This window comes from Apium graveolens, chromosome 11, assembly GCF_009905375.1.
Source record: "Apium graveolens cultivar Ventura chromosome 11, ASM990537v1, whole genome shotgun sequence".
Lineage (NCBI taxonomy): Eukaryota > Viridiplantae > Streptophyta > Magnoliopsida > Apiales > Apiaceae > Apium > Apium graveolens.
Window position 1 is genome coordinate 1,930,164 of NC_133657.1, and position 72,089 is coordinate 2,002,252.

The window sequence follows — 72,089 nt, forward strand, 5'->3', positions numbered from 1 at the left end:
CATCACTTCCAAATTCTCCATCTTTAACTCTCATGGAGAAGCCGAAAATCCAAGCAAGTGAGCATCATCTTCTAGATGATTTGTTGGCTCACTTGCCATTTCTTTCTGAGACTGTTGAGACATCTGTGCCAAATTTTTCATCAATCTGCACAGAGTCCACAATAGTCTCCACTCCAAACTCATTTATTTCTACTTTCTCGATGGATATTGTTCATCCGTCGAGTTGTGATTGTATCCCGACGGATAAGCTTAACAGCAGTTATCAGCCGGATAGTCAACCTGCTAACCCGACGGATATTCCTTATCCGCCGAGTGTCTCTGCACAACTTCAAATTTCATCAATCATTACAAGTACAGAAGACTTAGTAGTAGTGCAATCACTTATAGGACTGAGGGAAGGGAGCGAAATGAGTGAGAGTCTGGGTTGCTCCCAGGAAAAAAGAGAGAAAAAGAGTGAACCAATGTAGTCCATTTCTTCAGAACTGGCAAAAGTGAGTGTGAGGAGTCCCATCTTAGATGGTGAAGGTGAAGGTGTGAGGGTAGGGAGCCAAGGTGAGACCTTGATGCAAAAAAAGAGAGATCATGAGAGAAATGCATGTACAAGAGTGATAAGGATGGAAACCATTGCAAGTGAGTCAATGAATGTCAGTGATGCAGAAAGGAAAATGCTATTTCAGCAAGAATATCAATCTGTTATAGATTCTATTTCCCTAGATGCTGAGACATTTACTCACCCTGTTACAGCTTACCAAACTCTAGCTATACAAGGCAATGAGGAGGCTGAAAGATTGTTGAACTTGGTGCATACTACTCAATCCTTACAAAGAGCAAATGATGCAATCACTGCTATGCCTTCTAACATTGGCAATGATTTTGAACTGGATGAAAGCTCTTTTGGGGATGCTGGTGGGGATGATGAGGAAGATAGCATGGACATAGGGGGGATGCAGATGTTCCTGCCTGGATGCTAACAAAAGAATGCTCCTACTCACATCTCTAATCAACATTATTCAAGCTAATTCATGACACCCAAGCAGCCATTCAGGCATCTACTAATGCCAGCACAAAGAAGCTACTCACAGCACATCTTGAAGCACTCCAGCTGCATAAAATTCAAGCCCTCTAACACAGTCAGAGTGTGGATGCAATCAAGCAAGAAATTTTTGAAGTCAAGCAAGATGTCATAGAAAGGATGGATGTTAGACTCCCTGCAACCACCATGACTGAAATTGTTCAAAAGCTAAGGAAGGAGGCTGATCTCAATAGGAAAGTTGAGGCCATGGACTCAAGATTATATGTTGTAGAGAAATCAATGGCCAAGATACTTAACAATCAAGAAACTCAGACTACACTACTCCAACAGTTGGTGGCTGCTCAACTCCCTTCCACACAACTTGATGATAACAAAAGGGGGAGAAAGCCTCAAGTGAAGGGAAGAAACAGCTCAACATTCAATTTAGTAAAATAATTTTGCACACAATTGCTTTCACTAAGCCACCAACTAAAGACAATATTGATCTGATTAATGAAGCAGCAGCCATATTGAGAGCAGCTGAAAAAAAGCAGTTGAACCCAATCAACTGGGAAAAAATTGATGAGAATATTCAAAAGAGGTTTGGGCTAGCAAAGAAGCCAGAAAAATCAGCCATTCATCACTCCCAAGTTAGGAAAATCTCTGTGAATGATATGAGCATGAATAATCTGGAAAGAGGACAACCATCCTGCATCAAATCTCCAAAGGTTGAGCTAATTTTGAAGCCAAAGGTGAACTATCCTAAACCTTCTCTAAAGAACCCTTTGGATACAGTGTATGAGACACTAAAGCCTGAAGAAAAGAAACTGCTATGAAGATCTATTACATTCTACAAGGATCCAGCTGATTCAGCATTGAAAAGAAGAATTGCCAAGGTTTTCAGGAATGGTAAGGAAAATTGTGTGGTGGCTGGACACCCTCAATTTGCTGAAGCAAAAAGAGAAGAAAAGGCAAGATTGAAGCAAGAAAAGAAGCAAGCTGCTCTAGATGCTAAAAAGGTTAAACAAAAGAAGGAGCAAGCTGCTATCTTGGCCAAGCTGCAAGCTGTGAAACCTACACAACAAATTCCTGAACAATCATCTGAAACCACTGAATCTAAGGAACTGAAAATGCAAGAAGAATCACAGCAGAGAAAAAGTTTTAGATACAAACTTCATGCAAAGAGAAAAATGGACTTTGATAAAAAGGAATTGGAAGAACAGTTTCCCAAAAAGTCTACATCTGCAATAACTCAAACATCCATGCCCTCTGTGGCACATGAAGAATTCAAGATAGATCCATCCAAGAATTTTCATGGTGAACCTATCATTCCAAAGGATGAGCCAATAGACTGGGATAGTCTACCAACACTTGAACTCAATCTATCTCACTTCATGAAGCCAAAGAAGACAAAGACTAGAGCAGTCAAGAAAGTGAAGCCCTCAACTCTCAGATCCAAGTCCCTAACCAAAGCTCAAACTAAAGTCAACAAGGGAGACATTATGTACATCTGTGACATCAAAGAATTCTCAGATTTAAACCTTTATCTAGATGAACTGGAAGAAGTTAGAGGGGATTGATGCTTACAGGAATCTACCTGAAAGGTTAGTATCCAAGTACAAGGGGGGAAAAGAGATACAATGGCCACTTCACATGATCCTTCAAGAAAGTCAATATGTGCTGATAAAGATTTATTCCTCGTTTAAGAAGAACTTTGGATTCAATGTGACAGCTAGAAGACTGGTTCTAAAGAATATTGAAGACTGAAGAGTATTAGAGCCAAAGATGCACTCCTAAAGACTCTAAATATTCCTTACACTGGAAGTAGAGTGCATCTAAGGCCCTACTGGCTGATAGAATTCATGGATGATAAGGGAGTTAGAAGATTCTTCATATTAGAAGACCAGTTGAGCATCTCTAGCAATGAGACTCTTTTGGAAATGCAAGGAATGCTAAATCTCCAGAAACTGATGAACTGAAATTCCAAAGACAGCTCCAAAATCAGATAGAAGAAAATAACAGAAAGCTTGGAAAGAGATCCAAATCATCAAGGAAATGGATCAATCTACTCAGGCTAGAGGAGCACCTTGAAAATGACTGTGAGCAAATCTTTGTACATTTTGTTATTTGCAGCACTTTACAGCTTTATCTACTTTCATTTAAATTTGTATTCTTAGAGTGTTTTGTTATCATCAAGTCTCTCTTAATTTATGGATACAATTCTAGTAGAGATAAATTGAGGGAGATTGTTGGGAATATGTTGTGAACTTGATGATTTCATTAACAAAATACCTTAGTAGATTTAACTTAGTGAAAAATGTAGCACTCGACGGATGATCAAATATAGTCCCTGAAAGGAATATGTCCTAAGTCCAATCATGAATTAGGATTTAGGAATAACTTTTATGTAATCTGTTTTGATTTTATTGATATTAATAAAGACTTATTTTGTTTTTATTATGGGCTTTATCTATTTAAGTATTTAAATAAGATATACCATAGTTTAGAGTAAAGCTTTTTATGGATTATGATGAGATCATAATAGTGAGACCTAAAAAGATGATAACTCTAAATTTAAATGGTTCCTGGTCATAGGATTACTAACTGGTAATTAATAATCCGTAAAGATCGGTACATACTATGCTTGCTTCATTATGAAGGATGTCTGTTCTCATAGACATTTGTGTGGTGACACTATAGCTAGTATGTAGGTGCTTATTATGGAATAAGTTCACTGAACATGACTCGCACAGCTGAACAACTGATGGAGTTCACTCACGTGTCAGCAGTTGTTCACATAGTGATAGTTGTACAAGTATCCTTAGACTTGAGGTCATTATAGTCATCTTATGTACACTGAACTATGCTTTGGTTTAGTTCTTAGTCTCCAGGGACAATTATTAGAGCTCTTCTGGGTATAGGAATTTGTACACGAAGATAGTGTATGATCAATAAAGGATCTACCCCTTCCAGTGAAGGAAGCGAATGTTCAAGGCTGATCCACTTATGCTAGTTCAGGAATCTCTGGCCAGAGTAAATGAAATTAGAAAGGAGTTTCTAATTTGCATAGAACTACGCATAGTAAATGGTAAGCAAAGTGATTGAATTAGATAGGCTTGACACGAGATCCATGCCTTGTATTTAATCGAGACATTGTAGGGTAGAAGGAGTTTATTGTACGGTAACTATTCACTGACAGGTTCATGGTATTCTATGCAGTGAATTCATATTATCCGGATAGTCGCGATATGTTGAGAAGCATCGCTCACGATGTAGAATAAATGTGATTAATTAATTAATCATATTTAATAAATTAGAGAATTTATATAAATAATGATAAAATAGTTTTATTATTATTTATTTCTACTACCGGCTTAATATTGAACCTACAGGGTCACACCATAAAAAGAGAATGATTTAATGGTGGAGGAATTAATTAATAATGGCTAATAATTATTTATTTGTGAAATAAATAATTAATTGGAAAATTTAATAATTGATTAAATGAGATTTAATTGATTATAAATTAATTAAGAAAAGTTCTTAATATTATTAATTAAGGATTTAATTTTTGGAAATTAAATCAAGAGAGAGAATTATTTCTAAAGTGTTTAGAAAAAGGATTAATAATTAAAAGGTGTTTTAATTATTAATGAGAATAATAAATTGGATAATAATAATATTATTTATGGAAAAATTTCAGCTGAAAATTTTGCCTATAAATACACTATTATAGACCCTATTTTATTCCAACCAACCTCGAAACCCGAGAAACCCAAAAGTTTTAGAAAACCAAATTCTCTCCACCTCCTCCTCCTCCTCCTAAAAGTCGTTTTCATGGTGGATACCGGTGGAGTGCTTCACACTTGAGGAGCAACTGCTAAGGATCTCAGATCGTTGTCTCCGAATTATTTTTAAAGGTTAGATTCGATCCCTCAAATTTTTATTCACGATTTATATGCTTTTATTCGGATTTTGTGTGTTAAAAAGTGTTTTTCCACACCCCCGCTGCGTTTAAAATCCAACAATGGTATCAGAGCCAGGTTGTATGCATATAGATCTGTGGTAAAAATTTCAGAATTTTATGTGCTTGTATGAATTAATTATGATTTTTACAAGTTATATTATGGATTAATTTTGTCTAATGAGAAATCGTTTCTCAGAATAATTTTGAATGTTGATCTGTGTTCTACAAGTGTTGTAGATCGTCTGGATATTTTTTTCATAATTTTATGATGTATAGATTTTTTATTATGAATTTTTGAAGTTGTATCAATTAAATTCGTAATTAAATAAATCATATATATATATATATAAATTGATTGTAAGTATATATATATTGCATCTGCTTGTACCTGCTGTGGTCTGCTGTATTTCTGTTGATGGCACGGAGGAGACAGACATGGCAGGTCTGTCATGCACGTTAACCGAGAAGAAAAGTCAGGCGGCGAAAAACAAAAAAAAATAGGGGTGTAACGCATTCCGAGAATGCGTTACCACCTGTGGCGCATTCACGGAATGCCTTACACCCTTGTAACGCAGCACCGGAATGCGTTACAGGTCATGTAACGCGTTCCTGTAATGCGTTACAGCCCTTCTGTTGATTTTAAAATTGATTTTCTGGGAGTTTTGTAACTCCGTTTTAGGCGTGCAATATACCGTTGGATTTGTTTTTCCGAGACGGATCTAATGGAGTGATCAATTTTAGTATATATAAAAGTTTTGAACTGTTTATATTTCCATGAAGTGTTTTAAAGCTGTTTTTGACTGTTTTTAATTGCTTTTAAATGCTTCATGTGTTACATAGAGATGTATAATGCTTAGACTAATGTGCTAGATGATATAACATGCCTACCTTGATGTTTATTCATGTTGATATATGTGATATATGCTTAGTTTATCATGCGATGATAGATTTAGGTGAACTTAAATGAACATAAGGCGGTTGTTAGACAACCTAGTATAGTGAAATTGTTTCATAACCTTAAGAATAATATTATGAATACAATCATGAGATTCTTGTATTTGTGAAACACGTAATTGAATATGAATTTTCGATATGAGAGAAAGGATGATTCTGTCAACAATAAATTTCTATCTGTAAGAAAGGGTTATTAAGTGACGCCTCTTGACAATGCTCCACCTGATCTGGGAATCATCTGATTATTGATTATTGATTTGAAATATTTAATTTAAAAGGAAGAATTTCTTTATAATATGATTATGATTGTAACGTAATATAATCTCTCTAAAATTAAATAATATCAAGTAGTAATTGGCCAATGATACAACGGGCTTGTGTCGGTCATAGCCTTCCAACATGATAGAAAGTAGTTCTTATTTTTGAATCATTGTCGGTTCGTGCTACAGCCGAGGGCTTTGATTTTGAAATAAGAAATACTTGTCTATTACATAGAGATGTGTACATTGAATAAGAATCTAAAGGTCGGTACGTGCTACAGCCGTGGGCCTTTGAAGACTGATTCAACTGTACGGAATGTTGGGTTAGACTTGACTTAGAATATTGAGTTTGTCGTGCTACAGCCGAGACTCAATTATTCAAGAGGCTAAAGTTTGATTAGGGAATAACATAAGATGTAATTGACAAGAGTTGTCTGCCTATTGAACATTGCATGGCAGTTCGTGCTACAGCCGGGGTTGTGTAATGGAATGTAGGATCCCTATTCCCACTAGCATTATGAATGCTTAATTTTTCACGTAGAGGGTTGAATAAATTAGATAAACTAGTGGGAGCCACTTATGAATAAAGACCCGATTCATATAGTGTTTTAAAATGAAATTGAATATTTTCTAAGTGTTGTTATGTGTTTATCATTTACAGATTTACTTTGTACGTTATGTCTTCTGCACTATCACTCAGGAGCATACTGGATGCTCACAAATTGACTGGTCCTAATTATGCTGACTGGCTTTGAAACTTGAGAATTGTTCTCAGGATTGAGAAGCTGGAATACGTGATTGACTCACCTAAGCCTACTGAACCTGCTAGTGATGCACATAATGATGAACATGTTGTGTATCATAAGTGGATAGATGATGCAAATGTTGCTCAATGCATCATGCTAGCTTTTATGAACATTGAGCTACAGAAGCAATATGAGCATATGGATGCTCACACTATCATCATGCATCTACAAGAGTTGTATGATGTGGCAGGGAGGACAGCTCGATATGAGATATCGAAGGAGTTGTTCGGTTGTAGGATGTCTGAGGGATCATCTGTGAATGACCATGTACTAAAGATGATCAATTTGATTGAACGTCTTGGACAACTTGGTTTTGCTATGGATGGGGAGCTGAGCCAAGACTTGGTCTTGCAATCGCTTCCGAGTTCGTTCTCGCAGTTTGTTGTGAACTTTCACATGAATAAGTTGGATGTCAGCCTGCTTGAACTCGACAACATGTTGAAGACTGCGGAATCGAATTTTTCCCCTAAGAAGAGTTCTGTTCTTCTAATTGGTGAAGGTTCCAATCCTAAGAAAAGGAAGAGGAACTCTTCCAAGAAGAAGAAAGTAGGTGAGAAAACGCCGGTTCCACCAAAAGCTGAAGACCCCAAGAGCAAAGTTGTTTGCTTTCACTGTAACAAGGTGGGGCACTGGAAGAGGAACTGCAAGGTTTACCTTGCAGAATTGAAGAAGAAGAAGGGTAGTGAGACTACCGCTTCTGATTCAGATATGTTCATGATAGAAGTGAATATGTCATTTCTACTTGGGTATTAGATACCGCCTGTGGTTCTCATATCTGCAATTTGTTGTAGGGACCAAGGAGAAGTAGGACTCTTGAGGAAGAGGAGGTGATTCTACTGATGGGAAATGGAGCAAGAGTTGTTGCTGAAGATGTAGAATCATTTCATTTACATATGCCTATGGGCAAGACTATTATTTTAAATAATTGTTATTTTGTTCCCTCGATTGTGAGGAATATTATTCCCAAGTTAGATTTGGCTGGATTTTCATTTATTATTGAGAATAATGAATGTTCTATTCTTAGATATAATATTCTTTATGGACGTGGTACTTTAAATAATGGTCTGTATATATGTGACATAATTTACTTCAGATTGAATAAACTAATAAAAGAAAAGGGATGATGAAAATCTCACTTCATAGTGGCACTGTAGTCTCCATTTAGTGGACATGGAGAGAGGACTGCAGATTTGCTAGGAATGGTACACACAGATGTATGTGGACCAATGTCTACACAAGCCATGGGTGGATTTTCATACTTCATTACTTTCATAGATGATAGATCTGGATTCGGATATGTGTTTGATGAAACACAAGTCTGAGGCCTTTGAAAAGTTCAAAGAATATAAGTATGAAGTGGAGAAACAACCAAACATAGTATTATAACTCTTCGATCAGATCGAGGTGGTGAATACTTTAATGGAGTGTTTCTAGATTATCTCAAAGTAAATGGTATAGTCTCCCTGTGGACGCCTCCAGATTGGTATCTGAAAGGAGAAATCGAACTTTGTTAGACATAGTTCGGTCCATGATGAGCTATGCAAATCTTCCAGTATTCCTATGGGGTTATGCATTGGAAACCTCAGCATATTTACTGAATAAGGTGCTTTCCAAATCTGTTCCTCAAACTCCGTATGAGATATGGAAAGAAAGGAAACCGAGTCTTAAACACGTTAAGGTTTGGGGATGTCCAGCTTATGTCAAGAAAGTTGACCCAGATAAGCTGAAATATCGATCCATAAAATATAGTTTTGTGGGATATCCTAAAGAGACTTTAGGGTATTACTTTTGCACCGATCATCAGGTGTTTGTATCCAGACATGCTACCTTCTTGGAAAAGGAGTTTATCCTTGAAGGAAACAGTGGGAGCAAAATTGAACTTGATGAAGTTCAAGAAGCACAAACTATTACAGATCGAGTGGAAACACCTGTTCTGACTGAACAACCTTTTATGGAACAGCCCATTCATAGATCAGGGAGAGTGTCTCACCAACCTAAGAGGTATTATGGCCTTGTCATTGAGAATGACAATGAGTTGTCGATCATTGATGATGACAACCCTGTGACCTATAATGAGGCTATGAGTAGTGTTGACTCAGAGAAATGGCATAGTGCCATGAAATCCAGAATGGAATCTTTGTATACGGTATACAAAAGAATGATTAGAGCAGATGGCCAGGTGGAGACCTATAAGGCCAGGCTTGTGGCAAAAGGATTCAAACAAAGGCAATGGATTGACTTTGATGAAACCTTTTACCTGTAGCCCTGTTAAAATCAGTTGGGATTTTGCTTGCGAATGCTGCATACTACGACTATGAGATCTGGCAATTAGCCAGATGGTTTTCTTTCCAAGAGAAATGAAAACCTAGTGTGTAAGCTGCTGCGAACCATATGTGGTTTAAAGCAGGCTTCTCGAAAGATGGAACATTCGTTTTGATGAGACAATCAAAGAGTTTGATTTTATCAAAAACGAAGATGAACCATGCGTCTACAAAAGGGTTAGTGGGAGCGCGGTAACATTTCTTGTATTGTATTAAAATAGAGTTGACACACATAACAACATAGCAGACCCACTCACAAAGCTACTTTATGAAAGTCACTTTGATCGTCATAAAGACAGGATGGGTATTAGATACCGGAGTGATTGGCTTTAGTACAAGTGGGAGATTGAAAGGAATATGTCCTAAGTCCAATCATGAATTAGTATTTAGGAATAACTTTTATGTAATCTATTTTGATTACGTATGTAATCTATGGTATATCTATTTTGATTTCATTGATATTAATAAAGACTTGTTTTGTTTTTATTACGGGCTTTATCTATTTAAGTGTTTAAATAAGATATACCATAGTTTAGAGTAAAGCTTTTTATGGATTATGATGAGATCATAATAGTGAGACCTAAAAAGATGATAACTCTAAGCTTAAATGGTTCCAGGTCATAGGATTACTAACTGGTAATTAATAATCCGCAAAGATCGGTACATACTATGCTTGCTTCATTATGAAGGATGTCTGTTCTCATAGACATTTGTGTGGTGACACTATATCTAGTATGTAGGTGCTTATTATGGAATAAGTTCACTGAACATGACTCGCACAGCTGAACAACTGATGGAGTTCACTCATGTGTCAGCAGTTGTTCACATAGTGATAGTTGTACAAGTATCCTTAGACTTGAGGTCATCATAGTCATCTTGTGTACACTGAACTATGCTTTGGTTTAGTTCTTAATCTCCAGGGACAATTATTAGGGCTCTTCTGGGTATAGGAATTTGTACACGAAGATAGTGTATGATCAATAAAGGATCTACCCCTTCCAGTGAAGGAAGCGAATGTTCAAGGCTGATCCACTTATGCTAGTTCAGGAATCTCTGGCCAGAGTAAATGAAATTAGAAAGGAGTTTCTAATTTGCATAGAACTACGCATAGTAAATGGTAAGTAAAGTGATTGAATTAGATAGGCTTGACACGAGATCCATGCCTTGTATTTAATCGAGACATTGTAGGGTAGAAGGAGTTTATTGTACGGTAACTATTCACTGACAGGTTCCTGGTATTCTATGCAGTGCATTCATATTATCCGGATAGTCGCGATATGTTGAGAAGCATCACTCACGATGTAGAATAAATGTGATTAATTAATTAATCATATTTAATAAATTAGAGAATTTATATAAATAATGATAAAATAGTTTTATTATTATTTATTTCTACTACCGGCTTAATATTGAACCTACAGGGTCACACCATAAAAAGAGAATGATTTAATGGTGGAGGAATTAATTAATAATGGCTAATAATTATTTATTTGTGAAATAAATAATTAATTGGCAAATTTAATAATTAATTAAATGAGATTTAATTGATTATAAATTAATTAAGAAAAGTTCTTAATATTATTAATTAAGGATTTAATTTTTGGAAATTAAATCAAGAGAGAGAATTATTTCTAAAGTGTTTAGAAAAAGGATTAATAATTAAAAGGTGTTTTAATTATTAATGAGAATAATAAATGGGATAATAATAATATTATTTATGGGAAAATTTCAGCTGAAAATTTTGCCTATAAATACACTATTATAGACCCTATTTTATTCCAACCAACCTCGAAACCCGAGAAACCCAAAAGTTTTAGAAAACCAAATTCTCTCCACCTCCTCCTCCTCCTCCTAAAAGTCGTTTTCTTGGTGGATACCGGTGGAGTGCTTTACATTTGAGGAGCAACTGCTAAGGATCTCTGATCGTTGTCTCCGAATTATTTTTAAAGGTTAGATTCGATCCCTCGAATTTTTATTCACGATTTATATGCTTTTATTTGGATTTTGTGTGTTAAAAAGTGTTTTTCCACGCCCCCGCTGCGTTTAAAATCCAACAGTCCCGACGGATGACTCAATATAGTCCCGACGGATGATGATTTGACATCCATCGAGTGAGTAGCTTATGTAACAATAAATCATGTAGCACATTTCTGCAAATAACTTTGTATAGATTCTGTAGTAGCATATAAGTCATGTTGACTTTAATTAGATATGCAGAATAGGTTGATTAATTGTACATAGATGATGTCTTGTAATTCTGCATAAATGAAATGAAGTCAAGTGCCAAATAGCTACCCGACGGATGATCAGCAAAGCTACCCGGCGGATGATCAACAAGGCATCCCGACGGATGATAATCATGTACCCGACGGATGATCAATTCAAACATTTGTTGACAGTGACAACACAGTCACATGCATCGAGTGTTTGCAAAAGAAATATGGCAGCCTATTCAACTGGGTTTTTGAGAACAAAGAAGCATTGCCATTTCCATGCAATTATGAAGGTATTCAAAGATGCTGGAATAGAGTAATGAAGTAGCATAGTATTAGACTCGATATGTTTTATTTTATTATCTTGTCTTATTACTGTGTAATCTTGGCAATATATAAACCAAGAGTAGCAAGTAGAACAACAAGAAGACTAAGCATACATTTCTCAGAGAAATAATTGTAAGCTGTATCCTTTAGTATTTCTCTGTAAGTTTAGTTGTTCTTATTTGTAAGCAGCTGTGAGCTATTCAAGCTTCACAAGGTTCTCTTGATATATATATATATATATATATGATGGATACATTCAAATCCACCAGAAAGTTTTGAAGACTTGTGTCTTTATTACTTTGTGTTTTGATTCATTTTAACTTATCATTCCGCACTTTGCTAATCAAAACACTCACATATATATTTTGAGTTAGAACATTTTATAATTCAGAAAAAGTTACATGAATTCCATTCAACCTCCTTCTGTAATTCTTGTTGCATTGTTAGGGACTAACATTGATCTTCTTCAATTCCCTCACTTTTGCTTTGTAAACTACATGTTTGCTTACATGGCATTTCAAATCATTTACAATTTTTTTTATGGAATGCACTGATTGGCCAACTAAAATTCATTCTTATTTCTGTTTCATAGTAATCAGCTATCCACTTGGAGTTGATTTGTTTTTGATAAAAGGTTGGCATACATGTGTGCTTCCTCACATATGTCTTAATCTGGCGAGTGACATATCATTTATGCATTGGAGATGCATATATTTTCTATTGGCATGGAGGCTCACACACATATTGGACCTTCTTGCCAAAGTTTCTGCAGTTTATGATTGGCATCTTATCAAGATTTGCCTATCTTTTAACTGCTTCTCTAAAAATTCTAGAATTTCTGAAACACATACCAAGGTGAAAACAGGGTTAACTATGTCTGCATCCTCATTAAACACTGGATAGTTGATTTCATCCTCATTTGTGTTGTTGGCTGTCATCCTCTCCTCATCAGAACCAACATAGACACTTGAATGATCACTCGTATTCCCTATCTCAGTATCAACATCAAATTTCTTTCTAGCAGTATCATCCTCATCAATATTTGTATCAAACAACCAGTCATCATCACTCTCATCCTTATTTGAATGGTCAAAATGGAAGCTCTCTTCACTATCATCACTTCCATCACTATCAGCCTCATATTCTTCATCAAAACCCTAAAAAATCTCATCACTTTCATTTAGGTCAGATGAAAATGCCTATCTAAATTCTTCCTCGCCTCTAATAACAACCTCTTCAAACTGTGTACCATTGTAGTAATTTTCATTAAACATGGCTTCATTAGCTTCAACTTGTATGTTCATTTCAATTGGTGAGGTAGAAATTGAGGGGGGGGGGGAACGTCTGCAAATACCTCTATATATCTATCTAATTTAAGGCCCCTATTTACTTTTAGTTGACACATCACTAGTGCATCACCATTAGTCTCCAACTCAAAACACCCTGCCTCTATTGTAGTATTAGACAACCTATACCAAAATGTATGAAAGCCTCCACAATCATCTATTTCTTTCATCATCAAGGTTAATTCTATAAGGCTCATTTTCTCTCCATTACAATGATCATATAATCAACACGGCCATTTACACACTTCTTAGGATTATGCCACATCTCCCCACCATGTACCAAATTTATAGTAAAATAATTCACATTTGCAATTCTATAAACAAGACTCTAAATTCAACATATTTGTAAACTCGAACTACCTACATTAACCACATACAAGTAACATCATTCTAACAAGTAAACCACTTTCAAACCTTAATTATAAAAACCTTAACTTTAAAGTAAGAAAACAATATTTATAAATATCATAACCACTTCGATTAAAAGGGAAATATCATAATTGAACATGCATGTAAATAAGAACAACATTTTGACATAACCCATAAATTAATATAGACAAAACTGCATACACTTATATACAACTACTCAGTCCATAGATGTACCTGTATACTCCAGACTTTGTCATGGTTTGTAAACTGCTTCCTTCATTCTTCGAAACCAAGCCGCTTTTTTACTCCTCACCAAGAATTTGGTCGTTTTATACAGTACGAGAATGAATTTGGAGGAAATTGAAGAGAATGGTAGTGATATGTAATCATATATTCTTTTAGACGTCAATTTATCCAAATACCCATGCAATCCTTCACTTTTCCGTCAGGCATTTAACGGAAGTAGGCCATGACCCTTTAATTGCTTGAAAGAAATATTTACAGCCATACATTTTGCAATTTTTTTATTTGAGTTACCAAAATGCAAAACATTAAATTTTGGGTCATGAATAGTGAAGTTTGTCTAAAATTTAATAGTAGGAATTTTTTTAAGCGCATTTCCCAAGCACATCGCTTGACATTTGACCAGGAATTCACAAATATTCAAATCTCATACGTCGAATCCAGCTAATACAAACAGTTAAAAGATTCCTAACAGATTGATAACGCAATTATTTATTTTTCACATGGCCTGTTTAATACACACATTTAAAAAAAAAACTAATCACTACAAAAAAAAATATAACTCTTATCCTCTCCACTTAACACTCTAGCTTAATAATCTTATAGTAATTGAAGCCACCACCATGGACGGAGGCGGCACTGCTCCAGTCAACGCCGGCGCCACCGGTCGTGGTGGTGGCGATGGAGTTCCGGCTATCGGAATTCAGATCCACTGCCGCCGTCTCCCTGATTTCCTCCAAACAGTCAAACTCAAGTATGTTAAATTAGGTTATCATTATCTAATTTCTAATTTATTAACTTTATGTTTAATTCCTGTTATGATTGTGATTTTAATCGAAGCTGCACAAATGAATCCTGATGATATTCATCAATTGTGGCTACATCTCCAGTATAACCTCGTGGTTGTTATTGTCTGTTGTGCTGTACTTGTTTTCGGATTTACGGCGTATGTTATGACTAGACCTAGGTCTGTTTATTTGGTGGATTATGCTTGTTATCGTGCGCCTGATCATTTAAAGGCGTCGAATGATCGGTTTATGAGGCATTCTAGGTTAACCGGTGATTTTGATGAGTCGTCGTTGGAGTTTCAGAGGAGGATTTTGGAGAGATCGGGTTTAGGTGAGGAAACGTATGTTCCTGAAGCAATGCACGTGATTCCTCCTCAACCGTCGATGGCTGCTGCCAGGGCGGAGGCGGAGGAAGTTATGTATGGTGCTTTGGATAATTTGTTTGCTAATACGGGGATTAAGGCGAAGGATATTGGGATTCTTGTGGTGAATTGTAGTTTGTTTAATCCGACGCCTTCGTTGTCGGCTATGATTGTGAATAAGTATAAGTTGAGGGGGAATGTTAGGAGTTTTAATTTGGGAGGGATGGGGTGTAGTGCGGGGGTTATTGCGGTTGATATGGCCAAGGATTTGTTGCAAGTGCATAGGAATACTTATGCTGTTGTTGTGAGTACTGAGAATATTACGCAGAATTGGTATTTTGGGAATAATAAAGCTATGTTGATACCTAATTGTTTGTTTAGGGTTGGGGGTGCAGCTGTGTTGTTATCTAATAAGTCTGTAGATAAGAGCCGAGCAAAGTATAAGCTTGTTCATGTCGTGAGGACACATCGCGGGGCGGATGATAAGGCATTCCGTTGCGTTTATCAGGAGGAAGATAATGCTGGGAAAATTGGCGTGTCATTGTCAAAAGATCTTATGGCAATTGCTGGCGGAGCTCTTAAAACCAACATCACCACATTAGGTCCTATTGTTCTCCCAATCAGCGAGCAGCTTCTCTTTTTTGCTACACTGCTGGTTAAAAAGTTCTTGAATCCTCATGTGAAGCCTTATATCCCAGATTTTAAGTTAGCTTTTGATCATTTTTGCATACATGCTGGGGGAAGGGCAGTGATTGATGAGTTGGAGAAGAATCTGCAGTTGCTACCAGTACACGTGGAGGCTTCTAGAATGGCTCTCCACCGGTTTGGGAACACTTCCTCAAGTTCCATCTGGTATGAATTGGCATATACTGAGGCAAAGGGAAGAATGCGCAAGGGTCATAGGGTCTGGCAGATTGCTTTCGGAAGTGGTTTCAAATGTAATAGTGCAGTATGGCAAGCTCTGCGGAATGTAAAAGCATCTAGTTATAGTCCCTGGGAAGACTGCATTGATAAGTACCCGGTGACTGCAGTCTCGTAGCATTGTAAGAAGACCGTGGACTCTTCAAATGGTATCAACCATCTGTACTTTTAGTCTTTGTCCAGTCTCTAAATTTTATATTATCCTAGTCTAATTTGTTTTTTATGTGAAATTGTTAGAGTTTTGTTTTGATAATTGTTCTTTCATGTACTCTATATATATTTCAATATCTAGTTTTGTTTTGCTCATGTTGTAATATACAGAATGTTTTATGCTACATAACTAGTGATAATCAAAGTGCAAGTGTCCATGTCTAAAAAACATCTAGATACTTTCGTGATCATTTTAGTGGATGATGTTGCTATATTATGTAGATGTTAGTTCTCGTATAACATAGATGCTTTCAGTTTCAGATAATCAAGTAAATAATTTCAGATGCAGAAAAATGTTCTGATCCAGGAAAATGAATAATAAAATACACATTTCTGGTGACCTTTTTCTTTGGAACTTTGGAAAAGACCCACTTGAATCTCTTATTATTTGTAGTATGTCTCATGACATGTCTTTGCTTGCAAGGATTATAATCCCTGATTACTATTTTTTAATCAAACTTTAGCTCATTTCAGGATACTAATAAGTAATAACCGTACCTATCTACCAGGTATTGTTAATCCCTTATTAATAAGATGAAGTGATAGAGCAGTCGATGGGATAATTTAAGTTTGGATCCCAGGAAACAAACACGGCCTTAGGAACAAGTTACCCATTTTGTTGAGTTGAGTTTTCCGACATGTGTTGCCATTCGACAAATCATGCTAATTACACTGTAATTTAAATTATGTTTGGACGGAGGATTCTTAATTAATGGAGCCTTTGCACTTAAACTGGAGTCTTGATGAAGACCATGTTCAATCTTTCAATTCGAGAAACTACAGTAACGGAGTCCTCAGAAACTGGAAAAAATGCTGCATTTAGTGTGAAACTTCTATTATGTGTGAATACAACTATAGAGTATCATTCTATGGTATATTTGGTTGATAGATTTAGCTAACTGGTACTCTGGTAGTATCTTTACTCTGATATATGATTGTAGTGCACCAGAGAATGTACCATATTTCTCACACAGTTCGCATTATTGCCTCTGCTGCCATGGCTTGGCTATTGCGCACTGGCTAGTTAATAGCCTTGGCATTTTGATGCAAGACAAGAATACAAACACAATAACAAGATAGATATTTGTAAATTAATCGCATAAAATCCCCAAAGTGATTAAGAACCACTATCACTGAGAATTCTCAGCCACGGAGGATAAGCAGATGATTTTGATTCAAGAACCGCTATCACTGAGATTTCTTGTAACCTGCTACGAGATAGAACAATCTTAATCTTAATTAATTAAAGTCTTCTTGATTTATAAAAGTTTAGATCCTCCTGTACAGGGGTAAACTGCGTAAAAATTTTGTAATAAAGAAAGCCAATCCTTTTATTATCTGCTACACTATGATATATATAATTTTCTTAATAAAACATTTATTTAATATACTCCCTCCGTCCCTCCCAAATGTTTACATTTGGGTGGGACGCGAAATTTAAGAAAAATGATAAAGTAGTGGAGAAAAGTTGAAAAAATGAGTAAAGTAGTGAGACCGATTAATATTATATGTATAAAGTGGTTATAGTGGAGGAAAGTAGTGGATGTAGTTAATTTAAAAATTATAAAAACTTTACTATTTTTGGAAAATTTTGAAATGTAAACAATTGGAAGGAACATCTCAAAAAGGAAAGTGTAAACAAATGGGAGGGACAGAGGTAGTAACTAATAGCTAGTTAATTATAATCAAATTCAATTTTGGTTAATAACATAAGCTTAAAATTTCAAATTAATATTTTAATTACTCGTTCTGGCATTACTCTCCTTTTTAAAAAGACTCAAATTTTTATGAAATTTGAGAATCAACGATACAAAAACTGTTTGTGGTAGCACGTGAAACATTCAATTCAAACTCTGACAACTTTTTAATATAAGATACATTCTCTACCACTTTTTCCATATTGATACACTAGATTTTAAGAGGTGCAATTACATATTATTTAACAATTGGAAAAATTTATCATCTACTTACTTTCTTCGTGACATTAGAGTTAGAGGTTGTTTGGTTAGGGTATTTTAAATACATTAGATAAAGTTGTTAGGTTGGACAAAATACGATTATTAGAAATGACCGGAAATTCCAAATACCGATGCAAAGCAGGAAGACACTTATCTGCCCAGTATCTAATATGCGATGCACGTAGGGTGCATGTCACAGCGGCACAAGCATGCTAAGATGGGCATGCCATGACGTCAATTAGCTAAACATGTCTTTTCATGATTTGGCATGTCTTTTTATTGTTTTTTTTAATAATTATTTTAATATTTGAAATATCCGGAAATGTAAATGAGTATGATGATAGTGTATTTATCGAACCCAGGGTGTAAGGGTTTGGATGTTTCTCAACTTTTTGACTATGTTTATGCCTATAATATACTTCATGTTATCACTATCAATCACAACTGCAAAAATATGCCCATTAATAGTGCACATGATAAGAAATAACTGGTGTCGTTGAGATTTCCCTTCATGTTTTTAGGCAAACATCATCCTTTGAACAAAGAAAATTGTTTCATCTTACACATAATCCTCAAATTCACCATCTTCACCATCCGACCATACTGATACACTTTTTCATCTTCCTATACTTCTCGTGCAATCATATTTACCGCCTCTTTGAGGACATTCATTCGACCTATGACCAGGAAGATTACACCTATAGCACTTCCTAGTCATGGGTTTAGCATAAGAAATTACTAATGTAAATGAGTATTATGATGGTATTCGGTTGTTACTGTCAACTAACTTTAATTTTACATTCAAGTTCACTATATATTAGTATAATAAATATATTTTAAATTTTATTATATTTAATTGATAAATGACATGTCATTTGGGCATGCCTTTTGGCAAAAAACATGCCTATAGGCATGCCTTCGCGGAGTCTCGTGACAGGTACCCTAGATGCACGGGTTTCGTTCATATTTAAAATTTTTATTTACTCTGCCATATTATAATTTTAAAATATTTATATAAATATATAATAATTATAAATTTATAATAAAAACAATATGATAACTTGTGGTCGTAGTTTAGTAGAATAAATATACTATATCTACTAATTTAACAATTTAGTAGTTTAGCGAATTTATAACACTATTTATTTATATTTATTTAATAATAAGATAAACTGTGATTGTAGTTTAGTAGGATAAGTAGACTATGTGTGTGGTAGTTGAATAATTTAGTAGTTTAGCGAATATATTACAGTATTTATTTCTTCTTTTAATAACCAAAATTAGGGAATAACTATTGAACCAAATTATACTCATTCCGGTTATTAAAGTATAGTACAGATTTATACTTCCTCTCCGCCCTATCCAAATACAAAGTGATCAACTATACTTCATTATAATTTATCCAACTTTCTCTTAATTGTAGAAGTTAATCATTTTACATATCAAATAATTATGCGATATAATATACTACTAACAATTTACTAACAATTGCTTGTGCTGAACCATCTCCAAACCATCTCCCATATTTTTTAATGGAACACTAGTAGAAAGAAAATCACTCCAACAAGATGCTAAATATAATGCAAAATTACAAAATTCTGTGGTGCTAAGTAGATCCAAGTATAAATGTAAGTGGCAAATGAAAGTAGATAAATAATTAATGCAATAGTAACAAATATAATTGTGCATTTAAAAATTAAGGAATTAGAATCTAGCCATATTTAAACATACTTGGTGTCATCTTTAAACCGTACACTGGAGCAGAAATTCTATTTTAACATATTTGTTGTGGTTTGAATGTTTGAAACGTGTAATAGTGTTCACTATGACTGCACCATTGTTGTTAGATACATTATCAAATATATTGATAAACAAAACTGAGAGATTGTGTTCTACATATTTCTACATATTATCAAGGTAGAAATGCATAACATTGTGACAAAAGGGCACCAAAGAGCTGCACATTGTCCTCTTCTCGCTAGCATTAACTCGATATGTATGTAATGCTCGGTGTAATTCACTATAACAGGAATACAGGACTAGGAGGTAGACAGCAACTAGAAACACACAAATGGAATCATCTGAAAGACAACTGAATCTCCTCAAGAGTTTTCCCTTTGGTTTCGGGGACCAAAATTGATGCAAAAGCCAATGTGAGAGCGCACATAAGCATGTACAAAGTAAATGTTCCTGTATAATTAGCAAAACGTGCAATTAGTAAAACTACAATCGCAGCATAAATAGCAAGCATCACATAGTTATATTAGCAATAGCCTGCTACACACAAAAGGAAACTGCATGACCATTGAGACATAGTTCGGTGCTGGGTAGGAGCAGCGCATAAGCTCTTGCATACTTCTCTAATAAATATGTATACTTAAAAAGAGAAAGGATAACGAGAACCTCCACTACTCCAAGACAACAACAATGGTGCAGTCATAGTGACCACCCAGGCAATGAACCAGTTTGCTAGTGTTGCAACACTTCCAGCAAGGCCTTTGATTTTGATTGGCAGAATCTGCGAAATAGAAATATTCACACACATATATAAATATACATAATCAGCAGATAAAAAGAAGTAACATAGAACGCAATTTGATGATAACAGCTACAGATCACAGATATTGATATAAAGTTGCTGCATGGCAAGCAAGACGGAAATCAGATGACAAAAATTCTGACATGGACATACAATTTTTTTTTAACCCAGTAAATATGAGTCATTTTACTCGGACTCGGCTAGAAGTGTCGACATGGACACGTGTCCAGGTATCGGACTCGGCAACATTTTGAAAAATATACATGTTTTTGGCTTAAAATAAGTGTCCGAGTCCGAATGTCGAGTGTCCGACACGGGTACTCGGAGGTAAAATGAAGAGTCCGAGTAACATAGACTATGACCAAAAGATTACTAAATAAAATAATTTACTGCTACAACAAAACATTTAAATAATTAACCAATTTAAAATTATAATAACATCATCCACAAGACAAAGAATGTCAAAGTATATATATTCAACCACCAAAACATCGAACATCAAAAAACTATTCCGTTGTGTAACTAGCAAACATGACTTCAAGTAACCAAACAACTAGGCTATCCAATTCTAATAGATACACCGAATAAAGATGTAATGTAAGGTCGCTAGCAACTTTGACTCTAATCCTGTTTCAAACATACTATCTGCAGCTGCTGCTCTAATACATATAAGGTTTGTCCACCAGAAAATGGCGTATGACCTCAGATAAGAAAAGGCTACATACATGACTAAAGTTTAAAAATGTATGCGTATTAGAGAAACCTCTAACTTTCAGTTGAAACGAGGACATATAAAGTCTAGATACGTGACCAAAGAAAGTATTCGTATTAGAAAAACCTCTAACTCTTTAAGTTGAAATGAGTACAGATACCGGTAAATAAATTTTAAAAGGTCACATAGTAACGAGCATGATGCGTAGAAACATGGTTATATAGTATTGTTACCTCAGACATTATAATCCATGGTATGGGCCCCATTCCAAGAGAAAAGGCAATAATCATTCCCTGAGAAGTGATGCATTGAAAAACTAAAAAAATGTACAAAACTAAGCTCATTAGAGTAAAAGAATCGGCAAACATACCACAACCCCAACTAATGATAGGATGCCCAATATGCTATAAAGGGTAGAATTAGCAGCCACAAAACCCTGCAATTATTTTAAATTGTAAGAAACAAAATTGAAAGGAGCTGAGTCGCTGTCACACAAAAACAAGCACAATTAATTTACGTATGATAATGATTAATATTATATAGCCTTGTAAATTTTTAGTCTGGAACAAAGAAAAACATGGTAGCACTACCTTTACAAAAAAGGAAACTGCAACGACAAAGAGACTGAGAGTCATCCCTGTGGAGGAGATCTGCAACACACAATCATGTTTTCGTTGAATTAATTGTTATAATGACTAATAGATTATATAGTAAATAACCATGTATTATTTTTTAACTTACTATGAGTAGAATCCTTCGACCGGTTTTGTCCACCAACCAAGTAGAAACTGCAGTGGCTATCACCTGCATAGTAGAAAATCCATTATGAAATGCATAATGGTGTATAGAAATGAAAATGCAATACAGGAATTTATATTATATAAATCAGCTTCCGGCCAATCCTTCAGTGTACCTGAACAGCGCCAAGCCCAAAAGTAGCAGCATTACTTGATGAAATGCCTGTAAAATAGAGATAAAACTTTGTAACTAATAGTTAATAAACTACAAGAATAAGTTTTCTGTTTCCATGCTCAACTTTAAAAGAGGTGACAGGGAAATTACAATCGAATAAACATGCAAATAATATAACTTTAAAAGAACGGAAAGGAGTGATGAAATAAACACATTCTGCAATACATGAACTGAACCTAGAATACAACTCAATACCTTATCCACTATATATAAGAATATCAACATCAACTTTAACCAATAAAATGTGTAAACTAACTGATTTTTTTTTTGAAAAAACTGTAGTTATTAAAGTCATTCTACAAAGATGATTTACCAGCACCGACACAACAACTCACCAGCAGATTCAAAAATGGTACTTGAATAGAAGAGGACACCATTAGTTCCAGACAGCTGTTGAAGGACAAGCAATCCAATTCCTATCTGCAGGTTAAATGTATTAAAGTTGCAGTGTATAATCTATTTTTAACGTCTCTCAGGTTACACATGTACATAAAAAACTGGTTAGATGAAAGAACACTTAAACATCTATGATCTTACCATCAGAGGAAACCAATATCGTCGTTGTTTCAGGTCCCGAAAACGGATTGCCGTTGTTCTACTTGTTGATGCCACAGACCTCTAAACAATAGATAGCAAAACATAATATGATAATTTTAATTAGGATAGATATATGTTTAGTAGTTAAGTTTGCTAATTCCAAACTTCTAATAACTGGAGTTAAATTGTGAACTACAATAAGATCCATCAGTCTAGGTTGAAGCAGAATGCATCGTACCTTGATTTCATTCACTTCAAGGGAGATATCGGTCTCAAATCCACGAAGAACTTGCAAGGAAACTTCATAATCTTCCGTCATGCCCATTTTCGCCTAGGTTCAACAAAGATTTAATTCAATCACTATGATCAAATTACCATAGCATGGAGAACACGGAGACTCTCTACAAAACTTACCAACCAACGAGGAGATTCTGGGATAAAAAAAAGGCCAGGAATCAACACCAGACAAGGCAATGTCCCTGCCAGCAAAAGAAAAGGTACATAAACAGAATGAATCACTAACTATCCACACGAGGTACATAAACAGAACGAATCACTAAATATCCACACGAGTGTATGTGGGGGAGGAAGGATGACATCTGGAATGTATAGGTAAATGGTAATTGGTATAGCTAGCAAGACAGCCAGTTGTCCAATTCAAGTAGTCCGGCTCTTGCTGTGCAGAGGTTGACCTCTGTTCAGTCTATGACACTGTTTTGGCCTAATTAAGGGACATGTACCTCCTATTAATGCAGATATATATTTTTCCTATCAATTGCTTTTATATGCATCGTGTGGTTTTCTTTTCACACACACTTAATCACTCAATATTATGTATACTGGTAACTTCAAACCAGATCGTGGTTAGAGAAGTTTGAACCAAATTTGCTGGGAGGAGAGCCATTTCTACGTCACCATGCAGGTAACTTCAACTTAAATAACTGAAAAAAAGAACTTGGCAGTACAAGATTATAATGTTATAGCTGCTGCTACAACTACTTATAATTTAATATGTAAAACCCTATCATTAGAGATGATAGAATTTTATACACCCAGTCCTAGTAACTACAAAACAATAAGTTTTCAAAATAGTAACATCTTTACTATGTTCACATGCATTCCCTCCAGGGTGATAGCTAAAACATGGTGCATATGATAGAAAACATATATGACACATAATGCGAGAACAACCAACACGAAAGAGACTACAAGAGCGTACCTAAAACTGCTAGTACTCTCCAATTAACAAACAGCCCGAGCAAATAGGACAGCATTATTCCAATTGTTACCGCGAGCTACATGACAAGAAGATAATAAAAATGAATAATCATGACATAAGTTTATAAGTTCATAAACAAACACAGATTGAATTTGCAATTGAATCCAGGGTACCTGATTCACTGAACCCAGTCCTCCTCGCATATTTTGAGGTGATATCTCGGCTATATATACAGGAACCTATGATTAAAAAAATTATAAATTGAACTAAGCCCCATATGCTGCAAAACACACTCATAATATTCAGATGAAGGTACCGTGTAGGAAATAATTCCAACGCCAAATCCCTCCAGCAACCTACCCATATACAAGAATGAAGAATCCTATAGTGACAAGAAACAACTATAAGAAATATTCTTAAAGATGCAAAACAGATAAATAAGAAGGTAGTAGATCATGGGCCCTTAAGAGTCGCACTTTCGCAAATGATATAGCAAGCCAACCAATGATATTAGGAATTGCTGCTATCATCAAAGACTGCAGGTAAAAAGATTAAAGCTACAATTAACAAGGCCAATGCCAATAAAAAGTATTCACAGAGCGAAAGAACGAGGAAGTAAGCTAGTCTTGTTTTCTAAGAAGACATTAAAATTTACCCCTTTCCGTCCGATGTATTCGGCAATCTGACCACTAGCAATGGCCCCAACCATAGCACCTACATTGGACAAAGAACCAAACAAAGAGAACTGACCGAATACCAGTTAGTATGCAATTCCAAAAAAATAACAATAAATTTGCAAGGTAACATAGATATATGTTATATAAACCTCGGAGACAGTAAGCTTGAGATCATTGGAGATAGCAGCTTGAGTAGGAGAAGAATAACCACACTGCAGTAAATACAAAACATTAATGCAAAATATATGAAAAGAACAATAGTAATTCAATATTTTCTTACAAACAATTAGTCAGTTTGAAGATTCTAACATTCAGCTAGCTATTTAAAAACAAATAAAAATTGGAAAACAACATTTTAGCTTAGATAATTCCATAACAACTGGGAGAGAGAGAGAGAGATTAGGGAGAGAGTGAGTGAGAGAGAGATAGGGAGAGAGAGAGAGGGAGGGAGAGAGAGAGGGAGGGAGGGAGAGAGAGAGAGGGAGGGGGAGGGGAGAGAGAGAGAGATTAGGGAGAGGGAGGGGGGGGAGAGATATTAGGGAGGGAGGGAGGGAGGGAGAGAGGGGGGGGATTATAGTATGTATACATACAGTGAAACCAAATTGAATAGGACCAAGAGCAACGATCAAAACACAAGCAAGAACAGAGATAGAACCATCACGAATAGCCTGAGAAGAACCCATGATGCTAGATTGTCTAGAACCCATACGATACCAACTCCCTGTATGTAACAATGGCTTTCGCAGATCTTTTGGAAACCCATCATCACTCTCATCTCGAAAACTCATTTTTCTTGAATTTAATCAAATAAGGTGGCCAAATTGGGGTTTGCTTGTTTGTTTGATCTAATAAAAACAATAACGGGGATTTTTAAGAGCAGCAGTATTAAAAATTAATGAATAGAATAAGAATTGTTGTAAAATTGGCAGGGGGATGACAAGGTGGAGATTTTTTGAAACATAAAGTTAGGAAAATATAAGTGTCTGTTTTGTCAGTATCAGGGACACGGACAACCCAGCTTGTCTGTTTCAGTTCATACATGTGTTTTCCTTTTCGGTTTGTTTCTTCAATCTTCTTCGAGTATTTTTTTATTTATCTCATTTTTTTTATGGACGCAAGATAAGAAAGTTATGCTTTCCATTATAAATATTGATGACCTGTATTTATATCAGTTTTGCCAATAAAAATATTTCAAATTTATAAAAATTAGTGTTTAATTGATTGATACAGTAAAATTTTGATGGAATCAGTAAAATTTTACGAGATTTATTCAACAATTCTACTAAAATCCGCGTGCAATTAAAATCAGCTTAAATCAACAATAATCATTCAAAATCAATGAATTGTTATAAATTTTCTTAAATTTGAATATAACCCTTTTAGTTTTTTTTAGCTTAGAAATGAGTAAATGTTCTAATAAATTCTCAAAATGAGCCAATATTAATGATAAATAATATCTTCAGCGGGGCTCTCTATATTATCTTAGTTAAATCAGTCAAAATTATAAAAAGAAAATTGAATACTTCCTGAGAATTGCCTTTCACGCCTATGGTCTGTTTGTCTGGTAGTCTAAGATTTTAACTTAATCATAATAATATGGTAGGTTTGCTTAAGCTGTCATCTAAAACCTTAAGGTATTAGCTGAAGGTTCCAATAGGATCATATACTTAACAAGATGTTACGAGACTAAAAGGATTGACAGAATGCAGGGGGTTTACTGCATCAGATCAGCTTAAAGTGCGCTTGAGGACTTCTCAGACCTTGATCAATATTAACAGACCAATGTATCTCAACTCTGAACTAATGCTTTGCAGCTGTTAATGTACCATAAGCAAACATCACGTGGATCGAAAAGTATTACTGAGGCTAAATATACTAAGACCTGAAGCAACTTCAAAATTATTCTGGACATGGCATCATGAAACGTGAAGATTTATGAAACAAATATACTTCTACACCAGTGTCAAGCAAGGCATCAAGAACAATTACATTTATCATTGATTTAGTCAAGTTGGTGTATATCAACATCATCAAACTCTTTCCTATAATTCAACGTCAACTAATTGAATGGGGGAACAAAGGCCAATGTTCCGATTTCGTCTACCTTGGATGCAATCATCTGCTCCAGCCCCTCCTACTCCTGTCACAGCTCAAGACCCTCCCAGAAATGAGACCCCTTCAGTTACTTCTCAACCTCAACCAAGCACCGAGCCAGACGTCAAAGCCATGATGCCTGCCCAAAGACCGTTTAGGCTTCAACGCGTACCCCTAGCACAACCAACTCCTCCCACTGAACCTACTGTCAAAAGCCGAAGCCTGAGGGGAACTGACACCATTACATCTGCCTCCACAATTCCACCTCAGGCGCCACAACTGTGGTCTCCAAAGATATCTGCAGCACCGCAGCTCCCATCACCGTCCTTTTCATCACCTCAGTTCAGTGCCACTTCTCAGCTCCCATCACCATCTTTTGCAACACCTCAGTTCAGTAGTGCCACTTCTCAACTCCCATCACCTCAGAGCAGTGATAATTCTCGACCCCCTTCACCATGGCAAACACCTTCTAGAGATTCTCAGCTCCCATCACCTAAATCCGCTCCTCAGCCCTCATCACCATTGCGTACTTCTATTCAAGCGAGAGATGCATCTCAACCCTCATTAATAGAGCATCCCCAATTCAAAAAATTATCAGAGGCTGGAACATTTAATCAGCCTCAATCTCCACCTCTTTCGAACTTCCAGTCTTCTGGCCAAAAATCTCCAATTACCACCTCTCCATCCCTCACAGCCACAGATACACAACCAACATCAAGAACAGAAACTCGTGTCCCTTCTCCCTCGAAAAATTTAACTGGCATAGAGAGCCCACAACCTTCAGCCAGTTCCAGTAAGCCCCTGTCATCTGCATCCGTCAAACCAGATGCACCTGTCTCTAAACCACAATCACTAGAAGATCAGACCAAGAAAGGACCTAAACCAAGTGTAACCTTAAAATCCTCGATGAAAGAAACCGTTCAAAATACTGGAAGTGCTGCACACTCTCCGAAATCATCAGGTCCTTTAGCAGCTAATACAACACATTATGGAATAGCTAAAGAGATGCCTGCACATAAAATGAGATCAGAAGACACTCTAATGACACATGAAGAACCTGAGCAGAAGACGATGGCTGGGAATTCATCAGGTTCATTAACACATAAGAAAGAGAAGCCAAAGGTTGCGTTTCAGGCAGAACAAATGCAGCTGATAGATGAAGATATTCTTTGGGGAAAGGAGGAGACAACATCTTCAAAACATTGCAGCCTGGATGTAAAACCAATTAAAAACATGAAACCAACAGACAACAAAAGCACATTGATTGAATCTCGTAAAAAGCTCAAGTCATCAAATGGAGATCGAGGTTCTTTTCAAAATGAGATCAGAAGTGATATTTTTAAGCTTATTAATAAGATGGTTGCTGCTGATCCAGAGAATTTCAAAGACGAAAAAGTAAGCATGGTAGCCTTGGTTGGTAAAAACAAAGGGGCATCCATGCAACTAGGATTTGGTTCAGCAAGACGAGAACAAGTAACCAAAATAGCCGACAAAACTGAACCTGTTGAGGGCACCGAAACTAATGCTGGAAAGACTAGCGCCAAGCACAGGTGGTTAGACGATGAAGCTAACAAAAAAGACCAAATGACAAAAGCAGTTATTAATAATAATGTCCAAGATATCAATAACTCAATTCTGATGAACAGTTTCTTCACTGAAAGGAATCCTGGCGTCCATTTGGCTCTCTAATACGATGCAACAGAGCCCTTCCCGGAAATGAAGCCATTCTTATTCAAATCATCCTGAAGTGCTTCAGTTGCATGTGGTTATCGCTACAGAGATGAGAACGAAACTAAACAAGTCTCTGAAAAGGATCAGACTTCGGATCATAAACACTGAGTAGTAATAAGGATGCTATGATCCACATAATGTGCATTTTTATTGTATTTTAGAGTTACATGGTTTTCGGATTTGCTAATTAATGTATAACAATGTCATTTTATGTCATGAAATGTGAATATAATTTAAATTGACTACATAAAATGAACATATGTACAACTAATAAGAAATCTGCTATAATTAAAAAATAGTAATCAAAGATAATACAGTACAAATGTACAATAAACATTACAACCATTTCTGACCGCGGGAACTTATACAACCTAGCAGCTAGGTATGATTATATGATCATCGAAAATAATGTCACATAGACCAACCGATGCTTCTTCAAAGGTTCTCAGTGATTAGAGGGATAGGACCTAAAGAGTTTCTTGGGATGATATGGACAACCAATTCCAAGAAAACACATAATATATGCTTATTCACAGACTGGTTTCGTGTCAAAGCTGCTTAAACAGATAGCAAAGGCTTGAAAGGCAGAAAGAGGGTAGCCATAATCCATAGTAAAAATGTCCTTGGCGATTTTTCCAAATTGCAGTATCACTTTCTCTTGTTCTGCAGATGGAATAGTGTGTGATGGATCAACAGCTGCCACGAGCTGGAAGTTCTTGACAGAAGCAACAGTGACACGACCTTTGAAATTGAGACACCAACACTGCAATTGCTCATGCCATCTTGGAGATTTATTTTTCAAATTTAATGGAACTCCTGTACTGTGAGCCAGTTCTGATTTTACAGAGAGGTTCTGCAATTGCTCTTCTTGCATTACTGAACAGGGATAAAATTCGCCATCTCCCCTATTCCCAAATGTTGATGGAGTAGGAGCAGTCCCGCCTTCCTGAATTGAAGCAAATGGTATTGTGTGCATGGTACATTGCATTCTTCTTGGTCCTCTTGTGCGCAGAACATTAAGCTCGTATCTTATGGTGGCCAATTTGAGATTACCAACCGCTACACCTGGAGAAACTTTCTTCTTATATACCTTCAGTTTCTGAGATAAACGGATATCAGATTCAACTGGAGGCTGATTGTTGTACACCATAAATTTGGTACCGAGAAAATTGGATCTGTTTGCATATAACGAAGTTTGATTATTGATTTCTACCATAATCTAATTGAAGTTGTAACTTCTCTTGAGAAGTGCTACAGCAATTGAAAGAAATTATGTTACAGCTTACAAAAGCTAACCTTAACTTCCCGGCAAAAGCATCACTGGCTTGAGAGAAATCATTAGCAATCAAGGATATTATAAATTCGGTTTTTGTGGTCCTTTTGATCCTTTTTCCTGTCAATAACAATTTACTAGTTTCTCCTGCCAAAGCTGTGGTTGGATTAGAAGTATTAGCCATTAGACAAGTTACACTATTTACAGAATGCTAATAGATACCGAGACAAATCAGAGATTTGATCTGAAGATCAGTCTATATCATGAGGCTATCATCATACTCGCAGCATATTCAACACTACCGGTATATAATTATGAGTTCATTCATCGGAAATAATACATAATTTTTTTGTCGTAAATATAATAATGGTGTTTAGCTACTCTTTTAAAAGTTAGTAAAACATATTTACGTACACTACAATGATCCAAACATTACTCAAGGAAACTGGTGGCGGTGATTATGACAAGTTAATGATCACTTGCAAATATCAGTTTAATATTTCATGGTCAATGATCATGGTGCCACAGTTCTGAATCAAATTCATTCAGATCTATATAAGTATGTTTCAAGTCGCTGGCACTGATTACCTGGACTGAGACCAAGATATAATCGATATGTTGATGTCTGTCTATCCCTCTTTATAAAGCATTGGAGCGGTGAATCCCTTGGTCCAGGCTGATCAAAACAGAATCAATTACGATAAGAAAAAAGAGCAAGAAACTTAAGTTGGATATTGTAACAATGAAGCATGACATAACTTAAATGGTCAAAATGATGAAATGTACCTGCTTCAATGACATTGGGAACGTTAGCAACCCACATTGCTCAGGTGTCCTAACAAGTTCTTCCATTGTACGCCTCCACGATTTGCAAACTGCAGCACAAGAAACTACATCTCTACGTGCAGGCCATGTTGACTGCACTTCTATTTTACGCATAATGTCAAGAAGCAACTCAGGAGGTAAATTTGCCCATCTGCTCTGATCAACTGTTGTAGATGGAAAAAAAGACGTTTCAGGGGCTACATAAGACCTCCCACGACCCGTCCCACACTTACGCTCACCTAGCCTTCTTGAATTTCTCTTTGAATCCCCATGGATCCTCTTAAAAATGCGCATTAAACATCTATAAGGCATCTTTTAAGTAAAATTTCTGCACCAAACCTGAAATTAATGTACATAAAGATGGATTATTAACATATACGTTTCGCAATTGCATAAATCTATCTAATTTTAGGCCTTGGTAAGATGATCCTGACACAAACACACACAACTTAATTAACTGGAAAATTCACTACCGCTTAAACACAAATAGCAAAAGATATAAGAATGAGAGTAAACAGCAAAATCAAGAACCTGGAAAAAGTTATAAATATGATAAACTTGGGAAGCAGCTCGAAACTGACAGAAAGTTTGTTTATTTAGAGCCAAAGCAGAAGAGTAAACTGGAACCTTCCCCGCAATTCAAAGAATCACAATCAAAGTTACCCACCTCGGCAAATCCAATGTAGCCTCCATAAACAACAAGTTCTAGATGTTTATATAATATATTGTAAATTGTAATGTAATGAAAATAGTTTGTTCCAATGTGTTAGATAAAACAATAAAGGTGGTGACTCTTTCACAAACTACAACATTTGTTTTGTTTTGGCATTGGCATGCCTGCTGCACCAACAACCATCATAGCTGTTACAACCACCATCGACCACCGCCGCGCCCGTGCTATATTATCACAATCTAGTTTTGAAATACTAGTCGTATGCTAGAATTGTTTTCTTGAGCTAGCGACTAGAGTGTACATGTACTCTCTTCTTTCCAATTTTCGTCAACTCATGAAAAGTGAGGCCCTACCCGGGTGGTGTCCACTTTAAAGTTAAAAATGGCTTCAAAAAGGTAAATCGTGTAACGTTTATATAAAAGACCTAAAACGGTACTTCGTGTAACGTTTTGACATTTTGAACTTTTTTTATGCGTAAAACGGTAGATAAAGTAACGTTTTGGTACAAAACACTATATGATGTATTGTTTTGAGGCAAAACGCTATTTAAACTAACGTTTTGCACATTATAAAAAAAAATTCAAAAAAATAAAGTACCAAAACGGTACACTGTGTACTGTTTTGCATTTTTAAAAAAAAAAATACAAAACGTAAGACGAAATATCGTTATGAAGTGACATTTTGAGTCATTATTTTCAAAAGTGACATTTTGAGCCATTTAACACTCAAAAATGACATTTTGGTCCATTGTTCACTTTATTATACATTGTTCTAAAAAACGGAAATCGACATTATTCTATAGAGCAGCCCTGGTGATTATTTTGGATTGATTAATCGGACGTATTTAATAAAATATAAAAATAATTAATTTATTAAATTAAATATATAAATTTAAGAAAGTAGTGCAGTGATTAATCGGATTATAAAATTAAATCGACAGAGTATATTGAAATGATTATTCGGACGATTAATCGGTAAAATCGATACATGTTTCAAAAAAAATCTCTATAAACTTGAATTTTCGACCTCTTGTTATCAGGAGAGATTCTTCTTCTTGTCGAAATAGAGGGAGTGGATTTGAAACTTGATTGTTTGGTTAGATTTGAACAGTGTAATTGGGGGTAAACGTTAGATGGACTCAACCTTTTTCTGCACTACTCAATTAGCAATCATGCAACCATATTAACATTCTCTTTTGAATATTCACGCTTGATTATGTGTTTTACACTTTCTACTGTTCGCTAAACGGAAAGTTGGAGCGCAGTATAATTGTAGGATTTCTTAAAACTAGCAAGGCAAATTATCCCCGCCGAGATATAGTTGCCTTAATATTTTCATTGCGATAGGTAAGTGCTACCGTAAAACATTGCGACAATTATATCTATGATTGGGGAAGAGATCCCAAATTAGTAAATCACAAATGCCTGAGCTCTGTAATGATAGAGTAGAGTCCTTTCATTCATGCTAATAAAACAATTAAGGGAATATAGGGCAAGTAGGAGTCGCAGTCATAAGCAGAGCCCGCCAAACGAACGGGCTGAGTGTGCCGGTTTGGTCACCACTAAATCCGTGAACGACCCGAAAAAAGTAACAGTCTGTGCCGATCAATCAAAAGAGTAAATCGTTAACTGTCCGCGAATTAAATAAATAATACGGTTCAGGCTTGGCGCGTGTTCCAGGAGCTACGTGGCGAATAATTCGCGGTTCAACCCGCGAATTGGCGAATCAGACAGTCCAAACTTATTCATTTGTATTTTGATAAACAAGCTAGTCTGTTTCTGAAAATCACATACCCATTAATTATTAACAAATTATTTTCAGGAATTTCTTTTTCTTTTTTCTAGTTCAGTTCCTACATTAACAAATTATTTATCTATTTTATTTTGATTTTAGTTCCGAAGTTGACTTAATTTTTTAAAAGTATTTCAATTTGATTTTTTTAAACTAGCAAACAGAAATGTTACAATTGATTTGAGCCTCTAAAAATTGTGTTATTTTTTTCCCGAATTTGTAAAACTAGAATGTATGATTTGTAAAACTAGAATGTGTTAAAATAAAATAAGGAAAATAGGACAGTACCTCTATAAAATTTATTAATTAAAAAAATGTTACAATTGGCGGGCCGGTTTGACAGGTCGTGCCGTGCAGTTCGGTTCAGCTGAATCGTAACAATTTAGCGGGCCGTGCCGGGCCGATTCCGGTTTCACAGACTACAACTCGTGTTCAGTTCGTTTGTACAGACGATTTGGGCCGAATTCCGAACCGGCACGTGACGAGCCGACTTACGCGAATTTTACGCGAGCCGATTTCCGGTCGGGCCGAGCCAAACCGCCCGTTTGGCCGGCTCTACTCACAAGACTTCAAAGTTGGTGCATACATTATTATACGAGCATGCATATATTATTTGTAATAATGTATTTATGTAGTGGAGAATAATTTAGAGTTTTTGAAAAAACCAAGTTCATAAATCTTAAAAATGGAGCCTCCTTTACATAATTCAATGTCTCCGCACCATCCCCCCCCATGCACGTGTGAGATTAAAAAAAATCAATATAAATTGTATAAAAATATTAATATTTAAATGAATAAAGTATAAATACGTGAATGTACGCTAAAATCTTAAAATTTTAGATGATTTGATGGTACGAAGAAACTGACAAATACTCAAGTTCGATCTCCCACCCCAATATTTCTCATAATTTATCATAATATGACAGATAAATTAATGTCCCAAAAATAGGCGTATGCGATCCACTTTTCAACCCATGAATGAGCCATGAACCGTTACTTATCACGGAGTACCTTTACAAAAAAATTTAAAATTTAAAAAATGGACACGTATGATTCATTCCTCAAATGATATAACTGAGTAAACAACACCCCAGGAAACAACACCACCAGGTCTTGTAGCAATTAATTGGGTGATCGATAAGCGATTAATCGACACATTAATCTTGTATATTAAAATAACAAAGTAAGTTATCTTATTAACCTTAATAAATTAGTTTACACAAATTAAAATTTTAAAATCGAATCACGAGAGTACCTTGTACTGTTTCCTCGTCAAATCAGGAATTTTTAGAATCGCGATTGAGATAATATTTTCTCTCAATATAAAACGGGTGTGAATACAATGTTTGAGGCACGTATCTGGAATGGTTACAAAAATCTTGGGCCGCGTAATGATACATTCGGCTGCCTTATATGAAATTTATCATAAAGTTAAATGGCTTGTTCCGAGCGTATCAAATGAATTTGATAGTCATAGTAGTGCTACTAATCGGCAAAATGAAAGAAAACAAAATAATGAAGACAAGTTGCAGAATGATTAGTTTCTCGTAGGGATATCATATCGTAAATGGTGATTTAAATGATTTCATAACTTGTTCTTATTTGATTCTTTCTCTGTCATTCACCAAAAGCTTGTTTGTCAGAGCAAAACCGAACCGAAATCGAAAAATTAAATCGAATCGAATTATTTCGGTTCGGTTTAGTTTGAATTTCAATTTATTTTTAACATAGTTCTCTTTTGTGTCAAGTCTTGCATATTTTAACACTTCCCCTCGCACATTAATTTGTCTTTCGTGTTCACGATAAATGGTAAAAAATATTGGGGGTGATATGAGGATCTTATATCAATATTTTAACACTCTCCTTCACATATTAATTTGTCTTTCGTGTTCACGATAAATTGTAAGAAATATTAGAGTGACAGATATTAAACATAGTCATCTGCCAGCATAAACTTTTATACTAAATTAAGAAACCAGCTCATTTAAAACCTTTAAAACTTTTTAACACCTTATCTATATTCTACAGCTAAAGATACATCTATATATCCATAAATATATATTGGTCCTGATTTATCACCTACAAATATGCAACCATCAAATACCAACACAGCCCAATAAATATATTTGGCCTGTGGTGTTAGTATTAGGGAAAAACTGCTCTATCAATGTTTGATTTCCAAAAATAAATCAAAAATTGTTTTTGATTTTTTGATTTTCAATTTATAGCCAATCCTACTGGTGTCTACTAGATTAGAAACTTGTGAAGTATACTTAAACTAAACCTGCAAGATTCATAAAATTCAAAGCCTAATTTAAGGCAGATTTGGGAACTTAATCTATAACCAGGAGATCACTGTCTGGCAATTATGTTCTAATTGGAAATGCACTTTGTTCCGGTGAACAAGTAATTAAGCGACCAGCATTTGCTGCGCCAATGGCAAATGTGTCTGACAAAGTCTGGTGCCTGACAAAGTCTTCTTCTCCGTAACAACTATTCATGCATTGTTAAGATTCTAGTGATGCATGAGAGTACCAATTACATTAAGATTTTATTTGTGGTTAGAGATGAAATTCATGCTAGCTTCGAGTACATTTCCACCTATAATATAATCACCCAGGTGCCATGTTAACAAAGCCACACTTCTTCACTCCTGACAATTTGATATGGGGTGTTAAGGCTACAGACTCGCCAAAATCACAAACATAGGTACCTACCACCAGTGGCGGACGCAGGATATTTGTACAGGGAGGGCCTGTGTGTGTGTCCGCCACTGCCTACCACTAATAACATGCAATCATTTGACAGTGTAAGAAACTTCCAAGGTTTTTGTACTACCCTCTATTCATTATGCAAGTTCACTCATGATTTCCTGAATTATAATACAGTCACAATACATGACCAAGAAGTATAAGGCCAAAAACAATAAATATATACAAGTAAACAAGAACACAAATTGTTTTTAAAAAAAGAAAAGAAAAAGAAGACAAATTGGTGATCAAATAACAGGCCTGGCAATGGATTGCTGTTTGTTAGTAATGAATTTCTCCCCATCTTAATCAACTTTGAGTTGAGGAATATTAGAAGTTTCACATATCACACCTAAATCAGAATGTTATATATACACATAAATGTACTATACAACAAGTAACTATTGGACTGATATTTGATCAACGGATATCAATGTGGTCTCCTGGTTCTCCCTCTAACAAGGGTTTTCCCTGGAGCACAGGCCTATATATATAATCAATTGTGCATCTATAATCAATTGTGCATCTTCGATAAACAGAAAGTATGATCTTTGTGCATGCATCTATATCCAATATCTACTCGTATTCATGTAAACATTATTTCTGATATACATATGCAAGACCTGGCACAACTGAGAACTATGTTTAAAATGAGAAATGAAGAACCAAATGTTCTGCACTTCGTTTTTAAGTTATGCAATGTTCGGCACTTTGTGTTCAAGTGCAGTATATTTGATTTTCATTTCTCATTTGACTCACGTATAGAGAGAGGAATGAGGAGGGTACCTGTGACCATATTTTCATCATCCAGTGCATGACTGCATGTAACTCTGCAGGTTGTTAGTAGAATTTGGCTTTGCTTGACTTGGTCTATACAGAAAGTACAAAAGTAGTACATAACGACAATAAACAGTTAATATTACAGCTACAATATGATGTATATCATGTGTATGACATCACTATTTTAAGCTCATCTTCACAACAATCTACAGAAAAGATAATTAGTTAAATTATATATCAGATAAGATCGTCAATAGCTAAGACCCGCCAACCGCCTTATATACTAAACCTTAATATACAACAAACAGTATCACTAACTACAGGAGCACATACTTGAGTTGAACCGAAATCAAGAATATTCACATCATGGGTTCTCTTATGGCAGGTTGGGGCTCCATTGTTCAAGATCCCACTGCAGGTATGCATTTCTCTACTGTTTTTGTATAAAATTCTGGATTTATATATAATTTGCCATACTTGTTAAAAATACAGTAAAATATCAAAGGAATCATTCACTGACAAGGGAGGAAATTGATACTTATTGGAAGTCCAAGAAGCAAAAAGAGGAGGAACATATTGAAACTGTTTCTGAGGTACTTATATTAATGTTCACCACTATTTATATCAAACTAGGCGGTTCATGGTTTCAAACTTAATTCTCACGTTGCATGACATTAATAGTTTGGTCAGAGATGCAGTTAAATTACTCAATCAAATATCTTTACAAATTATAGAACCCTCATACTTACTTACTAAAGGTCGTTTGGCAAAAAATAAAATTTACCAAAGGTCGAGGGTTCTAGCTTCAAGCTTCAGGGAGGCAACTGTGTGCATGAGTATTTAAATTTCCTCTAACCTTTTCTATCTCTCTCTTTATACTAGAGAAGTGGAGAAGTTGACAAAAGTTATCAGAGATCAAAGTCTGCGCCACTCTCTACCACCAAAGGAAGATTCTTGGACATGGGAAGTGATGATAATGAAGCTAGCTCACAGAAACTAATCCTTAAAAGTGGCTGGTAAGTACTATAATTTTCTTAATTTCATTTTTAAGCATGCAGTCTACATTACAAAAGTTAACACGGTATTATAAAAGAGTACAGATATAAATCTCTATCAATTGCCTTAATGAATTTAATAATGAGTCCTTTGAACTTTGGAAAATTTTCAGTATAAACTAAAAATGAAACATACAACACAAAACTAACACATAGTAAAATATTAACTAAAGAACCTTGTTTGGTTGTAGGTGGATGAGTAGTAATTCAGCCTTTCTAAATGAGCCTCCAGTACTAATTCCACCACCGGAAGAAGGACGGAAGCATCAACATAAGTAGTTTTCCTGTGGAAGATATGGAGGCATATATAGATGCCTCCAAGCCATAACATGGTTGCACCAGCAGTAGCACCTCGTGATCTGATAATGTTGCACCGTCCATCTGAACATAAATAAGTTTATGTATGTATAGATGCACGCATAACCTATCTAGGACCTAGTACGGGAGAGTTGTAACAACCATAGTATGCTAGTTTGAGTTTCTTGCAAGTAGCACTGCATGTTTTTTTGTTAAAAATGTATTGTGTTCTTGGAATTCTTAATATCACAAAGCTCGGCTTCCTGTCTACAGGGACGATGAAGGTAATAAACTCTAAAGTTGCTACTAAGAACCAGTAACGAGGATCCAGAAAATAATTAGAAGAGGAGCCAGTAAGCAGTGATTCAAATACTTTCATTTGCACTAACTTGCTAAGGGTGCACAATTATGAGTATGATCATTTTGTTATGTAATCAACTTGAGCCCTCACACAGTAACTCTCATTTCCCATATTTATATTAATATTAGAATACATGAATTTTATTTAATTATGTCAGCTACATTACATGATTTTTAATCGTTAAAAACATAATCAAATTTGAATCTGGCAAATGAATATAAAGTTATTAAATATCTTATCCAAAATATAACGGAAATTATTCCAATTTGTCAAATTAATTACAGTGTGTAAACACTTGTACACTACCTAAGATGACAAGTAAAAGAATTGCTGAAACATAATAAAATTAGAAGTTGCATTCTAACAGACCATTTATCAAACACCTTAACTGCTTATCAACCATCCCTGGCCAAAGTAGCATCATCTTCCCTCCTATGTCTTGAAACTAGACTCCACTCTCTCTGTCCCATATTTGAACATAACGAAAGTTAGAACAAGATTATATAAGAGTTAATTTCATCTTGCACCCCATAGGTTTTAGGTAAGTGCAAAATTAGTACAGAACTTTAAATTTATACAATCTGCACCCATAAACTACGTGACACCTGGCATTAAACACCCTGTCATCCAATTTGGGGATTTTGACGTTATGTTTGACCGTGAATTAACGGTCAAATAAGTGTGTGTATTGTATACTGAATTAAAACAACATGAACCCAAATCACTTTTCTATCTAATTAAAACCCAGAATTTAACCTAATTAACTTTCAGCATAAACCCTAAATCTAAACAGCAATGAGGGGCATACTAAGACCCCTGAAAGACAGAGCTCCTGATGATGATGGAATGCCCCATTACGGTCATACAAACAACAAATATGGTAACGATTCTTACTTTGCTTTTGGTGTTAATTTGTGATCGTATATATACTTTGAGAGGTGTTTATAAGCATGCATGTTAGTAATTAAGTAGAACATATGTTTTATGCTCTTTATAGTATGATATATCGGTGGTCCCTGAATGTTAGATTAAAAATCATATTTTTTAGGATTTCAAAGTAGAAATTATATTTAATGTCATCTTCCCTAATTGGTATATTTGTATATTATTTTGTTTCGTAGTGGGTTCCGAATTCTTCGGTGTTCAACTATTTTATGGTAGAGATTCTGATGGAAGACTAGAAAAATATGATGGTGGAAGTGTTGCGTAATTTGACTATATTCCTAGGGACGAAGCTTCATTATCTGGGTTAGAGGAATTATTCCGTGTCTTAGGGTTAGAAAATTTTTGAATATGGTTTTTATATCCGGGACTACCACTGCATCATACCAATATAACACTAGTTGAGAGTGATGAGGATGTTGAGAACTTTACTGAGTTTGTTGATATGTATAGTGAAATATTCACAATGTACACAACAAATAGTAGTGGAGTTTATGACTTGTGTGATTATGATTTCTCGTTTACGCAATTAGCATTGGATGAGAGAGAACAGAGGGTTGAGGATATGAGACAGGAAGATGAGAAAGAAAATGTATTACCAAGTCAGGGAGTTGATCATAATAGTGGAGATGAACCAGTTGCTTTTCATGCCGACACCCCGAACCTTGATACAACTAAGAGTGAAGCACTTGTTGCTAGAAGAAGGAGAAGAGTGTCCCCTCCTAACCCTCCATATAGATCAAGGAAAATGGGATAGATACTCCATGTTACGAGTAAGTACATTTAATTTGTGGTTTTATTATGCACTGTGTACATGGCTTGTTTTATATGTTAACAAGTAGCTAACAATTATATGGTTTTATTTGAACCAGGGTTTATTTAAAAACACGCCAGACACCCCTGTTATGTTAGATGGTCCTGATGAATGTGATCAAGCTGAGGGTGATCGCAATGCAGATGAAGAGGGACATAATGGTGCAGATGAAGAGGGACAGAATGGTGCAGATGAAGAGGGACAAAATGATGCAAATGAAACAAATTAAGAGGGTCAGAATGGTGCAAATGAAGAAAATGAAGAGAAAGTTACAAATAGAGATGATGAAGCCATTGAACAGGGTGAGAAATATACAAATGGAGATAATGGAGATGATGAAGGCAATGAAGAGGGTGATGTAGGAAATGAAGATTTAATGTTTGATGATGAGAGTGAAAGTTCTGAAGGTGCATATGACAACAATGAAGAAAGGATGACCCTTTCATCATGTGATGAAGAAGGAATCAAATATCCAGAATTCAATGAGGCTAGTGACATGGATGATCCTCAATTTCAACTTGGGATGGTGTTTAGTAGTGGTCAAGTGTTCAGAGCTGCTGTTAGGAAACATGCTATAGTGTACCAGAGACCAATTAAATTGAAAAAGAACTTGATGGACAAAATAAAGTGGATTTGTGAACCTCCTTGTGGTTGGAAATGCTATGGTATCATGCAACAGAGGTCAACCAATATTCAAATCAAGACTCCGATGAATGTGCACACATGTACACCCATCTGGGAACAAAAACAAGTGAACTCAACATGGATTGCAAATGCTTATGAAGATCAGATCAGACTAAATCCAACATGGAAATTATCATCATTCCATAAACAAGTAGTGAATGACTTAAAGTGTTCAGTTGCTTATTCTATGATATACAGGGCCATGAGGAAAGCAAAAGAGAAAATTCTGGGTAATCATGAGCAAGAATTTAAAAAGTTGTACAGTTATGGAAATGAACTTATGAAGATCATGCCAGATACAACTGTCAAACTCATGACAGAGCCTGCTGAAGCTGGAGTAGAAGGTAGAAGATTTAAAAGGTTTTATGTATGTCTTGGCCCTCTAAAAGCTGGATTCTTGTCAGGTTGTAGACCCTTAATTGGGTTAGATGGGTGTCACTTAAAAGGACCCTTCAAGGGGATTCTGTTGAGTGTTGTGGCCACAGATCCCAATGATGGGATGTATCCAGTGGCATGGGCCCAAGTAGAAGCAGAAAATGGACAAAGATGGGATTGGTTTTTAAGCTTGCTTAAAGAAGACCTTTGGATTGAAAATGATGGGGGCTATACATTCATCTCAGATAGGCAGAAGGTCATGAGTATTTTTAAGTTGTTGAGTCTTTTTAATGCACCTGGTCAAGTAGTTGTATATTAACTTCTTCACTTCACATTTCTATTTAGGGTTTAGTAAATGCATTGGAAAAGTACTTCCCAGCAGCAGAGAAAAGGTTTTGTGTGATGCACTTATACAATAACCTCTCTAATGTGTACAATGGGGTTGGGATTAGAGGAGCACTTTGGGCAGCTGCCAAGTCAACCAGTGAATACTTTTTTAATAAGCACATGGAAAATCTGAAAAAGGTATTTCCTCACACTTGCATTTAAAAGTTCTCAGCATATAATTGTTGCACTTGCATTGATTTTATTTTACTCTATTGTTAACAGTTGCACTTAAAAGCATACACATGGTTAGCTCAGAAACCTAGCTCCCAATGGAGTAGATCTGCTTTTAGAGATATTTACAAGTGTGATACTTTCGTCAATAACAATTGCAAGATCTTCAACAATGCAATCAATCCATTCAGGAAAATGGGTATTCTAACAATGTTCAAGTCTATTCACCTGTCTTGTATGCAAAGGATTCAAAGAAGAAAGACAAAGTTTGAGAGGAGGAACACCATTTTTTGTACACAGGCTTTAAAAAAACTGGACAAGTAAGTGATGTTTACTTTTCTCTTGCACTCTTCTCTTTAAACTGTACTATGACAGTTGCAAGTAGATCAAAGTTTTCAAAAAAAAATATTTTTCTGTCCTGTAGAGCTATGAAAGTTGCAACTAGAGCAACACCAGTGTGGAATGGGGGAGATAAATATCATGTGACCATGAGTGCAAGAGGACATGAAATGGTAGTAGACCTGAAGAAGCATGTTTGTGCTTGTCGTAAATTGCAGTTGACAGGCATTCCATGTTTTCATGCATGTGCCTGCATTTTATTTAAAAAAGATAACCCATGTGATTACATTCATGAGTGTTACAAAAGATCCACATATCTTAATGTATACAACCATGTCTTAGAGCCAATTAATGGAGAGGAATATTGGGAGAAAGTGGATGAAAGTGTGGACCTCCCTTTACCTCCATTGGTCAGAATTGCACCTGGAAGGCCAAAAAAGAACAGAAAGAAGAATAAGGATATGGTTGTTGAGGCAAGGCATAATAACCCTACAATGCTCAAAAGAAAACAAACTTCTCTTAGATGTGGAAACTGTCAACAATTTGGTCATACCTCTAGGACATGCAAAAAACAGGTAATCTTTAACTTAAATCTTGTATGTTGCATTATTATTGTATGTTGCATTATTATCTTATGTTGTATTATTATTTTACTAGAAATTGGACCCTGAGAGGGAGCTTGAAGAAGGCTACGAGGCTGAAGAAGTAGAGCTTGTTAAGAAGATTTCCAGGTGTTTTTACTGCAAAGAAGAGGGCTACAACATCAGGACCTGCAAATCAAAGGTTTGTACAATCACTACTAACTATTACATTTACCTCACTAACAAATGTATTAAAAAATGACATTGTTATTTCAGAAAGTCGATTTGGCAATTAAAAAAGGGATGCACGCCTGAAAAAACAACAAGAAGATGAGATCATGAAAGCAGCCCTTGAAGAATCTCTGAAGAAGTCAGAAGAAGAGTTAAAAGAAAAGAAAAAGGATAAAGAAGAAGAGAAAATCCCGAATAGTAAGAAGAAAAGCCCGGAGAGTAAGAAGAAAAGCCCGGAGACTAAGAAGACCATTTCACATGGTGGTATTATGAAGCCATTTAAACATCCTTCTAAGTTGGGAGCAATGAATGTTCAGTGTGAAGCTATTGAGGGGCTTGAAGTATCAGTCACTACCTTAAAAAATTGAAGTTGCTGCCGCGATAAGAAGAAAACTACTTGAGAAGAAGTAGTTGATTAGGACTCTTATTTCACTGCATTCTAAGTTCGTTTGGACCATATTTTGTTTGGACCATTTTTTGTTTGTCTATCTGCTACTAAATATGCTATTTTGGATCATTTCATGTTGTGTGTGGATGCTTAATATGTTAATCTCAATGACTTTTGCTAAGATATTTGACATTGTTATCTTTCTGTAGTTTATATTTGATGCTTAAAAAAAATTAAAAATACACCAATACTTGTCATTGATCATAGATAAAAATACATGTCAACAAATACATAAATATTACATCTCTCCATCATCCTCTTTCTTAAACATTACAATTGTAAAAATTACAACCCATGTTAAAATCAACATGGCCATGCTCCGTGAACAATTAAAACAAGCAGCTACTTTTTCCTCTCTTTCTGATCCCAAAGCCATTTCCAAAGCTTTATTATCGGCTTCCAAACGATTAATCCTTTTAATCAAGCCCGGAATAATCACTTGAGCTCGATCGGAAACCGGAGCATCCAACCACCGGAATGTTCTGTTGCACCTTCGATCGGAACAGGTGATGAATCGCCTCCCTGAATTTGCTTCCGTCCATGCTGTTTGTTCGATGATCCAACTGCCGCATACACATCTTCCAGCCATAACCAACACTTCTGCTTCAGAAATTAGATGAGAACAATTGAATTTCACTCAGACAAATACTTACATGTTTATATACAAGCAGAAATGACCGTTACATGGTCTATTTCTCTTATTAACCCCGGTTGACCGTTACTTCACGGTCAACAATAACGGGGATCTGCCTAAAGGTTATTTTATGTTGGGGGTCTAATAGTAGAGGGATGTTGATTGTATATTTCATAAGTTCTGTGCCAAATCTGTATTTACCTGAAAGCGTTGGGATGCATAATGAAATTAACTCATTATTTAAATACAAATAAAAATTATTTCTAATATTTTACAATGTAGTTGTTATACCCAAAATTTGGCATTGGATTGACTCGGGTCAAATAGGGATTAAGTACAGTCAAAATCGGTATTGCATTGTAGAAGGTGAGGACGCGTCCAGGAACAGAGGACGCGCCTACATTTGAGGAGATATTTTATGGTCTGATAATAGAGAAGCTTGGGAGTGCATAATTAGGGAAGAACGCGTCCAAGCGTTGTGGACGCGTCAACCGCGGTGAATGTGTCCGGCAGTTGTGATCTCTTGGCAATATAAGCTGGAGGACGCGCCTGTCCTGCTCAGGACGTGTCATGCCATTGTGGAAGGTAGTGAAAGGAAAATATTAGGGAGAAGATACAGGCGTCATGAAGGTGAGGACGCGCCCAACGACATAGGACGCGTCCTGTGTTTGGCGAGTGCTCTCTCATGAGGATCATTCGGGAAAAAGTATGCTTGGAAGGGAGCAATGGAGATTATTTATACTAACGTATTTGTTGCAGGTACTCTTTGAAGAATTCCCTCCTTGAGACGGTCAAGGAGGGGGGTGTCCTTGAAAAGCTTGAAGGCCTCCATGGGTATGCCTGATGATTGAATGCCTCCTCATGTATTCAACGGGTGTCCTCGTTGGGGATATGGGGTTAACATTGGTGTGTGCTTTGGGAGCTCTGTTCTTGTATTCAACGGGTGTCCTCGTTGGAGAACTTTGGAGTCATCCTGCACTTTGCACCCAAAAGCTTGGGATCACCTGTCTTGTTATCTAGTGGGTTATCCTCATTCGGGGGACAAGGATGCGTCCGGCACTTGGGGTGAACCGTGGCTATATCTGCGTCCGTAAATCAAGGGAGATAGCCGTAGCGAGGTGTTATCCTTGCGCAGGGAGATGCAGTATCCGTGAAGTCCTGCGGTTACGGATGAGCCTGGGGCCTTCGCGGTTGGGCCTCATAGTTGGACATTTCTAAACCTAGCGGAAGATGGATTCTGGATGGGCTTCTACCGGGCCTAGGGATAAGAAGTCTAAGCCCATTAGATTTCTTGTTCCACAAGAACTACGTCAGGCTTGATCCCTATATAAAGGGTACGTAGGCACATTGAGAGGGTAAGAAGTTGAGAGCTGATAAGAGAGCCACCACTTACTCTGATCAAACTCAGCCTAAAACAACCACAAACCACCACACACCATTCGATTTTCCGACGAAGAACCACCTTCATAGATCTTAATTCCGGCAAGTAACCTCAATCTTTGTTATTACCAGATTCCTCCGTCAACAGTAGTCAAAATATTTAGAAATGTGTGATTTTTGCTAATTGATTATACACGTGCACGGCAGGATTTGTCGAACTTCTGACATCTTGCAAAGTACAACAGTCAACCAATGCACCAAGACTTCGTTCGGAAGCAAATACTCACTTCTCCCAATTTACGTGACATGTTTAATTTTTTGTAGTCAAATTGACCTAATTTTGACCGAAAATTTCATATAATATATAATCAAAAAAAATATATCATTCAAAAGTACATGCAATCTACTTTAATACATATTTTTCAGTTTTTTAAAATAATAAAAGATTGATGTTAAATTTACCGTCAAAATTGAGTCAATTTGATCACAAAAACGGATAAATTATGACGGAGGGAGCATTCTTTTTTATAAAAAGCTAATGAAATATCGGTGGTGAATGGTGATACAGCTATTTTTCATTTAAGCTGACAAACTGGGCCTCATGTTGGATAAGTTAAACTTGTTATTACATTAATGAGACCGTTTGGCAAATCTTATAAGCCTACTTATTGGTTTATAAGCCCGCAACAATTTATTGACGAGTATTTGTCTACCCAACTTATAAGTTGAATTTACAATTTATAAGCTGATAAGTTGAATGTTAGTAACGACGTACTTTTTCTGAACTTATTTTTTATTTTTCATTTTTTTTATCAATTTTAGTTTTAAAATATAATTTTTTTAATGTCAATCTAACTTAAAATATAAGAATTAAGTTTATTATATTTAAAATTTATTTATTTTAGTTCATTTAAATAAAACAAATCCTTACTTATAAGTTAAATATCCAAATCAATATATTCTTAATGCACGCTAGTGAAGGTATGTAATTTTTAAATAGAAAAGGGTAGTATAGTTATTAATTAATTAAATAAATAACCAACTCCGACCGTTTACCCGCTTTCATTTAGTGTTGTCTTATGTATTTATCAATCACAGATCCTAATTTTGTGGTATCAGCAATTAAAACATTCATAATCGTAATTAAAGATCAATTACAATCTTATGTATCTATGATCTTAATTTTATGGTATCAACAATTTAAACATTCAAAATTGTAACCAAAAGATCAAGATATGTATATCAATCAGAGATCCTAATTTCATGGTTTCTAGAATTTAAACAAAATAGTAATTATATAACAATACGGTCTTATATATATATATATATCAGTTAGAGACCCAAAATTTGTGGTATCAACAATTTTAAACAAAATCAAATATCAATACAAGACTCAATTAACATGGAAGTACATCAATTTTTTCATTATTGTCCTGTTTTGAATTTTGATATATGATATGTATATACATTTATAGAAATCTGAAAATTCAAATTTGTGATTAATTAGTTGTATTTTGTATATTTAGATTTTAAATCTTCCAGTGTATATATATTTTCTATTTTCTCATTATTTCATCTTCAGCCGCCTTCCTTTTTCTTCCTATAGCTATTTTATTTGTTCCTTACTTACATTGTTTAAACTTATATGAACCAACGGTGAAATCCAATATATGTGTGTTTATATTGTCGAATTATATGTAATTATTATTTTTAAATATATGTTTCAATGATATAGGTATTATAACAGTGGAGTAATTATTTGTAAGCAAGGATTCGATCAAAACAGGTATTTGTTTATATATATTGAACAATAATATCAAGAGTATAATATCAGCTATCTCTTTTGTATTTTGATTTTATACCAATTCGTTGATGCATATAATTTTTTATAAGACTAAATATTTGACAAAAATTTTGATATAGATATGAATATTTTTATATGGGTGTACATGTTTGATGATAAGAGCCATCGAGAATGAACATGACGCAATTTCTGATTAAGTGTCAATCCAGGTATGAAACACATATATCATTATTGATTAATTCAGTTTATTCTCCAATTAATATTACAAGTATTTCAACTAATGGATTAATGCATACTTATGTTAGAGATATGAACAACATGTATTGGATCTTTGGAAAATGAATCCAAAAAGATAAACTCTTGGATATGAGGGGAATACCTTGGTAAGGACTGAATTACCTTGTACTCTTTTGTCTTTTTTCAGTGCATTGCGAATTAGTATGTCTTGGAGCCTTTAGACTTTTTTGTTTATAATTTTGATGATTTTAAATGAAGTCACTGTCGGACTTAAATTTCATACTGAAAAATGCTTATCTTTTACATGTTTTCCATATGTACGAGCAAATGAGCATGAGGTATGGCTACTGGTGAATCCGGAGACGGTGAATGGCGACTTTGTTGAGATAAATGGAGCAGCTGAGAATGCAGCAGATAAAAATTTGGACAAATTAGTTATGTCCAAGCAGAATTAGTCAATGGTATGACTCATGTATTACAGTTTGGACTGTAGTTTGTGCATTCATCCTCCAATATTTATACTTGCACTAAATAAACAATAGTTGTATGTGTTTGGATGATGAATGACTTTCTACTGCTATTTTTTTTAAAATGTGATTCCTTTATTTTTAAATACACAAAAAAAACCATTATATGCTTCATTGGATGATTTTACTCCTTTTTTTCTCCAGCTGCAATGGAAGAACTGAGAGGTTTTTGTCAAAATTCTAATAACTCACATTTGTTTGATAGTCTTTAAAAACTAATGGGGAAGCGACAAATTCAAAATTCCATATTCAAGATTTGATAGCAATGATAAGACATGGAGAGAAGAGTATGACATCTTTTTTGTATAAAATTAGTACACCTTAAATATAGAAATCATTTAATTTATCGTTCAACCATTCACCTGATTACAATGTTGTCAAATTAGATATACATAGGAAAGAGGTATGTTGTTATTGACACCTCCAATAAAATGAATATATATGTTTATAAAGAGTTAATTTTTAATGTGACATGTTGCATGTACCAATTTGTTGTAATAATTATTATATATCTTACTTATTTTTTTAACCGCATTTGCATGATAAACATATCTAGGGGGAATATATTTTGTGGTTTTAATTGTGAAAGATGAAAACGTAAATCAAGTATGGTCTAAACAGTTGATACAAAATCTCCACCGTCATGTAAGCATCTTTCTATTTTCAAAATCATTCTAAAATATAATAACCTCTTAAATTATGTTTACCGCATAGACGCTACCAGAACAGAATTCATAAAGGTATTGTCCGAGGATACAACAGTAAAAGATAAGGGGGACTGAATGACAATGATTCTTTGATTCAGCGGCTCATCTCTTCCACTTTTAAACTTTCTTATTCTATTTTATACCGGTTTTTTAGCTTATAAGATGGATATGTTTTTTAGCTATTTTATGTTCATAGATCCAATTTAGATAGGTTATAAAATAAGATATATTTTTATTTTCATGAAAGGTTGTATATGGAACTTATTGAAGATCAGTAACAAAAGTGGTAATTCTCCTATTAGTAAATTTAATTTGTAATATTAATTTAAAAGATATTTTCCTACATTAAAAAAAGATATTCTCAAGAAAATTTGCATATTTTTTTCCATTAAAATTATTATTTTCTACTTGCCCTTATGTTTCAAATTTTAATTTATTCCTCCAAAAATAGTATTGATTCCACTAATCAAACTATTATTATGCTAAAATAAGAAAATATTTAATGTACTAAACCAATTATAGTAAATTTTGTGCATTGGTTAGGCTAAATAATATCTTTTCAGCATAATGTGTTATTGTTCCCTATTCACATTATTTTTCAAAATTCAAAATTTAAATTATTTCTCTCAATAGTCTATTCTTCGACACATTAGTTCCTTACCCCATTGATAATTAGCAACTGAAAAGTAAAGTTATTTAATACGTTGGCTATTTACCTTAATTTTGAACAATTATCAAGGAAATTTGCATATTTCTGTCCATGAAGATTCTTCTTTTCTACATGACCTTATATTTCAAAAAATTTATTGCTCCAAAAATAGTATTGATTCTGCTAATTAAAATATTATTGTAACAAAATAAGAAAGTAATTAATGTAATAAATCAATTATAATAAGTTTTGTGCACTAATTAAGCAAAACAATATTTTTTAACACTTAATGTTATACTTTTCCCACTAACATCGTTTTTAAAAATTCAAAATTTTATTTGTTACTCTTAGTAGCCTATACTTTTCCCATTATCAATGTTTTAAATTAGAAAATTTATAATTAATATTTTAATTAATTATAATATTACTGACATTTATATATATTATGCAAACAATCATCCATTTTATAATCAAAAAATGAAGAGAAAGTTTGATCGGTTAAACAAAAAATATTTTTAGTAAATGAATCATTAGTTATTCAATTATATACATTTATAAGACAGTTCTGTATACATATATAAATAATGAAGATATTTATATTTTTATAATTATAAGAACTTATTTTTTAAAATAATAATATTTTTATATAATAAAATGCGAGACGGCGCCGTGAGACGCCGTCAAGTAACACTTATAATTATATGATTAGATAAGGTAAACTTACAAATCTGTGAAAATTATATTCATTTACGAATTTTTGAATTTTATTCTATTAAATTTTTAATACTAAATTAGCTACATATATTTGATATATGTTATAAATAAATATTTCTATATAATAAAATGCGAGACGGCGATGTAAGGCGCTATTGAGTAAAATTGATTATTATATGATTTAAACTTTCATAATGAAAATTATATTCTTTAAGCATTTCTGAATCTTATTTTATAAAATTTTAAATTACTAAATTAGCTACACATAATTAATATATGTTTCTAATAAATTATTTCTATATAATAAAATGCGAGACGGCGCCGTGAGCAGGGCCGGTCCTGAGTTTTTCTAGGCCCTGAGTTTTTCTAGCCCAGTACAAATATTTTTTCAAGGCCCTATATAAAAATGTAAAACAAATTTTTTTCAAAAAAAATAATGTTTTAAGAGGTTTGGCACCTAGACAAATGCTACGCTAGAAGGTTAATCCCCACGTGTTAATTTTAGATCCAATACATTTAAGTTTGTTACAAAAAATAAATAGTAACTTAAATATCTTAAAATTATATAAATATTACGAAGTCTAAACTAATACATTATTTTATATGTTTAGAAAGTTTTTAATGAAAGATAACATAGGTTGAGAATAATAAGAAAATGAATTTTATAACTTATATATACCCTAAAGCAAGCAGCACCGCAACAGGCACGTACATATCATGGAGGACAATACAACAAGAAAATCACTGATTAACTAAAATAAATGAGAAAACTTCGGCTATGTTTTGAATTTAGGGACTTCGTTTTGGGTTTTTATTATATATATATATAGTGGGTTATAAAATATTTGGGCCCCTTGATCCCAGAGGGTCTAGTGCACCCGCATGACCTGTACCGGGTCAAGGCCGCCTATGGGCGTGAGGTTCTGTCGAGTAACAATGATTATTATATGATTAGATAAGATAAACTTGCAAATTTGTGAAAATTATATAATTTTCCGAATTTTCAAATATTTTTTTATAAAATATTAAAACTAAATTAGCTACACATAATTGATATATGTTATTAATAAATATTTCTATATAATAAAATGCGAGATGGGGCTGTGAGGCGCCATCGAGTAACAATGATTGTTATATGATTAAATAAAGTAAACTTGCATAATGAAAATTATATTCTTTTAAGGATTTTTCAATCTTATTTTATAAAATTAAAATTACTAAATTAACTACACATAATTAATATATGTTCCTAATAAAATATTTATATATAATAAAATGCGAGACGATACCGTGAGGCGTCGTCGAGTAATAAAATAAGGTAAACTTGCAAATTTGTGAAAATTATATTCTATTATGAATTTTCGAATCTTATTTTATAAAATTTTATTACTAAACTAGCTACACATAATTGATATATATTAGTAATAAATATTTCTATATAATAAAATACGAGACGGCGCCGTGAGCCGCCGTCAAGTAATATTAATTATTATATGATTAGATAAGGTGAACTGGCATTATTAAAATTATATTCTTTAAAAAAAATTAATCTTATTTTATAAAAATTTAAATTACTAAATTAGCAAATTCAAATGTTCATATTTACGATTTGATAGCAATGATAAGACATGCAGAGAAGAGTATATCATCTCCTTTGTATAAAATTAGTACACCTTAAATATAGAAAGCATTTAACTTGAACCATCACGTGACTACAATATTGTTAAATTAGATATACAAAGAAGAGATATGTTGTTATTAACACTTCCATTAAAATTACCAAATATGTTTATAGAGAGTAAATTTTTAATGTGATATGTTGCGTGTACTAATTTTCTGTAATACTTAATATACTTAATATATTGAGAATATAAACATATGCTCACAATATTAAGTAAATGCAATATTTATAAAATTTACTCTAACCAATTTTATCTTTAAAATAGATTAAAAATAATAAATAAATATTTCCAGCTAACTAGGTATAATACAATATACTCACATGATTTTGAATCAAGATAAATCTTTAACATCACTAATATAACATTTTTTGGTTCATTCTCTCACTACAATGAATTTTATATTAATTTTTTTTTAAAAATCATTAGTTCAAGTGCAGTCTACATCGCTTCATAATTTAGTGTTGTAGTATAAAAATTATCCAGTTCATGTGCTCCAAATATTTTTATTTGTTACTTTTAAAAAAATTTAGAAAATAAAAATACTAATTCTAATACTAATTTTAGACTTTAGTACAAAGTGAAATTTGCTCATTCATTTATCATTAAATATTCTAATAAATACTAAATTTTATAATTTAATATGTAAGACTGATTTAAAAGATATTCCAATGTCAAAAAAAAAATATTCTCGATCATAAGCATGTAATTTTGAAATAAAAGTTTGAGTTGTTTAACAAAAAATGTTACTACTATATAATTTATTCTATTTACTTTTTAAGACAGTACATAACCTTTTTTTACTAATATGACTTATAATATTACAATTTTTTATAATATTATAATTAAGTATATATGAGTGAGTCAAGTGGACCTATGACAGTAGATGATTCTTAACCACCACTTAAAATATGCAATTGTGCACATATCTTTCATATTTTTATAATTGTAAGAAAATATTTTAATATAATAAAATGTGGTACTATGGTGCCCGAGTAACATATATACATACTGATATTATATATTACGAATTTACGAATCTTATTTATAACTATTTAAATAACTAATCAACTATACATAATTAATAGATATTATTAATAACATTATTAATAAAGTGGACGTGAGATATATAATAATATTTTATGTCTTTTTCACGATTTATTAATTAGTTATCTAACATATAAATTTAAAGTCAATTTGAATAATAAAAAGTTTTAAGATTTTAAGGATAAAATAATACTGATAACATTACTTTTATAACAATATTATTTCTTTTATATAATATTTTTTCTTTTATATTAGATTTTCTTAGATATGTGAATTCTGCATTTCACAAAATTTAATTTCAAAATTTTACTCATAAGTAATAGTTGAATATATTATTAGAACAATTAAAAATATCGTTTTTATTTTATTTCAATTTTGAAATTATTGTATATCGTCTTTTGATACCTTTTAGTTGTAGAATACGAGGTGTCGTCGAAGACGAGGCCGAGAAACATTCAATAAATATGTTATTTTGATTTATTTCTGTTTTAAAATTATTGTTATCCTCTTTATATCTTTTTAGTTGCAGAATACGAGACTTCGTCGAAGACGATGTCGAGAAACTGTCCATAAATTTATGATTTTGATTTTATTTCAATTTCAAAATTATTATATATCCTCTATTATATCATTTTAGTTTTAGAATACAAGGCTTCGTTGAAGACGACGCCGAAAAACTGTCAATAAACATCTTATTTTGATTTAAAATATTTCAATTTCAAAATTATTGTATATCCTCTTTTAACTTTTTTTAGTTACGAAGACGACGCCGAGAAAATGTCAATAAATATCTTAAATTAATTTATTTCAATATCAAATCTATTGTATATCCTCTTTTATATCTTTTTAGTTGCAAAATATGAGGCTTCGTCGAAGACACACTGATAAACTGTCCATAAATTTTTTATTTCGATTCTATTCCAATTTTAAAATTATTGTATATCCTCTATTATATCAATAAATATCTTATTTTGATTTTCTTACAATTTCAAAATTATTGTATATCCTCTATTATAGCTTTGTAGTGTCAGAATACGGGGCGTCTTCGAAGACGACACCGACAAATTGTTAATAAATATCATATCTTGATTTTGTTTTAATTTCATGATTATTTTATATCCTCTTTTATATTTTTTGGCGGCATCAAGAAACTGTCAACAAATAAAATTTTAATCTTAGATCAAAAGTTGATTAATTTAACCACCAAAAAGTACAACCGGAAAGGGATGCATGGAGTACTATATAATGGAACTCAACAATTTTTTTTCCATGTAATATAACAATTGAGTTTAAAGGAGAACTTCATATGTAATATTGTACATGAGTTTAAAGGAGGGTAAATGTCAAATGAATTGCGATAAATTTGCATTGAAATTTGCAACGCACAATGAAGTTGTTTTCAATTGAAAATCCGCAACATTCCAAGCAATATTATTTTAATTTATTTTTTAAAACCAAACGATACCATGACATTTACTATAAATTTTAATTTAAATCACCAAAAAAATGATAAATAATTTCTTATCTACTCATCATAAGGAACGACAATATATTATAAAATTAGTTTAAGTAAACTTAAAAATTTGTTAAAATTATACTATGATATATGTATAGTTTTTAAACAAATTATTTATTACATTAAGTAATCGTCTGGTATTTCATTGATATACGTTTTAAAAATCTAATATAAGACTACGATGTTTATATCTCAATTTAATAGATTGGTATGAATTTTTGAAAGAAAGTCATAATTAAGAAAATCAATGAAATCATAGTATAATTTTAAACAAGTACATAAATTTGAATGATACATTTTTGAAATAAATTACATTTGCAATTTTTTTTACATGTCGCGAAAAAAATATCTTCAAACCCAATTAATTAATTTATTTTGTGTTATCTTATTTTTCTAAATATTTCTCAACGGTTTAAAAATAACGGAAAACAAGTTATTTAATATACAAAAAATTATATATGATATTATACATACACATACATATATATATATACAAAATATTAATTTTTTAAAAAAATAATAAGAAAAGCACGCGTAGCGCGGGCATAGGTCCCTAGTACTTATATAATTTATAACATTTATCAACTTATTATTTATTAGTCACTTATTCGATTTAAGTCTTGTTTTAAAATTTCCCAAAGAATGTTATTTACACCTTAAAAGAACATGACATTCCAACATACAAAGGATGGTAAGCAGAATAGAACTATATCATCTGCTTATAGGGGATTGAGTAGAATGTAATTCTACACGTGAAGCTTAACAAATTGCATTAATCCTTCACCGACACGACAGTGATATCGTATGAAAAATGAAGAGAAAGAAAAGATAATATATAGCTGTCACATATAATCTTATGGTCTATTTCCGTTTCTACTAACTTTAATAGTTCCCATGTCTTTATCACCTTGCTGGTGAAGTCTTAATAATAACTAGCTGGTGCCACATTTATTATTGTTTCCTCTCTGCTTAGGAGTTACTACTTCTCTTCTCTATTTTTCTTTTACAAATTATTTGGTGTTAAAGATTTATAGATCAGAATTTGCAGAGGTTTTGTAGTTGTTGAGGCATCGAATCCATGGCGTCTAAATTGGTGATGATCGTCGTCTTCATTTTTGATGTCATTGCTTTCGGCTTGGCTGTTGCTGCTGAGCAACGGAGAAGCACTGTATGTTTTATTCATTTTCGTTTTTTATTGGGTGCTATTGAGATTATTGAGATTATATGTACCTGTTTTCGCGTAAGTGATTTGAGCAAGTATTATGATATCATCAATGCCCTAGTTTCAATAGTTTCTCAAGCTAGACAATATGTAAAGGTAGATGTAGAATTCTCCCAGAATGATCTTGGATAATGAAAGAGTAATTGTGTTTGTTTATATGCCTCATAGATCTAAATTTTCTTGATCAGAAACCTTTATTCCTCTGTCTAGCTACAGAGGATCTTTAGATCATAAAAATCATTAGTACTTGGTTCTATTAGATTTTCCTGAAGTTTTTATTCAATGAAGTTGGGATCGTCTAGATTTTATCAGGAATTCAACCTTAGAATGACTCTCGCTAAAGATAATTGGTACAATCTACCAAATGGATTTAAGACAGATACAAATCCGGTGCCGGATTGCCACTTTACAGAAACTACATTTACTGAATTTTTAGGGGCAAACACCAAATTTCTAAGTTCTTACCAGGTAGGAAAGTAACTTCTTGTTTTACGCCTTTTGAGTGGCGTGTGGTATTTGCTATGTAATTGCGCAAAATATATTACTATAAGTTTTATATATTTGTTGAGGTTTACTTTTGCTGGTTGTTTAGATGTTTGAAACCGAAGTTCTATCATGTTTGTGTGATATGTTTCAAGCAGCCTGAAATTAAGATTATAGTGAGTTCTTGTCTCCCATAGTACTACTGTGTTCAAAATCCGGCTCTTAGTCCTTGCTGTTCAAAATCGGTATTTTTGGTGATTGTGCTTGTCTGTATCCGTATTCAGAACACAATGACCATATCTTCTGTTTCATTGCAGGCCACAACGACGAAGGATTCAGAACAGAACTACAATTATTGTGTCTACGACTCTGACATTTCAACTGGATATGGTGTTGGGGCTTTCTTGTTCCTCATGGCCAGTCAAGCAATTATAATGGTAGCAAGCCGTTGTTTCTGTTGCGGAAAGGCTTTAAGTCCTGGGGGTTCCAGGGCTTGTGCACTTCTCCTTTTCATATTCTGCTGGTATGCTTGAAACTGTTGTCCTGAACATTATAAGTAGTCCAAGTAGCATTTATACATTTTAACCATTTATACATTTTACTTGATCAGGGTGACATTCTTTATTGCCGAGGCATGCTTGTTGGCTGGTTCAGTGAGGAATGCTTATCACACCAAGTACACCACAATTTTCAGTGAAAACCCTCCGTCTTGCCAGACAGTAAGAAAGGGCGTGTTTGCAGCTGGCGCAGCCTTCACTTTCTTCACTGCCATACTATCTCCGTTTTACTACATTTCGTATTCCAAGTCACGAGGAAGCTTTGCACCCTATGGCGGTGAGGCTGGTGTGGGACTTGGAAGCTACAAGTGATGAGTGAGTGTCACTGCTGAGTGCCTGGACACTTAAATCACTGATTTCTCAGTTGACTGTTGGAACAGAAATTTCATGGTTGAGAGTAGCTTTTATCTTTGATGGATGTGTCACAAATCTTGTTCTTTCATGCTACTATAAAAATGTGCATCAATAATTGACAATAGGAGCGATCAAACTTGTAAATTTATGGTGATTTCAGATTCTTGGCTTACAAATCATAATATGCAGTAGAGAAACACAGCTTGTTTACTGTGTGTCAAATATATCATATTAGCTGAGGCTAGAAAGATTTCTACTCATTTTTAACTAAAGGTTGGGGACTGAAAAAATCTATACTAAAATTTTTGTTCAGCCGGGTTTAAGTGTAAGTTCGCCTCTCTTGATTCCGCCCGTGTATGAACGTAAGAATTGTTATTTCGGAAAATTTTGAAGTGTAAAGAATTAAGAGGGATATCTCCGATAAGGTAAGTGTAAAGAAACAAGGGGATGGACGGAGTAATAAATAGGGCAGAAGCAGAACAACCCAACCACATCAAATATAATGGGACATAACAAGTTAACAACCCCTAAAAATTAAATGTTTAGCATGAAATAAGGTGCATTATGGTACCAGCTGAGGCGGTGGATCATCCTTGATAACCATCTCAATTAATGTAATAGAAATTTTAAGCAGGCCTGGTAATAAAGAAACTAGAAAGTTTTAGTGTAAAGTATAAAAATAAAAAGACTACAACTGGGCCACTAGACAGCCCATGTCACTGCTGTCACCTCAAGCCCATATTAGTTTTTCAAGAAAACGATATTTTTCACTATTGTATGAAACACAGAAAAAATCTGCTATTTAATTTAATATGAGAGCTTAGACATCTACAGTTGTATAAGCAAAAAATTGTATAAATTTAATTTATTTTTATTGGTTTACATTTTTTTATAATGGTTAATTCCCTGCATTCACAACAACCATAACAATTAAAATATACTAAAATTATAAATTTTAGTGTTATCATGTGTCCATGGACACACAAACCATTTAGTATATGTATGGGTACGCACTGCTTTCTCTCTTCATTTTATAATTTATACTCCCACGGTCCCACGCATAAGGTGTAATCGAGCCAAGGTAAGTCAAACATTATCGGACTCGGTTCAAACTCGACTGAAAATATTTAAGCTCGAACTCGAACTCGAGTTCGGCCGAATCTTAAATTTCAAGTTAGAAACTCGGCTTGTAAAAAATTTAATAGACTCGAGTTCGGCTTGAAATAAGAAGTTCGACTCCAATTCAATTCAACTAAATATATAAAATATTAAATATTTACATTAAAATATATTTATATTAAAATAATAATAAACATGGTAAAAACTTGGTAAAGCTTGCGAAACTTACGAATTGAATAATTTGAAACTCGAGTTCGACTTGGTAAAAAATTTGAATAGCTTCGGCTCGAGTTCGGTTCGATTATTATCGAGTCTAATTTAAATATTTTACGAGTCGAACTCGAATAGCTTATGAACAGTTTAGCTCAATTACGCCCAATGGACAACAATATGGAAGATGAAAGTTGATAATACTAGTTAATTGTGAGGCATGATTGTGTGATGTTCGTTTCAATCTACGAGAAATATCAAAACCTGTGCCCTTCCACAGCCACAGGTGGTTCTAATAACCACCTGCCGCATTGTTACATTGCGGAAGCATAGCAGTTTATCTTCAATGCGGGTTACGCATTGTTACATTGCGGGAGCTCACCAGCTTTGACTCAATGCGGCTTGCGCAATGCTTCATTACTACAAATAATTTAGTTTTATTTTTAAATAATTATAAAATAATAGATAATAAATATATAAATAATTTTAATTGATGCATAAATTCCTAATATATTTATTATTTGGTTGTTATATTTTTATTTTGTATTTATATATTTCTATTAATAAATTCTTTATTTTAACAAACTATTACTTAAAATTCGCGAAATTACATAATAACCCCGGCCTCCGCAATGACCCATTGCAACCCCCGCAATGAGTCATTGCGGAAGACGAGACCCAGGTTTAACCCGTTTCTTCCTGAAATCCCTAATTTCATAATAACAAAAACCTAATTCTCATCTACTTCGGCGATTTCAGGCGATTTCAGGCGATTTCGAGCGATTTCAACATCTACTCCGGTGATTCAGCTACTCAGGTATGATTCTCATCATCTACACACACGTATACATACACGTATACATACACATAGTTACATACTACCGCAATGACCCATTACTGCTTCCGCAATGAGCCCTAGATATAAGTGAATCATTTGTCTGGAACAGGGGCTTGAATACTGCTTCCTTTGTTTTTCCCCGGTCGTTAATTCTCAATGCTTTAATTTCATGTGTTTTTATGATTATTGATGTTATATTAGGTTGAATGTGGTTGTTCTTTAGGTATAATTATCAAGATTATTGTTAACTGTATTTCATCTCTTGGGTGTTTATATGTTTGCAATTTTATGCTTGGTTGGTTGCTAAAAGGGTAGATGAGAATTTATTATTATTGAATTTCGAGTTATGTTTTTTTATTGCTAAAGAGTTTTCTGTGTATTTGATGGTTTTACTGTTGTTTCAAATTTGTGGGGTACACGAAGTGATTTACTCTGCACTCCTCCCACACATAAAATATTTGATTGGTTGTGGCTAGCTTATGAGTCATGGCGATTTTTCGGTAGGACTTAAAATAGAAAATAACGGTTCTATAAATATTTCGTGTTTAAGTTGGGTTTATATAGTATTTTTTATTGTGCACTTTGCAGTTACTATGGAGAATGAATGCGGGCCTATTGTTGGATCACTCCTGACGATGCAGGATGATCATATTAGTACTGCCATATGGGCGGGAGGTGTGCGGGATAAGCTGGATGTACGGCAGTACACAGCTAATCATCAGCAGTGGATACTTTCGGATCCCCAGCGTGAGTTGCTGAGCCAATGGGGTTTCTCGGCTTTCACGAACAATCGTTCAGTTCCTCAAAACGATATTCGTTTGATAACGACCTTAGTGGAAAGGTACTAATTTGTAATCAATTTTCTCATTTATTTGAATCGTCACTGACAATGTTTGTGATGTTTGTGTATGAATGCAATTGCAGGTGGAGGCCAGAGACTAACACCTTTCACTTTTCATTTGGTGAGTTGACCATCACCCTCGAGAATGTATACATGATTATGGGCCTCCCTGTTAAGGGTCGTCCAGTTACTCATAGGGAGCTTGACGCTCCGAAGGCGTATTGGATGAGGGAATGGCAGGATGCAAGATTGGATGAGGTGGGGCGTAAATATATGTATAGGGACGGGGTCAAGCTTTACAAATTAAGGGAACGATATGCGGAGCTACCAGAGGGGGGGCTACAAGAGGATCTTGTGGTTTACACACGAGCTTATCTTTTATACATCATTGGGGGCATATTGTTTCCTTCATCGAGTCGATATGTCGTGCATCCGAGGTATTTACTTGTATTTGTTGCATTTCCGTTTTTAAATTTTAGTTTATAGCATCTTAGTCCTTCACTTGTCCTTTTTTGTTGATTTTGCATATGAGGCCCTGTATTCTCATTTATTTTCAATTTGACACTATAATTCTTGTATTCTCATTTATTATCATGCCCTTATTTTGCCCTGTATTCTTACTTACTCTGTATTTCCTTTGTCGCAGGTACTTACAACTCATCCAGGATTCACCTCGGATTAAATCATATGCATGGGGAGCTGCTGTATTGAGCTATTTGTTTAGAGGTTTGACCAAGGCTGCTCATAAGAGTGCAACAGCACTTAATGGATGCACGATGCTACTGATGTTGTGGGCACGCGAGAGGTTGTTACCTGGGCAAAAGGATTATCCGTCGAGTTATCCGTCACTATTTCGCATTGACTAATTTAATGCCTAGTTGACTTTGTTGATTAAATCACTTTTTTCAAATTTTTACATTAATACTGCATATTTTAAATATTTTAAGAATTTTGGTGTTGGAAAATATTTTAAAAATATTAATATTACTAAACTCACTTTTGTTAACAAAAAGAGGCAGTGAGTTTTGGGTGGAGCAGAGTACCCAGCAATGAGTCATTGCTGCAGTGAGACCTCTAGCAATGTCTCATTGGTGGGTGCTCTGTCATAATTCTCTTACAATATTTTAAGTTGGATAATAAGAGTTTTGGTGTTGAAAATATTTTAAACAATATTAATATTAATAATAAGAGTTGGATAATATTTTTGTTAAAAAATAACATTAATTTGCAACAATAATATTATGTGTAAATTTAAATAACGTTAAAAGAACTAATGTACTACTTGTCAACAATTGTTAGGTTAAAACATAAAAATTTCTTCGATCATGCTCCTCCCTTAGGGGACAGTTTCTTGCATCATATTCTCCTCCGATCGCCCCACAATAATTGCACTTTCGAGGCTTGATCTTGATCTTTGAAGTTGCCGTCTCAATTCCACTTTTATATCTTTTTATTTTCTTCCTTCCTTTAGTTTTCGACGTTGGAGGATCAAATATTGGATCATGTTGGTAGTCCTCTTGAGTTTTCGCCTCATGGGTTCTTTCTCTACGCTCTTCATCTGCAAAAGCATCTTTCAAGTATCTATTCTCTCTATCAATCACACCAATTAAGTATTTATACCGTGAAACAGAACAACTACCGGAAGCAGCTAAATATTGAAAAGATTTGCATAATGCACCATACCTTAATGGTTGTGATGCACCATCATTACCAATATCGGGAGGAGCATATGGAAGAGGCCCCGTAATTTTGTTGCCGTTCATTGTCCACCTACCCATGATGAGACTTTCTGGTATCTTGATTTTTTGTTTTTTGTCAAGATAACGGATCATGTGTTTGCAAATCATCCCGGAATATTCAAACTTCTTACATGAGCATTCAATTTTTTCATACATGAAAACCGTCACTCGATATTTTCTTCTGCAATTCTCCGGCAGGGTAGCCTTCTCAACCAAATACAGTTTCGACATATAAGTTCCATTGTTTTTGACACTGTTCACGATGTAACATGTACTTTTCATAAGCTCCTTTTGAAACCGTTTGAACATTTCTTTCGTGTAGATTTCGGATGCATGCATTTCCAAGGATGAGTGCAAAACTAATCTCCTTTCCAATTGTTCGCTGTCATAATCGGCTTTAACCTCCTTCAGATATTGTGTCTCCAAAGCCTTTTGAGAGTTCTCAATGAATTCCTTCAAACCGGTAGATGATTGCACATATTCATCAAAAAAAGAATTTGTAGACTCGCTTCTTGAAGTTGTAGTCATGCCAGCGGAAAAATGTTGCTTCGTGTAAGCACCAATCCATTGAGTTCTAATAGCATACATGTCATTTAACCAAGCATGATCCTCAAGATCGTACTTCTCGACTAATTGCTCCCATTTACCTTCAAATTCTGTAGGTGTCAACGACTTGTACACACATGCATTAAACTCTGTCTTGAACTCCGGATAATTTGTGTACAAATACGATAACTTCTCGGGAAACTTACTACTTATATGCCATGTACAATATGTATGCTTTGTTTGTGGCATAGGCATGACCTCGGCAATGGCATTTCCCAATGCAATGTCTTGATTAGTAATAATTGTTCGAGGCGGTTTATTGTCGACGGCTTCCAACCATGTCCTCAAAACCCACTTATACGATGCCTCAGTCTCATCCCTTACAAGTGCAAATCCAAATAGTATATTTTGATAATGGTGGTTTACGCCCGTAATAGGTATGAAAGGCATACAATACCTATTCGTCCGGTAAGTTGAATCAAACGTAACCACATCACCAAAATTCTTGTACGCGTTCATGGACCGAGGATCAACCCACACCAAACCCCATACACGATTCTCATCATCTACATCCACCCGATAAAAGAAATTACCAAAACTATTTTCTTGTAGTTCTCGTAACAAAAGTAATCCACACTCCGCATCACCCGAATCAAATACTCGGCGCTGAATATCACGTATGACATTACGTACGTCTTGATTAGAAAAACCAAGTTTTTCAACACCCCCTTTGTCTCGCTAAGAAACTTCATTACTTTGCCCTTCTCAATTCCCGATTTGTTAAACAACTCAATCAATGATCTCGTCATAGGATTTATGTTGAGTGATCTTTGAAAAAATTGAACTTTTTCCGGCGACACCAATTTATGATTGTGTTCTAAATCCACCGAACTAATTTGCCATTTGTCCATCTTCACTTTGTGAACGACACACATTCGAGCACCACAATTCGTTCGTGGAATTACCTCTCTAACTCGTTTTCCTTTACCAAAATCCAACGACGTCGCTCCTACCCTTCCACCTTTTCGACAAATAAACAAACGGTATGATGGTTCATTTGTGTTTGTTCGCTTATGAGTATTCCTAATTATTATCTTGAATCCCTCTTTTCGACCATAATTCCTATAAAATGCTTCTGCATCATCCAATGTATCGAAAATCTTGCCGACATAAGGCACAACATCGTTACTATTCTTAAATCCATGATTCTTTTTCTCAACATTTTTCTCATCTTTTACGTCATCAACATTTTCACCGTCAAAATTATCACCACCAACGTTATCATCAATATTATGACCGCCAACATTATCACCACCAACGTTATCATCAACATTATGACCGCCAACATTATTACCACCAACGTTATTATCAACATTATGAACACTAACATTATCAACATCAATATTATCACCACCAACATTATTCATATTATCATCACTATCAAGATTTACAGTATCTTCATCAACAAATAACTTACGACGAGCTACGGGGTTTCGTCTAATGGGGGTATAATAATCGTAATTATCATTTTTACTAGAAGAGGAACTACAAGTTTTAAATAAAAAAGAAGCCATCAACAATCGAAAACTAACCTTTTGAGATCACCTTCAAGAATGAGTAAATTGAAAGTAAATTTGAAATTGTTGAAAGTATATTGTAAATTGTAAAATGAGTAATAAGAAGTAAATGTTGAATCAAACAAAACTGTCTCCAGCAATGAAACATTCCAGCATTGCTGGAGACCCATTAAATATAACCACCAACCAGATTTTGGAGCCATTATAGTCGAGTTCCTGACGCAATGAATCAATACGGGAGTACTCTCACATTGACCCATTGTTGCAGTAGTTTCTGCCGCATTGAGCCATTGCGGCAGATTAGTCAACAGTCTTACCCCTCAGCTTCCGCGACATTTTTTTTTGTGCCTAAACTAAATTTTTGGTTTTCAAATAGTATTTCTGAATTTTTATGATTACAATATTTTATGAGTTTTATGTTTTTAAAAATTGTCATATATGTTATTTTAGTTAAAAAATCAAATTATCAATTTTAATAATAAAATTTATATTATTAATTTTATACTTTTTTGTGAATTCATACTTAATTTTTGTGCAAATATTAAATCAATATCAATTTTTATGAATTCATACCTAATTTTTGTTTCTAAAATTTATATTAATAATTTTATACTTTTTTGTGAATTCATACTTAATTTTTGTGCCATTATTATTATAAGTTGACTGGTCAAAGGTTGGACCGAAATACCGCATTGGCTTATTGCTGCAGAATCACTTTCCGCATTGACCCATTGCTGCAATCGTTCCTGCCGCATTGGGTCAATGCGGCAAATTAGTCAACAGTCTTACCCCTCAGCTTCCGCAACATTTTTTTTTTGTGCCTAAATTAAATTTTTGGTTTTTAAAATTCCGGTTTTCAGCCTATAAATAGTGCTTTTGTAATCTCATTTTTTTTCATTCTACATTTTCTCTTCAACATTCTTTTCTCTATTTCCCGAAAAATGGTTTTCTACTATGATTGGGACAATAACAAGGTAATTATCGACGGCGTGGCTTATGACGGGCCGGAAGGAGATGAAGACATGGCAATAGCTCTCCGCCGTATTCAAATGGCGCTTGAGCGCAAGAAAAGAAAGAAAAATGAGGCGAAGGCGGAAAAGTTGAAGAGGATGAAGGACGACGATAAGGGTGATAAAGGCGGTTCTTCCAACACCATTAAAACTTGATCATTCTCGTCGGAATAAAATGTTTAAGTTATTATGTATTTTGTTTAAGAAAATATTTGAATGTACTCCTTTTCTATTTGAATGAAATAAATTATTTAATATTTATCTTTCTTGTATTGTCGAATTTAATTTATCAATTTTTAATTTATAATAAACAAATATAATGTTAAAAATTAAAAATGTGAAAAACTAAAAAAATGAATTTTTATCGAATTTTCTTTGCCTATAAAAAATATAAAATAACTTAGCCTCTAAAATGTTAAAAATTTCTTGGTAACAAACTATATAAAAATTTCTTGTTATGTTATTATGCACATATTAAAAATGTGAAAAACTAAAAAAATGAAATTTTATTGAATTTTCTTTGCCTATAAAAATTATAAAATAACTTAGAATAACTCGGCCACCTACCGCATTGTGTCATTGCGACCCCCTCAATGAAACAATGCGGCAGGTGGCTCTTCAACCACCTATGCTGTGGCTGTGATTTACACCTCCCGCATTGACACATTTCGGGAGGTTTTTTTTTTATTATTTTGTTCTTATTTATTTAAAATGGAAAAATTGTATAATTTTTTTTAATTCAGTATAACTTCATTATACAGTACAAATGTGCTATTATACACAAATTTGAAATATTTAAAATTTAAATTAAAATAATTTAATTAGAATTCACTCAAAAAAGTGTCGTATTCGGAAGACGACACCTTTCGATCAATAAACAATCATAATATTGAACATTTCAGTTATCGCGACCCCCTCAATGAAACAATGCGGCAGGTGGCTCTTCAACCACCTATGTTGTGGCTGTGATTTACACCTCCCGCATTGACACATTGCGGGAGGGGGAATTTTTTTATTATTTTATTCTTATTTATTTAAAATGGAAAAATTGTATAATTTTTTTTAATTCAGTATAACTTCATTATACAGTACAAATGTGTTATTATACACAAATTTGAAATATTTAAAATTTAAATTAAAATAGTTTAATTAGAATTCACTCAAAAAAGTGTCGTTTTCGGAAGACGACACCTTTCGATCAATAAACAATCATAACATTGAACATTTCAGTTATCATCTGCGTTTTTTTATTTTTTTCATTAAAACTAATATTTTAAATATTTTTCCGATTATATATCTAATTAAATTTTAAATTCTTAACTCATTATACAATTGATAATATAAATGGGAAGTAGTAATAAAATTAGTAAATATAGAAACAAGTTGTTGTTCAAATTAGTTATATACTTTTTAACTCCGTTATTATCGGAAACAAATTAAATCATTAAAATATAATTTTTTGTTATTTAAGAAATTAAATAACTGATTCATTGTTTCATTGCGCTGTTGCAATGAAAGAATGCGGGGTATTGTTGCATTGAAACAATGCGGCAGCATCTGCAGCAATGTTTCATTGCAGCCTTTGCAATGAAACATTGCGGATATCTGCCGCAATGTTTCAATGTGGAAGGGGTTACTACAAGCACCCGGGGTTTCTGCCGCAATGTTTCAATGTGGAAGGGGTTACTACAAGCACCCGGGGTTGTGGACCAAAACCCATAAATTATATATAAATATATGTGCAGAATTTATAAGATACTAGTACTGATCTAACATGTTCAGTTAGCAAGTACAAAGCACATGTTTCATTGACAATTCTCATTCTCTCAATTATATTCACTGCCTAATTATTTCTGCATTAATCATGTGTTTTTACTTTGTTGATAAAAATGCTTTGTACCGGGATTAGTTGAACCAAATTTTTATTTAACTCAATTATATTTATCATTAACTGTTGATTATTTTAAATTGTAATGTCTGAGAAAAGTTACTCTAAAAATTTTAAATTAATTCGTTTTTGCTCTGCTAATCAAACTCTTGGATATTTCCTTAACTGACTTTTCAAAATTAAAAATGAGACATGCACATTCTTAATAGGGATTTCCACACCAAACTTTTAATCCAAAAGTTATCGAAAAGACAAAATTGCCCTTATATTAGTTTGTTTTTTTATCCATTACACATGTATACATTAAAGTCGAACTCCTGACCTTATATAAGGGCTACAGAGGTCAATCGCTGCACAAGATTTTATTAACTTATTATTGTGCTAACATACTGGGCAAAAAGTTATTGAAAGGACACAATTGTCTGCCATCATATTAGTTTTTTTTTTTGAATTGATTACATATGTTATAAGTCGAATTCATGATCTTTCATAATGTGTATAAGAGACCACACCTACATTTTGTTGTTGATTTATTATTGTGCTTACATGGGGGCAGATTTGTCTTTTCAATATAGGTGCAGGTGACCTACTAAAACTAAGATGGTACTAAGAACTATTTAGTACTCCTTCCGTCCCTAAAAACGTTTCCTATCTGTGTTGGACACGTTTGCTAATGCACACTTTCTGTTGTTTATATTCTTTAATTTCGTATTAATATTAAATATAAAAACTTCATTATATTAAATCACTCATAAATACGAATTTAACAAGATCATTGATGATTATATTTGATCTTATTATAGATTAGACGTAAATTAATAGTCAATCGCTTATCAATGTTTGATCTTATAAATTAAACATAAATTAATAGTCAATCGCTTACCATGAATAGTATCAGAAATCAAAATAGGAAATGTATTACGGGACCGGAGGGAGTACTGTCTACAAGAAAAATTTGAAATTGAAGATGGGCATGAGAATATTGAGATTTTGATACTGATAATAACAATTTTTATTAGACTCATTTTTACCACCTTGACGCAGAAAACGGAACAGTGAAGTATGTGTATAAAAGTAATACGTATTAGACTTTTGAGGTTAATTATCTAATTTTTTTTTTTTTTTTTTTTTTTTGCCAAGGTTAATTATCTAATTAAGAGTTAATCAAGAAAAAATCGTTAGTGCTGAGACAAGCTGGTGCGGAATCAAGACACGTGGTTTGTTCATGAATTATGTGATAAGCACGTTACATAGATAGGATTTGGTAATTATAAATTCATTGTTCACAATTAATTACGAATATTTTAATTTAATAAGGTACAAATGATAGAAAAAGCAAATCGCATCAGTTCAGTAGACAATTGGCAAGAGGGTTCCTACTGCCGATTGCCGGCTGCTGACAATTGGCATCATACATTTCATAGTGGGATGACTTGCCGGAATGCTACTAGCGATTTATTTAATTACAGAAATGTTTATCGATAATATTCAGTATTCTAAAAAACGGCCGATTAGCCGATTAATTGGATGATTAATCGGATTTCGAACGGGACTCGGATTTTGAACAAATCCCGTTTCGATTAATCAGAAATCGAGTTCAAATATGTTTTTTAAAAGTCGGTCAAAAGATGGTCAATTCAATTAAAAATCGGCCACTTCGGGTCTCGATTAGTTCTAAATATTAAATAGTGAATATTAATTATTACGTATAAATCAATTATCAATAAAAATATGTATAAATCACTTAAATATCAAATATTAACTAATGATATATGTGATACCCCCTCCGTCTCTAAAAACGTTTCCTATTCGTGTTGAACACGTTTGCCCATACACACTTTTAATTGTTAATGTCTTTAATTTCGTATTAGTATTAAATATAAAAATTTCATTGTATTAAAGTACTCATATATACGAATTCAACAATATCACTCATGTCTATATTTGATCTTATAGATTAGACGTAAATTAGTAGTCAATCGCTTACGATGAACAGTGTCAGAAGTCAAAACGGGAAACATTTAACGGGACGGAGGGAGTACTATTTTATAAATCCGCTTAATAAAATTTAAATAAAATTTTATATTATTGTTTAATCAATTAAATTATTTTTGATTAATATTTCAATTAATAATCAATTATACGACTCATCACTGAAAATACCTTTCCCAAATAATGTTAATTTCCAAATTTTAGAACACCCAATTTTCCAAGGGTACAGACTATTTTGTAGCTTCCACGAATAAGAACTCTAAAATCTGACCAATGTAAACAATATAAAACTGCAGGCAGCCTCGTTTGTAGCTTAGATTGCTGAGGTATAGTTAATTACAAGCTGTAACAACATGAATCCAACATAAATTTATCCTCCTAATTTGTCTTTCTCTATTTTTTTGTTCGTGTGCGCGTGTAGTGAGTTAATCAGAGTGCTGATGATGTGTTTCCAGTGGTATTTGCCACCGGCACCACCGTCATTATTATTTTGCGTTGTCGAATAAAATTAGTTTATTTTACATACACGACCTCCACTAAGGGTCGGGGAAGATATGAGTTGTACGTACGTGCAAATTAAGCATTTCCATTTCTATGTTGCATAATGTTCGTTTTTGTTCCGAGAGATAGATGTATATGTATATTATTTGTACATAAAACTAAATTTAGAAAAAGACGTGGCCGAGGTCCGAGGCACTTGTTCAATAGTGATGGCATATAATATGAAATAATTATTACTCGTAGCAATTGTGTAGGGATTTTTGGACCACATACCCTAATTTAATTTCATAGTATTTATCGTACTGCTACTGTTACGCCCTTTTGCGAATGTAAAGAACACCCTTCAGTCACGTCCTTCGACGAGCTTGAAAAGGAAGAGAATACCTTCGCAGAAGAGCGTAACAGTTTAGTTCGATCGAGCCTGAAAAAGAAGAGACTGCGTGAGATTCTCTTCCTTGTCCCCCGATTCACCTCCGTGTGAGAATCAGTAATCTGAATGTGTTATGTCCAAATATGGACATGGGCTCTAAACAAGCCCATTACAAGAATTATTAATAATATTGGACTTAATAAACAAACTCAAGAATATGGAAGAGCTCTCCTAATTTGTATATGGATCAGGATCATGTACCGCATGTTGACCAAGACTTCGCATGATGACACATGAAAATATATAAAGGAGGATAGTCATGTTCACCTCTTACTAGGAGATGGAACATGTCCACCTCTACCTAGGAGGTGACGTCTGTCCATCTCGTACTAGGAGGTGAGTCATGTATGCCTTTCCAACAGGAAGGGGCATGTCCACCTCTTACTAGGAGGTGAGTCCTGCCCTCCTCTTACAAGAAAGTGAGTCATGCCCTCCTCTTACTAGGAGGTGAGTCTTATCCGCCTCTCCAGCAGTAAGGGGGTCATGTGCTCAACAAGACTGGAGTCTTGTCCACCTCTCAATCGGAAAGGGAGTCATGTCCACCTCTCAACAAGACTGGAGTCTTGTCCACCTCTCAATCGGAAAGGGAGTCATGTCCACCTCTCAACAAGATATGGATCAAGTCCACCTCTCAACAAGAGGGGAATCCTCTTCTCATACTACTAAGAGGGGAGTCCTCTCCTCATACTATTAAGAGGGGAGTCCTCTCCTCATACTACTAAGAGGAGAGTCCTCTCCTCATATCACTAAGAGGGGAGTCATCTCCTCATATCATGCATGACTCCATATTACTAGGAGGGGTGGCCTACCATCATATCACTATGACGGGTAGCATGTCCCAATATTAACAGGAGGGGAATCCTCACCTCATATTTTAAGAGACAAGTGAGAGTCCACGATCACATGTCAACTGCACAAAAAATATTATTACAACACTTTATGACTACATGACCCTATTGGAACACATCATGGAAATCTAGCGGGACTATATTACGCTTGGAAGGACCTCATCGAGGTCAACACTACTTACATATTTCCGGGTCCACATCACATGACCAGACTCTAAGGGGTCGCATGTGAGGGCTCTAGGTGTTCCTGTGCCTCACCAACGAGATATATTCACCTAATGCCATGACGGCCTATTACAGCCTAATTGGGCTTGGGCCATGGAATAATATGGGCTTATTACGAACTATCCAACGGTCAACGAACCTGGGTTTTGATGGACCGGGCCAAACCTTAGCCCGTCCAGGTAACTTGTCCTCCAAGAACTACGTGTAGCTTGAACCCCTATAAAAGGGTACGTAGGCCTCTTGTTTACAGATGCTCAACTGTTAGAAATAAGAGAGAATACCTTCGCAGAAGGGCGTAACAGTTCAGTTCGATCAAGCCTGAAAAAGAAGAGACTGCGTGGGATTCTCTTCCTTGTCCCCCGATTCACTTCCGTGTGAGAATCAGTAATCTGAATGCAAATAAGTTTGAGAATATAAGAAAGTAGTAAAGTGTGTGAGTATGCAGAGAATTGTGTGTTTTTTACACACAGACAGACACACACACACACACACATACACATATATATATATATATAATCTTGGTAATTAATGTTCGTCCGTTATGCTAACAAATCGGACGAATGTTGGAGAGAAAAAGGGGTGTTTTAATTATCTTTGCTCTTGTAACGATCGACCCACTTCTCTATGGACCTTCGATGATTGGTCCTCCGGCCCAACGGGACTTTAGTCATTGGGTCTTCATGCGTTGGGCCTGGGATGGGCCCAGAGCTAACATGTCCATGTCTTTCAGTTGGTCCGTCAGTCGACTGATAGACATATGACTTGACCCATCTTCAGGTTGAAACCCTAGGGTATGATTCGTCCTTCAGCTAACGTTTTGGGCACGCGTCAGTCACCTGGACGTGGTGGTGAATAGTTGTCCCACTTTCGAAATCTGTGTTTTCATCGTGGTCGTAGAATCTCAACTGTTTCCATCTGACACCCAAATATTTCTTAGTGCCTATATAAGCACCAAACTCTTTTTCATTTCCTTTTTACCAGAAACATTCCCCGAACCTTTTCTCTTGCTTTACTAGAATTTTTCAGGGATCAAAGAAACAGTAACGAGACGGGCAACGTTAATTCCATTTTTCCAGACCATCCCATCTTTCTCGAATGTTTAGATATCTTATATTGTATGATTTCTTCTGCTTTCTTTGAGTTTTGGGTTTCTCTATGAAGTACCCCTGGGAATGGTCTGGGAATATTTATAATAGGATAATGGTTTTGTTCTTTCTGGGTTTGCCATATTTTCTGAGTTTTTCTTTTATATTTTTCGGGGTGCCTTTTTGGGTGTAAAGATGATATGCGAGGTATTCTTGGGCAAGAACTTCCTTCAAATATTCTTCCCTTAGAACATCCTCCGGGAACCATCCCTTGGCATTCTCCAGTCTTTTGGTCTAAGAGTCATTCGTTTGGTACAATGACATGTACTCGATCCTTTTTTCCCTTCTTCTTTTTTTGTCTTTTACAACTTCGTCTGAGTACATGGACTAATTAGCTTCTTTATTTTTTAACAGG

The 72,089-nt window shown here is 34.4% G+C and overlaps 7 protein-coding genes across 7 annotated transcripts; 4 read left to right on the plus strand and 3 right to left on the minus strand.

Annotated features, from left to right (window-relative positions):
* The first annotated feature begins 14,345 nt into the window (after positions 1-14,345).
* LOC141698022 (3-ketoacyl-CoA synthase 4-like) lies at positions 14,346-16,190 on the plus strand. Its single transcript, XM_074502616.1, has 2 exons — positions 14,346-14,572; positions 14,659-16,190. The coding sequence occupies exons 1-2, from the start codon at positions 14,500-14,502 to the stop codon at positions 16,005-16,007; spliced, it is 1,422 nt and encodes a 473-aa protein (XP_074358717.1). The 5' UTR covers positions 14,346-14,499; the 3' UTR covers positions 16,008-16,190.
* Positions 16,191-19,718: 3,528 nt separating this feature from the next.
* LOC141698023 (sugar transporter ERD6-like 6) lies at positions 19,719-25,753 on the minus strand. The gene is made up of 18 exons (XM_074502618.1): positions 25,304-25,753; positions 24,863-24,925; positions 24,692-24,781; positions 24,513-24,572; positions 24,353-24,418; positions 24,210-24,275; positions 24,037-24,112; positions 23,232-23,296; positions 23,056-23,148; positions 22,818-22,898; positions 22,616-22,700; positions 22,222-22,268; positions 22,050-22,112; positions 21,899-21,958; positions 21,679-21,744; positions 21,542-21,601; positions 20,461-20,575; positions 19,719-20,247 (listed from the first exon to the last, which is right to left on the minus strand). Exons 1-18 carry the CDS (start codon positions 25,499-25,501, stop codon positions 20,135-20,137), a joined length of 1,467 nt encoding a protein of 488 aa, XP_074358719.1. The 5' UTR covers positions 25,502-25,753; the 3' UTR covers positions 19,719-20,134.
* A 995-nt stretch (positions 25,754-26,748) lies between these two features.
* LOC141698353 (uncharacterized) lies at positions 26,749-28,790 on the plus strand. The gene has a single exon (XM_074503042.1). The coding sequence runs from the start codon at positions 26,781-26,783 to the stop codon at positions 28,494-28,496; it is 1,716 nt and encodes a 571-aa protein (XP_074359143.1). The 5' UTR covers positions 26,749-26,780; the 3' UTR covers positions 28,497-28,790.
* A 73-nt stretch (positions 28,791-28,863) lies between these two features.
* Positions 28,864-31,604, minus strand: LOC141698355 (tubby-like F-box protein 5). Its single transcript, XM_074503043.1, has 5 exons — positions 31,168-31,604; positions 30,598-30,975; positions 30,400-30,487; positions 29,835-29,967; positions 28,864-29,713 (listed from the first exon to the last, which is right to left on the minus strand). Exons 2-5 carry the CDS (start codon positions 30,946-30,948, stop codon positions 29,065-29,067), a joined length of 1,221 nt encoding a protein of 406 aa, XP_074359144.1. The 5' UTR covers positions 30,949-30,975; positions 31,168-31,604; the 3' UTR covers positions 28,864-29,064.
* Positions 31,605-36,918: 5,314 nt separating this feature from the next.
* LOC141696765 (uncharacterized) lies at positions 36,919-38,044 on the plus strand. The gene is made up of 4 exons (XM_074500891.1): positions 36,919-37,048; positions 37,123-37,223; positions 37,513-37,646; positions 37,877-38,044. Exons 1-4 carry the CDS (start codon positions 36,997-36,999, stop codon positions 37,962-37,964), a joined length of 375 nt encoding a protein of 124 aa, XP_074356992.1. The 5' UTR covers positions 36,919-36,996; the 3' UTR covers positions 37,965-38,044.
* Positions 38,045-55,038: 16,994 nt separating this feature from the next.
* Positions 55,039-57,054, plus strand: LOC141698191 (uncharacterized). Its single transcript, XM_074502839.1, has 3 exons — positions 55,039-55,377; positions 56,232-56,437; positions 56,525-57,054. The coding sequence occupies exons 1-3, from the start codon at positions 55,288-55,290 to the stop codon at positions 56,781-56,783; spliced, it is 555 nt and encodes a 184-aa protein (XP_074358940.1). The 5' UTR covers positions 55,039-55,287; the 3' UTR covers positions 56,784-57,054.
* A 4,074-nt stretch (positions 57,055-61,128) lies between these two features.
* Positions 61,129-64,450, minus strand: LOC141697575 (protein FAR1-RELATED SEQUENCE 5-like). Its single transcript, XM_074502011.1, has 4 exons — positions 64,384-64,450; positions 63,711-63,969; positions 62,874-63,663; positions 61,129-62,784 (listed from the first exon to the last, which is right to left on the minus strand). Exons 1-4 carry the CDS (start codon positions 64,448-64,450, stop codon positions 61,129-61,131), a joined length of 2,772 nt encoding a protein of 923 aa, XP_074358112.1.
* Positions 64,451-72,089: the final 7,639 nt, after the last annotated feature.

What these genes read in the sequence shown, in the direction of transcription:
- LOC141698022 (XM_074502616.1), top strand. Translation starts at nt 14,500, where the DNA reads ATGGAGTTCCGGCTATCGGAATTCAGATCCACTGCCGCCGTCTCCCTG. An exon ending in CTCCAAACAGTCAAACTCAA is followed by an intron (nt 14,573 to 14,658) that starts GTATGTTAAATT and finishes TTTTAATCGAAG; the next exon opens with CTGCACAAATGAATCCTGAT.
- LOC141696765 (XM_074500891.1), top strand. Translation starts at nt 36,997, where the DNA reads ATGGGTTCTCTTATGGCAGGTTGGGGCTCCATTGTTCAAGATCCCACT. An exon ending in TGTTCAAGATCCCACTGCAG is followed by an intron (nt 37,049 to 37,122) that starts GTATGCATTTCT and finishes TTAAAAATACAG; the next exon opens with TAAAATATCAAAGGAATCAT. An exon ending in CTAATCCTTAAAAGTGGCTG is followed by an intron (nt 37,647 to 37,876) that starts GTAAGTACTATA and finishes GTTTGGTTGTAG; the next exon opens with GTGGATGAGTAGTAATTCAG.
- LOC141697575 (XM_074502011.1), bottom strand. Translation starts at nt 64,450, where the DNA reads ATGCGGCAGGAACGATTGCAGCAATGGGTCAATGCGGAAAGTGATTCT. An exon ending in TGCAGCAATAAGCCAATGCG is followed by an intron (nt 63,970 to 64,383) that starts GTATTTCGGTCC and finishes TCAATGCGGCAG; the next exon opens with AAACTACTGCAACAATGGGT. An exon ending in CTTGAAGGTGATCTCAAAAG is followed by an intron (nt 63,664 to 63,710) that starts GTTAGTTTTCGA and finishes TAAAACTTGTAG; the next exon opens with TTCCTCTTCTAGTAAAAATG.
- LOC141698353 (XM_074503042.1), top strand. Translation starts at nt 26,781, where the DNA reads ATGGGGGAACAAAGGCCAATGTTCCGATTTCGTCTACCTTGGATGCAA.
- LOC141698023 (XM_074502618.1), bottom strand. Translation starts at nt 25,501, where the DNA reads ATGAGTTTTCGAGATGAGAGTGATGATGGGTTTCCAAAAGATCTGCGA. An exon ending in CAGAATCTCCTCGTTGGTTG is followed by an intron (nt 23,149 to 23,231) that starts GTAAGTTTTGTA and finishes TGTTGAACCTAG; the next exon opens with GCGAAAATGGGCATGACGGA. An exon ending in TATCATTAGTTGGGGTTGTG is followed by an intron (nt 21,602 to 21,678) that starts GTATGTTTGCCG and finishes ATCACTTCTCAG; the next exon opens with GGAATGATTATTGCCTTTTC.
- LOC141698355 (XM_074503043.1), bottom strand. Translation starts at nt 30,948, where the DNA reads ATGCCTTATAGATGTTTAATGCGCATTTTTAAGAGGATCCATGGGGAT. An exon ending in TCCCAATGTCATTGAAGCAG is followed by an intron (nt 30,488 to 30,597) that starts GTACATTTCATC and finishes TGTTTTGATCAG; the next exon opens with CCTGGACCAAGGGATTCACC. An exon ending in ATATCTTGGTCTCAGTCCAG is followed by an intron (nt 29,968 to 30,399) that starts GTAATCAGTGCC and finishes ATCCAACCACAG; the next exon opens with CTTTGGCAGGAGAAACTAGT.
- LOC141698191 (XM_074502839.1), top strand. Translation starts at nt 55,288, where the DNA reads ATGGCGTCTAAATTGGTGATGATCGTCGTCTTCATTTTTGATGTCATT. An exon ending in CTGAGCAACGGAGAAGCACT is followed by an intron (nt 55,378 to 56,231) that starts GTATGTTTTATT and finishes GTTTCATTGCAG; the next exon opens with GCCACAACGACGAAGGATTC. An exon ending in CTCCTTTTCATATTCTGCTG is followed by an intron (nt 56,438 to 56,524) that starts GTATGCTTGAAA and finishes TTACTTGATCAG; the next exon opens with GGTGACATTCTTTATTGCCG.